Below are 72,089 nucleotides of genomic sequence, written 5' to 3' on the forward strand. Positions count from 1 at the left end.
TCAGGAGTCCCTTGGCTTTCATTCTCTCAAATATGTTGGTTAATGACTCTTCAAGAGGAGTAAAAGTGCAAATTTTACGTGCTCCGACTGTCGTAAGCTAGACTGTGTTTGATCGGGTTGATATTGAAAGCCTTGTTGGTGAAAAGATATATGATCACGCGAAACTTGTTGGTTCTGTCGTGATTGCGGCTGATATGTAGACCTGACAGCTGAGTCGGTTTCTTTCTTTTTGTCTTGCAAGTTGTCGAATGTCTCAACTTGAAAAGTTGCTTGTACTGATGAAGTGTCAACAATTTTTCCTGCTCGAATGCCCGCTTCTACTTGCTTTCCAACTTGAATTAGATCGAAAAAGTCACGTAACCACGCACATAACAACTTTTCATAATATATGCCCTTTTGCATTTGGATGAAAGTTGAAATCAACTCATTCTCGGGCAATGGAGGGCGTATTTTTGAAGCTTCCAATCTCCATCGGATGGCGTATTCCTGAAAAGACTCATGTGGCATTCTTTCTATCTCACGCATATCATAAAGATTTGGACTAACCCCGATGTTAAACTTGAATTGTTCTACAAAGTCGCGGGCCATGTCCTCCCATGTGTACCATTTGCGAAAGTCTTGTTCTGTGTACCAATCTAATGCTAACCCAGATAGGCTCTGAATGAACAATTTCATTCGTAGGGCTTCATTTTGTCCAATTCCCACTAATCTGCTACAATAGTCTTTCAAGTGCGTAACAGGATTTCCTCTGCCATTAAAGGTGTTGAATTTTGGCATTTTGAATCCTGGCGGCAACTCAACATTTGGAAGCATGCACAAGCTTTCATATTTTAAACTTTGGATATTTCTTGCACGCATCTCTTCTTCAACAATTCTCCTTAAATTGTGAAGCTCTCTATCCGAGTCATCCCAATTGATTGCATTTGTTTCATTTCTCGATCTCTTGTATGGGCATATTGCTAGCTGATTTTGTTGGCTTTTTGTGAAGGGTGATGCGAGTGCAGGCGATTGGACATTGGGCGTGACTTGCAAAGCTTTTGGTTTAATAACGTATCTTGGCGAAATTTGTGGAGAAATTTTACAGGCAGGAGTTAGGTGAGGAGAAATAGTGAAGGAGATGTTTTGGGTTGAGCTGGAAGCTGAAGTTGCGTTAAGAAGAAGGCTGAAAGTATTTTCCAGATTGACCCGCACGTTTCTTTGTACCACATTCTTCTCGCTATCCTCATTTTGTGCTTGCACCAATCCCATACCGATGTTGAGTGATTCAAATCTCTTCGGCATTGTATCTCGTCCTTAATGTAGATTCGCAGCCAAAACAATGTTCAATGCTAGGCAACCTCTAAAGAATGCAATAAAACTAAACAAACACAACATAAAATGTTAGTGCGTGAGGATATGCATGGGGCTTAAATGCACAAAATAATGAAATATGTGACAAATTAATTCGTGATTTGACTAAGCAAGGAGAGATGACCTAAGTCGTAGCACGAGTGGAGGAAGACGACTTATCGGCTAGTAGGCTCTAACGCTTGAGCATAAATGAAAGAAAAGCAAACTATATTGGAGCAGATTTTGAAGTTTTGAAGAAAATTTGAAAATTTGAAGTTGGAGGAAAAACTGACTTATGCTAAACACCGAGGCCTGGCTCTAACTTGATTCTTATCCCTGGCTAAATCCGACGTATTTCAAAAATTTTGCCCCAGTCTTTAGGACATTTTTGAAGAAGATGTTTTGGTTGCATGCCAAAAATTTGCCCCAGTTTCATGCTCCTTCTTTGGGGGAATATTAAAATTTTGTAATAAATAAAATCGGGCCTTATATAGGCTGCCTACGTATCCTGTATCCGACAGGAAATCAGATCAAACGTAGTTCCGGTTGCATGCAAATGGGAATTAAAAATTCTACCCTAATATGACCGAGTCCCTATGTGGGCTGCCTACGTATCCACTGAGGAATCAGGTCAAGCGTAGTTCGCCTTGCAAAAGATTGGTCATTTAATCTTATAAAAGATCACGATTGGCCGAGCGCTTGTATGGGTATGATGGACAAACGGGGATTAAGAAAGATCTCGAGATCGAGCGCACGCATTTAATATACCCGAGAGTTGCGGGTTGCAAAATGTCAAGGATGAAAAACCTATGAGGCTGTCCTTGACTTGCAAGACAAAAAAAATGAAATTAATGGGTGCGCGAAGATAAATCTCGGCGACCCGAAATAAGACTGACCCGATTGAACGAGTGAAGACTCCGCAGAAGTAAAGTACTTGAAAAGTCATTCTTGAACAACTTGATGGAAAATGTTGAATAAATTTCAACAAGTGTCTTTTGATAGATTGTGCAGATAAAATTTGGACATCTACCAATTTAAGAAGCGATAAATGACAGAGTTTTGAAAGTAAAAGTTCCACGTCGTAGACCGAGTGCTAAATGGATTCTACGAGGCGTGGAGCTAACGGGTCAAATGTTCCGTCGTTTGAGACAGAAGATCATACCCGTAAAGGAAGGACACGGAAAAGCTCTAGATTTTGCAGTTTGATGCGAGACAAATCATTTGACACTAATAGATTTGAGTAACTAAGCGAATAATGATGGGAAATACAATTATAAGAGAATGCCTATTAAAACAAAGTTGGAATGACTGGAATTAACTTCAAGTTTTGGCAAAATGAATTTTCAAGGCTAGTTCATAGATGCGAAAAACTAGGAAATTTCCACGACGAATAAAACTTTCGAGTAAAACATCCCACTTTATAAGAAAAATGGGAGCCATGCTAGGAATGGAGGGATAGGCTCTAGAACTGTGAACGATCTTAAAGGTGCTCTAGAGTCGCTAAAGTGCGCTAATCGCGGAATAATTTGATTATTATTATTTTAAAATCATGAAGGGATGCATAAAAAATAATTAGAAGATAATGTTGCAATTATATATCAAAATAAAGAGACAAGCAAATATGGATTCAATTTTATCTTCTTTGAAACAAAGATGATGTTAGTATCACAATAAAATCACGTAAGAGCATATTACTAATAAATCCAAGTAATTGTTTAGCATCAATAATATTCAAGCAAGTATTGCAAATAAATTCAAATAAATCACTAGCATACAAACAACTTGACAAGTTAATAACAATAACGCGTGTTAATATGCAGGGGACCTCTTAATGCCAGAGGTAGGCCTAGCGTATATTTGAAAGATAAATGCGCCATCATATGTCATATCATTGCTCTTAAATTAATTAAACGAGTCTATTCCCAAAATGAAGTACATAAATAACTTTAAACTTTATTACATGCCAAATAAGAAAAAGAAAACAAATACTCCTAATAAGCATTGTGTCCAAGCTTTTCTCTATTAATAATGTGCGCCAAAGCATTTTTTCTACCAAAACTTGCGACCTTCATGGCTATCTGCATCACAAAAAGGTTAGTCAAACCCGCCCTCCTAAAGTTTAATTAATTTAGAGCAGATGATCCATATTTCGGTACCATATATCTTCAAATAATGCACACATAATATGATAGGCGTCGCTCGGGGTCATAAACCCACTTGGAAATTTTGGTAAGGTTTGCTAATGGACTTAATATACCTTGGGTATTAAGCCTCCTAGGTTCGTGCATGCTCTTAAAGAGGGTTTTGGTTTAGCTCTATCTTAATTTTCTAGGAGCGGGTTTCCTATGACGCAAGGCTCCCCCAAGCGGACTACTTGGGAGTGGAAAGTCCGTGGTCACGAAAATTTGCACCGCCGATCGACTAAATCCACAAGATCAATCCGACTAAAAAGGGTGTTTTAGTAGTGCACGACCGCGAACCGCGAAACCGCTTTAAGTGTGTGAATTGTGTGAATTTTCCAAGTGGAGGAAGTATGAGCGGAATGCCAATTTAATAAAAGCAAAAATATACATATTACATAGCAAAGACAAATAAGGCACAAAACAATAATAAAAACATTTAAAAGCATATAAGGCAAAATAAAGAAAAACAAACAAAACATCCAACAAATTATTAATTAACCTAAGTCTGTTGTGGTTTAGAACCTAATTGTCCCCAGCGGAGTCGCCAAGCTGTTATACCCCATTTAAACGGGCTAAATTAGGTACAACATATTGGAGATTCCTATTTTTTGCTTTGTTTTAAGGAGTCGCCACCTAATTGATTTTAAGGTGAATTAGGGCACCTAATTATTAACTAAGGTAAAGTTAACTAAACCTCCGTTAATAGTCTGCTTAATTTTCAATTCTAGGTAAGGGTTCTATATTATCCTAAAGGGAAGGGGTTAGGCATCCTTTAGAATCCGTTAACTACGGTTATCCGGCCAAACTTAGGTTAATTAATTAAAGCTAAATAAGGTGCTTAAATTTTAAGAAACGAACTTATAATGTTATTAAGATTTTAAAGGAAAATATAACAACGCTGTAAAAATATGCTAAGGCTTCAAATAAGAATGTTATTTAAAACAAGACTTATAAAAGAAGGGTTTAAATGAAAATATAATAGTGCCATTTTAAAATAAGACTAATAATTTGTATAGAGGAAATTTTAAAGTGTTATTTTAAAATAAAGCTTATAAACGTTGCTAATGAAAGTATAATGATAAAATTGGCAAAACATGATAATTTGCATATAAGTAGAAGAAAATGCGGGTTTGTGCACTATTTTGATAAATATTTGAAGCAAACTAAACGATGAAGTATTCATTAATTTTGCGTTTTAGAAGTATAAATGAAATACAAAATAGCTAACGAGTTTTCTTTATCCCTTTATTATCTTTTGTTAACTATGCTCGGCTGAAAATAGGTATGGTGGGATGAATCTTGGAAATAATGTTTTATAAAATATACTTCATTTATTATTTACCTATTAATGATGTTTCGAAATTTTAAGATAATAAGTATAAATCATGATTCCCTTTTAGCTTAAATATATAACTATGCTATTTTGTAAATCAATTGTTCTAATACAGATGCTACAGATAATTTTAACATAAAAAGAAGGAAATGAATCTTATGAAATTAACTACGGGTTTTCTTTACATTAACTACCCATTATACCCCACTAACTCATTAGAATTCATCTAGGTTAGGAAAACAAGACAAAGTAAAGGGTCAGTCATACACCACAAATTAAATGCATAAAAAATTAAAATAGGGGAGCGGATATAGTTTAATGGGCTCAGCCCATTTTAGAACATGTAATTGGGCTTAGCTCGAAGCCCTTTTACGGCTGCTGGATTATTTTGCCGTTGGGCCTTGGCCCAGAAAGTCTTTTATTTTGTTGCGGGTCGGCTGGACACAAGAGGAAGTCATGTTGGGCTTTTAGCCCAACCGAATGCGGAGGAAAACGAGTCCCTTGGACTCGTGCGCGGGGGTCATGCACAAAACAAAGAAAAGGAGAAGGATTAGTATATAATCAAGGAATAAGGTCAAACATACAAAATGTAAACTCAAGGTAGATCAATATGTTATGTATATACCATGTATATTTAAAAAATGAAATAGAGATAGGGGGAAAGAAAAGACCTTATAACGACTAAATAAATGAGAATACTAAGAGGGTAACTACAAAGAAAGGCTCAAACATGTCCGAATGTATTTCTATACTTTAAAAAATGAGGCCTCAAGTTAAGTTCTTTTCCATCGGCCCAAATATCGTATTTATACTCAAATCAGCGAGATCTATTTGCTTTAAACTTAAGGGCTTCAAATAAACAATAATAGTAGCAGTAGGCGGCCATAGCACGTAACAGGACGACAGCAATATTTCGAGAACACATCAACTCATTTGAGGAAAATACAGCAGTAGCTGCTTGCCTCGAGATGGCTCATGAATGCAACTCTTTTTTTTTTTTTTTTTTTAATCTCAAAGTGCAACAGTTTATCTTTTGAAAGGCTAAGAGACTTGCATCTTCCGATCAAAATGCAAATCATTTGCCGATGTGCTAAATGTTAAACAAAATAGATGGCATGAATTCACCCTCAAAAGTAATATAAACACACAAAATATTTTCTTAAACCAGCTACGAAGGATAGTGACTCTGAAATATTGAGAAGTTTTAGTATTTCTTCATTTCTTTCAAGAATCCAGTCTTAAATAATTTGGAAATTCTTAATACGTGCATACTCGGAAAACTATTCAAACTTCTTGTATCACTTAAGCAAAGGTATTTGGTGGTTCAAACTTTCCACCCAACATGGAGAAATTAGCAAACAATCTAATGATCAAACATATTTCTAGACACCTTAAAGCTTTATTTTACCAGAGAAGAAATGGTTCAGGAGCTTAACCCTTAAGACTGAAAATTGGACATGAATTGTTCAAGGAAAACACATTTAGATTTCTTTTGAATTTTTTTTAGAAAATGTCAAGAAATGAAAACCAAATCAGGATTTGCCCCCTAAGAATCAGGAACTAATCAGTCGTAGATCAATAGCCTCAATCTCCCTAACATGGTCTAAAATGAATGAGAATAAAAATCTAAAACCACATTCAAAGTTAAACATTTAAGATGGCCTTTTGCTTTATTCTAAACCTTTTAATCGAAAAAACTAACAAAAGCATTACTCTTAGCATTATCAACCGATTCAGCATGCAAAACTTGGACCTACTTAAACCAAGAAAGATAACTAACTCAAATGAGACATATTTCATCTTCAAGCCATTTAGATGTGACCCCTTTTGACATCAAATTTTAAAACCAACCAATAGTTTGGTTATGGTATAACTCCTCCAAACAGAGATTTTTCCATGTTTATCATCCAACAAAACCAACAACTCATTAAAAGAAACTGGTTTCAAAGTGGTTTTTCTGCTGTCCAAAAAACGTACTGGATCTACCGGCTTTGTTGAAATCTGTTGAACAAGATATTTACACTTGAGAGATGTATACATTTATTTATTCACCATAACTTCCATTTTGTTTCAATGCTCAAGGCAAATAGATGGCTTAAAAGAAAAGCATATCATTTTATACTCAAATTACATTTCAGACCATTACGATCACAGTTCGACTCTGCCGAACCTTCTACAAACAAATTTGGACTTTCCAAATAAGAAACCATGATTCAGACAGGACTTCATTCAACATATGCATACTTAATTGGAATAGCATCATCATTAACATACAAAACAGCTCATTTAGTCAGATTTAAAATTGTGAAAGCATTGTTAACTGAATACGAGCTTACCATGTTCTTCAAAATAGGACACATATTAATCATATGTAAGTTAGTAACGTGATTTCAAGATTGTCATTATCAATTAATATGCGGTGCGCATAATCAAACACATCAGACCTATTTGACTCAAAATTTAAACAGTAAGTGTGCTAATCGCCGAACTGAGCATATAGATATAGATTAACACTAAACATGGGTATCTAATTAAACATATAAACAGGTTTGATGCCTAATCTAAATCAGCTACCAATCAAACAACGTGATTAACACACTAAACGAACATGAATTTACACTGAGTAGGATTATGCTGAGATTAACCAATTTTGCAGAAAATAGTTCAAGTAAACACCAAACAAAAAAAATGGATTTCAAGGAAGAGGGGGAAATTACCTTATTCGGGTGCAGCGAACAGGGGCGGGGTTTCCAATTTCCGACCTACCTCGAAACACTACCAAATCCGAACTTGCGTGTGCTCGGATTCGAAACAATATCAGGCAAACGAAAACCAAAAAATGATTTAGTATTTTAACTCGATATTCAGAAATATAAGGCTGATGAACTAATATTGCTTAGGGGATTTTGGGTGGCTGAAAAACTTAATATTCTCAGGGATGCGATGGCGGCTGAAGAAAAAGAGCTTAGGGGGGATTTTTGCGACTCTAAAAAAAACTTATAATCTTTAGGAGGAATTTTCCAAATCGAAAAAAAAAACCTCCGGAACTAGTTCATAAGCCACCATTTATATATTTTCTAAGCAGCGACTAGGGTTTGTTCGGGTTTCATAAAAAAAATGGGCGGGAATCAAGGGTCCAATTTTCAAATCAAAGAACGTTGGGGTCCTTCGGTCATCGATCAGAACCCAGCGGAAGAAAACAAAATCTCTTAAAAAAATTGTCCTCGAAAATCAAAAAAAAGCTGACCAAAAGATTTCAAGTTTCACAAATGGACAAAATCCATTAAATCGTTTCAGATACAAACGGATGAGGAAGAAGAAACAAACAAAATCGAACCTCTTTCAAAGGTTGAATCCGGATGAGGTGAGTACAAAGCATTAATTTCCCTTCCCCAAATCGACCATGCACGGTCTGGGGAAGGTGAAAGTCGACTGTTAATCTTGCCATTCTTGGCGTTAACGCGTGAGAGAAGAGGAAGGAGGAGAGAGGAAGGGGAAGAGAGAGAAAAGCGAGAGAAAGAGGATCGCCTCTTTTCTTTATTGGTTAGAACCCTAGCCGAAAATGAAAGAGAAAGGTGGGCCGGGTGAAGTGTAAAATATGGGCTGATGACATGGGTCCTCGGTTGGGCCTAAATAAAATAGGTTGGCCCCTTTGAAAAAATGAGTTAACATCTTTTAACAAATCCTACATCCATATATACTTAAGTGAATAAATTACGCAATGCAAAGTATAATGATTTATTAGTCACACGATGGGTGAAAACTATATGATATCATAATAGTTGCGCGATAAAGTTTAAAAGTAAATAAATGCCATTGTTTAATTGTATAAAATAAATGCGATGCGTTTTATGTAAGACGGAAAAAATGTTAAAAGCGACTATTGCGATTATAATATTAGGTGCTTGCCGTATGATGATGATGATAATAATAATAATAATAATAATAATAATAATAATAATAATAATAATAATAATAATAATGAACAACTATATTAATAGAAGGCAAATAATTGTGGAAAAATATACATGACTATTCGCAAATAAAAATTTCGAAAAAAAGGGGGGGGGGGGGGAGGGACAAAATCGGGTGTCAACAACGAGCCACACGTACGCCTCGGGGTGTTTTTGGTACGCCTCGCCCTGAAACTCACCCCAAAAACGCCTTTTAAAACACTGCTAATTAAACGACCGTGTAGTGTTACTTTAAGTCCAATCAAATAACTATTTCATGTGTCTGAACTGACTAAGCTAAATGGATGTATTAATCCAATTAGAGTTCTATGTATTTGACTTCTTATAAAACATTTGAGAACGCTCATGATGTCTTAAGTAATGACTTTACCGAATGAAATATGTGCTAGAAAATTAAAAGAATAATTATTTTGCCTCAATATAAGCAAGTTCGAATGGGTTAAAGAAAATAATAGTAACGGATAACGCAATTTATAAGATGAAAAAAGAAAACATTCCAACGGATTTACACTATATAGTGATCCTATGATGTAACGTCTCTGAGATTCTTTGTCGTATAATTAGCCCACAACTAACACTACCTTGTCGAGATAAAATAATTCCTACTGACTTTAATTTGTTTGACCTAATTAGTGCAATCAACTTTGAGAACCTCAAAAGATTAATATGGTCCATCTCCATTTATGTCATAGATGTCTTGTCATTCAACTTCACAGTGTACACCTAATTCAGTCTTGTCTGCTACAAGGTATCAAATAGAATAAGGTATTCATTCCTTTCTGAATTAATGTATGAGAGATTAATTAGTTAGACGATTGAGTTTCGGTTTGATGAGTATTTATTTAATTAAATAAGAAAAATTATATTTATAGCAGATAATAGCCTAATCAATCATTTATTTCCAAAATGGCCAAGAGCTAAGTCTTACAATATTTCATCAAATATCACACAAGAAGCACTTAATTAAATTTATTCACTTCTTTCTCAAAGGAAAAAAAAGGAGGAAGAAGAAAAAATGTTTGGCATTTAATTTAATAATAAAACAATTGATGCAACTTTTGCCTAGTCATTGGAGTGGAGATCTGATACGGAGAAATTATAGAGATGCACGTGTTACAATTTGGTCAGTTGTTCTTGTGGCCAAATCTATTGTGGGGCTGTCTTGTGTTTTTTGTACATAAAGTAGCAAGAATAATGGAATAAGCAATAACTTCAATTATTAACATAAATTAATAATTATAAAACTCAATGACCAAACGAATCAGTAAATACTCAAATGCAAATATTACTTGAGACACAATACGAATATAGTTAGTTGAGTTTTGAATGCATCTTAATTCCTAACACCTGAAAAATATTCTTCGAAGATATATATATGTTGAAGATTGATAATATTGTTCGCACATCAAATAATATTTTGTAAAGGAAGAATTTTATTATTATGAACCAATAATAATGTCTACGTTTTTGTTAAAGCAGTATGTTGAACCATTTCCTCACACGATTCTAATTAAGTATCTTAAAAGATGAAAGATCTGTGATTCAATCTCTTAATTATATTGCAAATTATCCCTCTTCTCATTACTGGCAAATCTGGAAAGCAAGATGCAAAAAGAGGTATGAACAAGTTAATGTTTATATTCCTAGAGTAACTAATTTAATCTGTAATGATGCTACTATTATCATGCATTATCAGTATCAGCAAATTGAGAGTGACACCCCTTGGAGACAAATGATGTTTATATGTGAAAATGCTAGATCTAAGCTGAAAATCATTAGAACTCCTTGAATTTTTCTCCCCTCTGGCATTATTAAACTTAATACTGATGGGTGCTCTAAGGGCAATTCTGGGGCCAATGGAGGTGGGGGAATATTCAGGGGTCATAATGGGGAATTCATATTTGCTTTCTCAGTTCCCTTTGGTATCCAAAGTAATAACAATGCTGCTGGAATGGAATGGTGCAAAGATCATGGCATTAACAAGATCACTGTTGACTTATATTCCTCTTTGGTTGCCAATTGGGTTATAGGAAAGTTGAAACCTCCTTGGAATCTAAGACACACCATTGAGACGACGACAACAACAACAACCCAGTGGAATCCCACAACGTGGGGTCTAGGGAGGGTAGAGTGTACGCAGACCTTACTCCTACCAAGGTAGGATGGCTGTTTTCGAAAGACCCTCGGCTCAATAGAAAGCATAAAAAGAGGTCAGATAAGGCCAAGAAATTCAAAGCGATATGGAAATCAAAATAACAAAAGCGACTAAGCCATGATAAAGCAGTTTGCAAAGGGGCAATAGCTATCACGTATAAAATAAGATAATCAAAGTACGTAAAATAACGAGATAGTAGCGTAAATCAAAGCACAAGAACTTATATCGCGATAGTGCGACTACTAATATGAAAGGATAAACGATACTATCTACTAGCCTTCTACCCTAATCTGAGTCCTCCATACCCTCCTATCTAAGGTCATGTCCTCGGTAAGCTGCAACTGCGCAATGTCCTGTCTAATCACCTCTCTCCAATACTTCTTCGGCCTACTCCTACCTCTTCTGAAACCATCCATGGCCAACCTCTCACACCTCCACACTGGGGCATCTGTGTCTTTCCTCTTCACATGTCCAAACCATCTCAGTCTCGCTTCCCGCATCTTGTCTTTCACCGAGGCCACTCCCACCTTGTCCCGGATAGCCTCATTCCTAATCCTCGTCACTCCCGGTGTGCCCACACATCCATCTCAAAGATTCTCATCTCGGCAACTTTCATCTTTTAAACGTGAGAGATTTTAATCGGCCAACACTCCGCCCCATACAACATAGTCGGTCTAACCACCACTTTGTAGAACTTGCCCTTAAGTTGTGGTAGCACCTTCTTATCACATAGCACTCCGGAAGCGAGCCTCCATTTCATCCACCCTGCCTCAATACGATGTGTGACATCATTGTCAATCTCCCCACTGCCTTGTATAATAGACCCAAGATACTTGAAACTACTTTTCTTCTGGATGACCTGGGTACCAAGCCTCACTTCCACGCCAGCCTCTTGAGGTGCTTCACTGAACTTGCACTCCAAGTACTCTGTCTTGGTCCTACTCAGCTTGAACCCTTTAGACTCCAGAGTCTGTCTCCAACCCTCCAACTTAGCGTTAACTCCGCTATGAGTCTCGTCGATCAGGACTATGTCATCCGCGAAAAGCATACACCATGGCACCTCACCTTGAATTTGCCACGTCAATTCATCCATCACCAAGGCGAATAAAAAACTAGACTAAGAGTTGATCCGATGCAACCCCATCACAACTGGGAAGTGCTCTGAGTCTCCTCCTACTGTCCTTACCCTAGTCTTGGCTCCCTCATACATGTCCTTGATCACCCTAATGTACGCCACAGGTACACCTTTAGCCTCCAAGCATCTCCATAGGATCTCCCTTAGAACTTTGTCGTAAGCCTTTTCTAGGTCGATGAATACCATGCGTAAGTCCCTCTTCCTCCCCCTATACTGCTCCACCAGTCTCCTTACAAGATGAATGGCTTCTGTAGTTGAGCGTCCCAGCATGAATCCGAACTGGTTCTCTGAAATAGATACGTCTCTCCTCACCCTCATCTCCACCACCCTTTCCCACACTTTCATAGTATGGCTTAGCAGCTTGATACCTCTATAGTTGTTGCAACTCTAGATATCGCCCTTGTTCTTGTATAGAGGGATCATTACACTCGATCTCCATTTTTCGAGCATCCTTGCCGTCTTAAAGATGACATTAAACAACCTAGTCGCCACTCCAAACCTCGCCGAGCCCGCAATCTTCCAAAATTCCCCAGAATCTTGTCCGTCCGGTCGCTCTTCCTCGCGCATCCTACGAACAAAGACCCCTTAACCTCCTCAACCTTAATACTCCCCGCAATATTCAAAATAGCGATGCCTCTCTGTATGTTCTAAATCTCCCAACATAATGTCCCTGTCCCCTTCCTACCTTTGAGGAATTTCACATCTCACATTGCTATAGAGAAGCTAATAAGGTAGCGAATGTGTTGGCCAAGAAAGGTGCAGAGATTGAAACTGTGAAATGGTACTCAAATTATCAAGATCTTCCAAAACAAGAAAGAGGACATCAGATGGACACGCATCAATTTGCTAGCTTTAGAATAAGGGGATCCAAATCCTCTTTCATCTTTGATGACAATGGCTAATTTGGTAGTTTTTATATTCATTAGTACTATCTGGAGATCATTTTTTGTTGTTAGATTCATATCTCCATCTAGTTTAGTTCTCCTCTTAGATTTTAATTTTTCAGCTTCTAATGTAAAAAGAGTTGGAGATGTCCAACTTCTTGCTTACTTCAAGGACGTTTGGTTTTATGTCCCCCTCCTTCATGTGCTCAATTGTTGCTTGATAATATACAAGGTAGGGGCTCATGTCAAACCCCGCGCCACCTCAAGGCGGATTTAAAAGAAATAAAAATATTTTAAAAAAATCTCTTAATGATGCTTTAATTCGGGAAATTTTGACTTAATTTTGTCAAATCTAAAGCTATATATAGACAAAGGTGATGTGACACATCTCTATGGCCAGCATTAGTATTTATCTTTTTTGTCAAATTTTTGACTTTTTACTCATTTTTTATCAATAATTTAATATAATAATATCCACACATTAATAGAGAAACCGTTGCCAAGAATGATAATTGTTACCGACGTTACAACCTGCTCATATTCCACATTTATGGAATGACACTACGTTTCATATATCCCATTAAAAATCCCTGCAACTCTTACCATTCACCAAGCATTAGGTTTCTTTCCCATTCACGCATCCAAGTATTATAGAGGGCTTAGGGTATTTGCTAAAGAGTTTAGCCACAGCTAGCACCAACGTTCAAATGACCCAACTCATTGTAAGTTCATTCATGCTTTCCCGTCTTACAATGTTAACATTATGGATAATCAATTTAGAACTTTTCTGTTTTCACTCGTCACTAATTTTTGGATAACGTGTATTTTTTATTTTTTATTTTTTGCTGTAGAACCTGATTTTGAGGTTTTTTAGAGAGTAAGTTTTTTCCCGCTTGCTTATGCTTTATTTTTTATCTTCTAAGTTCTCATGTTTTTAAAAACTGGCGTGCAAATTATTTACAGAAAGCTCGCATTCAGAATATATATATATATATGTATATTGGTTTTCTATTCGGTGTTCGGTATCCACATTGGCCCCGACTAAATCCAGATTCACATTGGAAAATCTCATATTGGGGTGGAAAGCGCTCTTTAATATAGGCGACTCCGTAGCATTTAGATAATATATGGCTTTTTGAGAGAATGATATGAGGATTGAAGGACGTATCATTGGTTTTGATGAGTACAGGAACTTGTATGATGCTGAGGAAGTTAATGTGAAGAAGTAAATCAGAAAGCCATTGGCGCGGATTCCGGAAGTTATTTTAAAAAATGATTTTAAAAATAATGTCACTGCACCAATAATGTTATTTTTAATATCCGATTGTTAGAAAGAGGGTCTCATTGTTAATTTATCCGCGCGAAGCGGGGATAAGTACACTAGTGACAAGATAAAAGCAGACATATTACCACAAGTCTTTTGCATTTTCCTCCCAAACCAAACAGACCAATAGTAAAAATAATCCCACCCTCCGCCCCAAAAGAAACACAGCCCAAAGAAGAAACAAAATAAAATGCAAAATATTTGGAAGGGAGGTGGTGATGAGTGTATTAACAGAATAGTTGTTATAGCTCTTTTCCAAAGAGTGAGTTGATTTGTCAATTTTAAAACCTTATATCCATATTCTCCACCACAAAATGATATAATTAAGCACTAACTTCTTTATTACTAAATTAAAAAACATAGAAGGTTTGAGAATTAATGAGTCCACTTCATCTCTATTCCACAGTGTGGTGGAGCTTCAAATCATGTAAATGCTTTTTCAAAAGAAAACACATTAAAAAGTGTCGATAAGAAGAATTATTAATGAAAAGGAAAGGAATTAACCTACGAACACGAAGTTATTAGAGAACTTCTTTTCAAAAATTCTTCCACCCAAATTCTTAGGTTTTGTTTTCTTGGTCACTACGAAAAGTCACTTTACTTTCTACCGCAAAATAATTATACGTGGAAATTAATTACGCTCTCCGTTTTCTTTTACTTGTCCATTTTAGCAAATCAAGAGAGTTTTTTTTCCCCCATACTACCCTTAGTATTAAATAGTAACTATAGAAAGTACTACTAGTCAAATTTAGAGTTCCGAAGCACTCAAATACACCTCTAATAAAAGCTTTCTTAAGGGATGTATCAAGTTAACATGGGCCAAGGTAAAATGAAACGGAGGTGTACATGATGCTCTTGGTCGAAACTCAACTTTTTGGCTTTAATGCCTTTCTCAAAACTTTCAGCAACCTCCTAGAAAAAGAAACTCTTAAAGCAAAACCAAACTGAATCTGATGAGATTTTTGTTATGCCAAAAGCTTTAGCTTGTTACTTTTAGCACAAAGAAATATAAAACAAGTATCTTTTGGATTTTCCCTCTCGCAAACCCACGCAGACACACACATATTAGAGTGAATTATATACACACAACAGTTTTTGTGCAACAATCAAATTGATAGACTGTATATAAATGCATGTACATGTGAGCGCCAACTTAACTCATAAAACTCTGAATAGGAGCATGGAGTTGATATTTTATACAAGTAGAATTGATTTAAAAGCAACTTAAATCATGTAAGCATGCATCAAACAAGATTATGTGTTGAAGACCTTGGTAAAAGAGTGAACAAGAATTTCTCGACAACTACCGAAAATAAGAATTAGCAACAAAGAGATCAATGGCGTGTGAACGAAAATGCTTTCTTGGAGAATAAGTGATTTTTTTTTTAATTTGATTTTTTTTTACTTTTCTAATGTTTGGTAGGTAGAAAATATTATCCCACAGGATCTAGCAAATACAATGCGGATAGGGATGGGGGGTGGGGTGGGGTGAGTGTATGGGCTGGTTGAGTGGTGAGGGTGGTCAGCCGGTGAGGGTGGGGCGGAGTGGGGGAAGGTGGCGTGTGGAGAGGAGACAAACAGCGTGAAATGTCATTTATGAAACTTGTTCTTCATATTTTCACTAAGAAATTAGAAGTTAATTTCCTGATTTTTGAAAAACTTGTTTTCTTAAAGAAAACCTTTTAACCAAACTCGAGAATTTGAAGAAAAAATATTATCCTCCGGAGCTAATACATCTTATAATAACAAATACTAGCTTCTATTTGGGGTCACATATGTGATACTCCCTCCGGATTAAACAGAGTGTCCACTTAGTCATTTGCAAACCCCTTAAGAAAATACTAATTTCTAGATAAAAATAGGTAATTTGACTAAACTGCTCCTAATTAAATAGGGATTGAGATTTGATCACATAACACTTAATAGGGACAAATCTGAAAAAATAAAGTTAATTTTTTCTTGATTTGATAAGTGGACACTCTTTTTTTATCCAAAAAAAAGGCGAAGTGGATACTCTTTTTAATCCGGAGGGAGTACCTTTTTGTCCATTCTAATCCGTCAATATACAACTGACTTATTGTGATTTGACCATGCAACCTCCTCCTTTCTAAAGCATGGGACCAATTATGCAAGCAAAGGTAACAAAAGAGAATATACTTAAAAGAAAAAAGACAAAAATAAGAAGCAAAATCCCACATGGGTACACGCAATCCATCATCCTTGGTTTAGAGACAATGATGACAAGATCCATCATGACTCGTGGCACATAAAAATATTGGAAAAAAAGATGACTTTGAAATCTAGTAGTAATGTTCTTTGATTATAACATTTAGAGAGTACTAAGTGCACAATGAATTGGTCAAAGCACTTTCGCTACCCACTATTACAATTTTAACGGTTAAGTGTGATGTTTGTAATCATGATGATAATCAAACCACACTACTAGAAGGAGAGGTTTGTCCCATTGACATTCAGTGAGAAATTATCTATAAAATATGATTTTCTCACCTTATTCCCACAGAATAATCTCACTGCAAAAATGCATTTTAAATAAGTGCTCTCATCAAACACCGAGACTTTCTAATTTTTTCGTGTTAAAACTCTACTATTTAAGTTTTTCCCACCGACATTCAGTGAGAAATAACCACTGAAAATCTTCGGTGAGAAATCAGTGAGAAAATAGTGTTTTGTTAGTAGTGCCATGTCTAATATAGGAGCATGGGCAATTATGTTTTTTCTATTACAACTTAAAAGTAGAATAAGGACCACTCTTATTGAGATCTTTTGCATTTCTTTTGACCAAAATGGGGAGAGTATATGTTTTGAAACTCTTAAATATTGGATAAAATTTGGAACCGTCATCTGCCTTATTGTATGACCTTACCCATTTTACTTTTTGGTGACTAAAACAGCATGACCTAACCTTTGCTACGTGGACCTCTTTTATATTTTACTTTACTTTATATATTAAAGTAATGATCGATCATGTTGATAGTGAAACATAGATAAGTTCTGTACAGATGAAATTTGCAAAAACTAACAGGAGTCACGGATACGGTTTAGCGATTAATTAAGTGGATGAAAATAATGGAAGATCAAAGTTTAAATCTCATCGGAACAAAAAAAGTTAGATGATTCATCCCACCCGTCTAAGTCTTAATGAATAAAAATTACCAGATACCTATACTTATGGAAGGTAGCATGTATTCATAAAATAGTCGAAGTACGTGTAAAGTTAACCCGAACATTGCTATTATTTAAAAAAGAAAAAGAGACAGAAACCTGCAAAAACTATCCTTATGCATCACTGAAGGTGGAATATTGACTAAGTGGATGGGGGACCGTGAGGCAAATCAGTGTTGAGCTCCCCACCATAGGTTCAATAGGAATAGTAAGTGGATGGTGATGAAATGGAAAACGTAGTGCTTAACAAATGCAAATTAAGTAAGCTCATTGACATTGCTGCAAAGTTTTATTAGTTCCATTAAGGCTCAAATGGAAGAAAAAAGAACTAAATTATGCAAAACATCATTGCTAATTGGTGATACTAATAGTGCTATTCCCACCCAAAAAAGCATAAGTCAGAGCTTTTTAATATTTCACCCCACAAAAAGAAAAAAGGTGAGGGTGACTTATCCACACACAAAAAAATACTTCCCTCATGGATGAACTTTAGCGTCAAAGTCTTCTTGAGGCAACACTTTCTTAGAGTACTTGAAACCATAAGAAACGAGACGGGTTTATGTTTTGATGGGGTCAAGAAGAGCTGCTTCAAGGAAAAATCTGTTCAAAAGTTGAAAACTTCTATTGAATTATATTGTATTATATTGTTATCATTTGTTGAAAAACTTAAACTATTAGAGTCTATTCGAATAAGATCCCCAGTGTAATATCTTCAACCAAAAAAAATTAACATGTAAAGGTGGATATATTCCATTTTATTTTTTTATTTCTCATTCGGTGTTCAGTACCCGCATTGGAGCCCAACTAATCCACATTCGCGCCACATAGGGCCCATTCTGTACCACATAAAACGCTTCCTACCAAGAATTTTTCCATACTCAAGGCTCGAACTATTTTTTAACATAAAAATTACTCAACTTTGTTCTAAGTATCACAACGATTTCAAATTTACCTAAGGACCAATAAGGAGTAACATTTGTTTTAACCAAAAAGTCATCCGTTGCACCACATTCTTTGATTGTCAGATATAATTTATATTGATTAGACCAAGTAATGGCGAAGGTCGTCAGTGATCATTATCTTGAGTTGATTTTATAAAAGGTCATTCAACTTTTATTTTATCGTACCAATGCTAATTAAGTCGTTGAACTATTTTTGTAACATAAAAATTACTCAACTTTGTTCTAAGTATCACAACAAATCACTAAACTATTTTCTATAATAAAAGAATCATTCAAATTTACCTAAGGACCACAACAAGTGAGTAACATTTGTTTTAACCAAAAAGTCATTCAACTTTATCTATGTATCATATAAATGTCTCTTTTGTTTTCTCCTAATAATTTTTTTGTGATACTTAGGTAATATTGAGTGACTTTTCATCGCAATAAATAATTTGGTGACTTTCATAATACTTAGATAATGTTGAGCAATTTTTTCGTTTTAAAAAATAATTCAGTGACTTTAACTGGAACAAAGTAAAAGTTGAGTCACCTTCTATGAAATCTAATAACCCTCATTATCTTCACCATGTGTAAGTGGAAGTTGGATAAGAAAATTGAACCCTCACACCTCTTGCATTTGTTTGATATATGGTGCTTGTTCCTAACTCGATTGACAGTGAGAAGAGAAGCGACTGGGTCATCATCAACTACTGTAATAGTAGGTATGAGTTTTGGGCCATTTGCAATACGTTTTCATATCCAGCCTTTGTTCAAGATAGTTTCCTTTAATTTCGGTCCAAGTTTACACTGGAGATTGTACTTTGGATTGAATTGATAGTAATGTAATTAGTTGTTGTACACTACATGTAATTCATTAATTGGGGTAGATTAGGTAAACAGGTGGTCTTTTACTAGTTCGTAAAATTATGTTTTTTGGGAAAATTACGTGATAAGTCACGATACAAGAATTAAGAACATAAATAGCAGAACTTTTTATATTCTTCAAAAACAATACTTTTTATTACATATACAACAGTATAACACATTAAAAGAAGTATGTGACGAATGGGAATATCCCCAAGATCAGGGATTCAGTCATATCTTTTAGTCTTTATCTCATTTTTCCATCATTTAAGAGATAAACACATCATTTATCTCTCTAATTTAAGATAAACATCTACCAACGTATCATCTTCTTCAACCAATATATCCTCCATCTCCTATTATTCATCCCTCCATTCTTTCATTTTCCTTCTTGGTTGATAAAGTTACAGAGGATTTACGCAAGGTTTAAGGTTAGAAAAAGAAAAAAGAAAAAAAAGCCTCTTACATTGTGTGTCTAATTAGTAATGGGTCGATCTAGTTTTATTGCTAAAAAATCCACCAAATACATTTCAAAAAAACACATCTGAAAGACAATTTTATATAAGGTATAATTGCATATACAAATATTATTAGTTCACTCACAAAATTTTACGAGTTACAAAATTTATTATACAAGGTATAACATTTATTATATGAGGTATACAATTTATTATACAAGGTATAATAAGATTATACTAGGTATATAAAATGTATTATTCAAGGTATAACGAAATTATACGAATATTACTTTCTATATAACAATTTTACTGTACTACACATTTCCCATAGTGTTGAATCAGAACTATGATTTTATTCACTTATGAATGAACAATGAAACCATAGTTAACCGAAAAAAGACCAATGAAACCATAGTAGACCGGGGAGCAAGTAAAAAATAAAAATAAATAAAAAGGAAAAAAGACGTTGTCAATATATTTAATCAACTAGGAGGGGAAGTAGAAAGGGGAAAAACCGTCTAAGAAGATATCTTATGAGCAAAAATATAGGAAGATCACATTTATTAATAAAATATTATTTATGGCAAAAGCATTCTTTTGGAAGAGAGATAAAAGATGAGGAAAACTCAATTGTGAGTTTAGCGTGAAATTAGCACAACAGTCCCTAAAATTATGGAACAGGAAGAATTCTCTTATTCAATGCAACTATTACGAAATGTTAATCAAATAATACTGCTATAATTTTGTAAATATTTTTAACATGTTGCCCATTTTTTCCCCGTAATTAGAAGTGAAGATTAGAATAGGCCCAATACCACTTCCCCAACTCGGTTCACTCGAATGACTGTAAGACATCCCTTTCTCGTTTTTATTAAAACCTTGAAGTCCAGACGAGCTTGCGCACACAGGGGCGAATCTACGCATTAAAAATGAATGACGTGAACACATGATCATCCGACAAAACTTGGTATATATAATCCTTAAAATATAGTATATAATATTAACTAAAAGAACACGTAAACTAAACCGAAAACTTAAGCTAAGCACTACATGATTAAGTGTTGGGGTGCTAATCTCTTGGTATGGATGGATCGAACCCTACTAAATGCACTATTGCGTTTTTCTTTTTTCTTTTTCTTTTTTTAAAAAAAAATCTAAATTTGAATTTTTACGTTCGAACTACATCTCTCAAATCCCTGATTACTCATTTACCGCCTATGCGCACACCTCGACATTCTAGTAAAAACCTCCCGATATAACCGAATCAACGACTCAAGATGAATTTGAAAAGCAAGAAAAACTAGAAATTCTTCATTAGTGCAGCTAAGATTGTGCGGATAACATCTTCGTGCAACTCCAAGTTTAATCCCAGTTACAGTAAAGGGTATATGTGACTTACGCCAAGTAATACCTGAACTTTTAAGAACTGCCAACAGTTAAATTGTATTCCGCCATCCCAATTTATACGACACTTTCCCATTTGGGACGACCCTAAATGTTATGCACCATTCTGATCACAAATTAGCGTTATACAACTTTCACGAGTTTCTAAAGTTCAAATTTATTTAACCAATCAATCAAATCTATTTAACCAATCAACTTCTTGTTCTTTTACCTGATTTTCTCTTTCAAACTAAAATTTCAATTATCATTTGAACAATATATTTTCTTCTTCTACAACTTGTACAGTATACAAACCAAACTATCACGTAAGTTCCATTGTCCAGTCAAATTGTGTCACATAAATGGGAAAGAGGAAGAATTGAGTCATTTTGGAAGTTCACATTATATTCCAACTCTCCCAGGCAAAGCTGAAACGCACATTCTATATGCAACCCATTAGGAGAGAACAAATATTATCATCAAATTTACAAGTCATCCAGATGAGAAGTTCAGGAATCAAGAACTTACAAAAGCAAATATTATTTTCCTAATATATTACAGTCAGAAAAAAATTTAAATGTATTATACATTACACATCCTTGTTTTCTAGGCCAAAACCAGTTTAAGAATTTCTCTTGTAAGGCAATCTAGTAGTAACATTTATGCTATCTCTCACTGGCGAAAGAGAGCTAACTTTTACATGTAGAGAATTATACTAAATGAAAGTTCTATTTTCCAGGGATAATATATCAAACAACCTACTTTCTTGACAGAAGCATAATCGCTTTTAAGAGTATTAAATAAATTCAACTGCTTCACAATAAGAGACGATTATTTGTTGGTCAAATTCACTAACACAGGCGATCCTTTTATCCAAAGTCCAGACATGCTATTCTCCAGATACTTCTTATCAGGAGAAACTATCAATATCTAACATGTAAATACAAAGCGGTGCATGTTCTTTCAATGAATTTCTAAGTTCTAATTAGTTAACATACCATCAAGAGCAAAATCCAATCATTGCATCTAAAAGAAATCGGTTTGGCTAGGTAAATTACTGGACTTAAATTTAACATTTACCCTCAGAAAGTGACATGTTCTTGAATTTAAACTACCAAACCTTGCCATGACAAAGAGTTCTCTCACCATACGAGAACCTTCTCCAATATATTTCTGCACCAGTTCAGAACCAGAGACCCGAATGCCCAAGCTCAATAAAGACGGTCTGATGGAAGGGATGGGAATGTTATTCAAAGAAGAAGATTGTGCCGTGGTTCTGGAAGAGTTTGCAACTTGAGCCTGGATATCTATCTCGTATCAGCAACTAAAATTCCTTTTATCTATCCCTTCTTAAGTCTTAGAGCAAAATAGACACTCAATACCAAACGCTATATGTAACATTCCTAGCAGTCATATGTTTTCTTTTTTTTCCTAGAGTAAGTGAAGATTTTGGTGAGCTTCTTTCATTCGTGACCACCCTTGGGAGAGAAAATTTAGCATCAGATATAAGTCGGAGTTAAAAAATTCATGGTTTGTGATTTGCATTCAATATGTACAAGCTTGTTCAATTAAGCGAAAGACGGGAATTAACAAATGAGAGATCTAGTAAGTGGCATCAAAGTAAGTCAGATAAAGAAGGAAATGTGAACTCAGATCAAGAAAAATAAACAGAGAAAATTCGACTGTTCGATATGGAAGTACAAAATGTAGCTACAGTTGCCAACATTTCCAAAGTTTGAAAAATCTCCACAACTATAACACTGTTTATTCAACCAGATCTACATTAACCACTCAAGACAGTCTCTGCAACATAAAATTTCAAAAATTACAAAGTTTTATGAAACCTTACGAAGAAGGATCCTCCTTGCTGCCGCGACGCCACCGTCACGCACTCCTGAATCGGACTCATCATGGAACCAGCCCACTGAATTCTGTGCTGCCTGAACAATTTGTGAAAATCCTACGCCAAAACAATGTCACAATATTGTGAGTCGACCAAATAGAAAATTAAAAGAAATGCATCAACAGACACACATTTGATTTGATAGGCAGAACATTCAGAAAGTCGTACAAGTAGAACAAAATTCAGAGAATTCTATTATTTAATACGAAAACAATGAAATTCAAAATAAAATTATATTGTGCCCCCACACAATTGTGAGACTTGTTTTTATCTCAGTAAGAATACAGATCCTCATTTGATCCAAGACAGACAGAAATGTCAACATATGAAGAATAAAATGGAAAAGAGTTAGAAAGAGAAAATACCTCCGGAGACGGTTTGTTTGTTGTGGCGAATATCATGAACAGTGGCGGAGATTTTCCAGTAGAGAGGCCGCCCAACGTAGTAAAGTAGGGATAGTACCAAAATGCCTATCACTACTCTAAATGTTATCTTTGCTCTGCTCGTTGCCATTTTTAGTTTAGAGAGAGAGAGATGGCGTAATGATCAGCCACTTACTTTTGGGATCAAAATTGTACCAGTCGTTCCGAAACAAAAAGCGTTGACACAAGATAGAGGAACCACCTGTAGAACGTCGTCGTTTCCGTTTCGGGGAATGTTAAGGACTAGAAACTACATGAGTTTGACATACTCCCTCCCAAATTTATTCAAATGAGACCGAAAAATCGATCCGAATACATAAACTGACTTAATAAGCCAAAAATCGGCTCGATTTGATTTGATTTGATTTTAAATTTTAAAAAATCGATAATATTTGATTTGATTTGGTGTTACACACAAAAAAACCAGAATCAAACCGATCAATATATACATATATGAATATTATATACATTAATTAAATTTTATCTATCTTCTTCGAAATTTAGGGCATTGTCTCTTAGTTCAAAGATGTTCTAGATATTGTCTCAAGTGTATGTCAATTATTTCTTTAGCGTTGAAACTCCATTATCCATTTATGATAATATGAAAATTTTGCACCTCACTTGTGTCAATTGTTTTGCATTATAAAATACATCCTTAAACCCCCGCAAAAATCGAACTAAACCGATAAAACCGACAAAGCCGAAACCGATAGAATTTATACTATAATGGTTTGATTTGGTTTGAATATTAAAAAAAAATGACTTGATTGATTTGGTTTTAACCAAAAATTGAGTCAAATAGGATCAGGAACACCCCTACTCTCTTCGTCCCAATTTAAGTGTCTTACTTTCTTTTTTTGTTTGTATAAAAAAGAATACTTCTTTTTATTTAGTAAGTTGATAATTCAAATACCTTACATGTCAAGTTCAAAACTACAAAATTCAAAGAATATTTTGATACATTACATATATCTTTAATTTAGGACCGCAAAATTTAAAAGTCTACTTTTATTCCTCAAATATTGTGCACAGTCAATCTAAGACACTTAAATTGAGACGGAGGAAGCATAAGTTAAATATACACAAAATGAAAAATACATTTTCAAATATAGAGATATACTAACCTTTTTGGGACAGCCAAGGGAAGAAAAGAGTGACGAATAAAATTGATGAAAATTAATTTCCCCTTTTTACTCTTTAACTTTGCTCTTAAAATCAAACACATCTCCCAGTTTTAACTAATAGACGTTCTTCCCTTTTTTTATAATTATCTTTTTAAATATCTGTGTTTTTATTTTTTAATATAATAAAAAAAAGCTTTTTTTTTAATTCGTATACGGACCTACCTATCGAACAAATAAACCTTATTTAAAATAACATATCCAGTGTAATTCCACAAGTGGGATCTGAGAAGGACAGAGTGTATGCAGACCTTACCCCTAATTTGTAGACCCTCAGCTCAAAGACGACATTTCAAGATAGTTATGAAAAGATAAAATAAGAAAGTGAAGAAACTTATGCCTAGAAGGCGTAAAGTTCTTTAAGGAATGTGATGCATAACTTGTGAGATATTATTATGCAAAGATATGAACTTACGCCTCGAGAAAAAATAGTTTTTATGAGGACAGAAATTAAAGACCAGCACAAATAGGGACAAAGTGCAAATGACCCTTCTAATTTTCATTCTAAAAGTGGGTTGGGCCTGAGGCCCGTTTCCGCTGCTTGGCTATCCTTTCTTTGCAAAAGAAATCATTTTAGACCGAAGGCCCAATTAGTTGTTTCCTATTTGAGTTACCAGAAATCGTTTTGGGCTAGGAAGCTCATTGGATCTGTTCTGGTTTCCACAAAGAGGAAGTTATATAAATGCAAGTAAATAAGTAAATCTATATTTTATAATTATAACTATTAATAATATTACATAATCTACAATATATACTCTATATTTAGGGTATATGTATAATTTTATACCATAAATAAAAAAATGTTGCTATGAATAAAAGGCTAATAATGAGGAGTTTCTTCTATTAGTGATAACCAAATTAAATACATATAAAAAAACATTAACTACTTTTCTAAACATCCCAATATACTCATCTAGCATTAATCCGTAAAATAGTATACTACTATTTATATGATATATTATACAATTCCTTGAACAAGTATATATATTCTTGTACTTATATATACGTATCTTTCACTATTGTATACTATATATAATATTAATTTTTATGTATATTAACTAGTATATACTATATATAAAATAATTTCTTATGTACCGCACCCTTAAAGAACTTATGCCCTTCTAGGCATATATTGTTTATTATATTAAATATATATCTTTGACCACATACATTATTGTATATATTAGGCATATATTGTTTATTATATTAAATATATAAAAATATAAATTTAATTGAGTTAATTTTCCTACTTCATGGAAGAGAGAGAAAAAAATTGAATAGTAAATATGTGATGGCAGAAAGGAAGCCAAGTTTAATATGATGGGGTGTCAATTATTAATTAAGATCCTATTTTAGTGGTAATCCATATGTAATTATATTATTCTATCTATATATTGTATATTGTATACTTTATATGTTATTGTAGAGTACAATTGGTTGGCACATAGAGTAATATATTCATATATTAGGTATATCGTAATATTATATACTATATAAACAAATAATATTATTATATTATGTACTATATATGATATACAAACTTAAATATATATAATTTCTACTACTATATTCACAAACATTTTGGTATCATCTTTTCGAGCTTTAATATACCAATTTGAATATACCATATACTTTCTAAGCTATATTTTCATGTACATTGCTTATACCATATATCATATCTTTTCATGTACTTTTCTTAATAGTAATATATTCAAATAATTTCTTTTAGTCACAAAAAAATAATTGAATCATCATCAAGTGAAATTAAAAAAAAAAAAAAAAAAAAAATAAAAAGGAGGAAACAAAAGAAGAAGAAAAAGTCTTTTTAAAACGGTGGGTAGAATATGATATTTGAAGTTGATTTTGTTATGTTTATTTGGAAAATTACATTCTAATGATTTTGAAAGAAAGAGAAAGTAAAAAGTGGATATGCATTAATGGTAGTAACTCCTACAATGAATTATTATTGATATTTTAGGAATGTAAAAAGTTTGTATTTTTGTAATTAAGAAGTTAAAATTTTGAATAAGTTGTATTTATATAAAAAAAATTAAAATAGTTGTAATCTTTTTAATGACCATTTGAAAAAGTTATATTTGTGTGACTTTTCCTTCCAGAAAATCAGTTTGGGCTCAAGGTTGCTGGTTGAAATAATTTTTTGCTAAAGCTTCTTGATAAGGGTTAGCTCAATTGAATGAAATCCGATTTTGTTCGTAAAAGATAGCCATTTTTTGTATAAAAAACTGGTATTACGTTACCTACTAATCATCAAATTATAAGTTACTCCCTCGGACCACGCGATGCAATAAAATGTTAGATAATGGCAATACGATAAAATACAACAATAACGAAAAGGAAAAATGACATAGATTACCTATCTAAAACTCTTTATTACTCTATCCGTTTCAATTTATTTGTCTGATTTTGACTTAATAAGAATTTTAAAAAAAAAATAGAAGACTTTGGAATCTTGTGATCTTGAATTAAAGATATGTAGAATGTATAGAAATGCTCTTTAATCTTGTGATCTTAAATATGTCATGTGAAAAATTGGGATCAAAGAGTTGTCAACAAAAGGAAACTAACAATCTTTTTTAAATGGACTACAAGAAAAGTAAGACAAATAAATTGAAACAAAGGGAGTACAAACATAACGATACTTTTCCTTATTTATAAAACATAACAACAATTTTACAAAGTACAAAAAGATTACAACTACTTTCTAAAAAAAGCTTTATTTTTCAGATTATTTTCATTTTTGCTACATAAAATAATACAACTTATTCAAAATTTTAACTTTTTAATTACAAAAATACAACTTTTACATTCCTCAAATATCAATAATATTTGATTTTAGGAATTACTACCATTAATGCATGTCCACTCTTTCTTTCAAAATCAAACCCCCCCCCCCCCCCCCCCCCCCAAAAAAAAAAAAAAAAAAAAACCAAAATCAATAAAAAGGGCATGAGAGCGAATGTAATTTTTCAAATAAACAAAAAAATGAAAACCCATATTCCATCTGCCCTTTTTTTTTAAAAAAAAAAAAAAAAACCTTTCGTTTCCTCCACTTTATTCCTTTTTTTTTTTTTTTTTTCACTTTCACTTGATGACTTATGCAATTATTTTTTTGTGACTAAGAGAAATTATTTGAATATATTAATATTAAGAAAATACATGAAAAGATATGGTATATGGTATAAGAAAAGTACATGAAAATATATCTAAAAGATATATGGTATATTCAAATTGTTAATTTAACTGAAACGATAATAACAAAATATTGTCAACATGTTAAAGTATTATTTGTGCTTTTCGTCTTGTGTTATATAATTGGTAGTATTATTTTTGCTTAACGGATGGAGTATATGTATATATATATATATATATGTGTGTGTGTGTGTGTGTGTGTGTGTGTGTGTGTGTGTATCATACGAGCATACATGGATGGTATATGGTATAAATGTACTTCATAATAAAAATGCATATAATATAATATACACATATAAACAGTATATCTGATATATTAGTGCAAATGTAAAAGTGAAAATTAATTACATATGTATATTAAGTATACCGATATGTATAAACAATAGATATATACAATATATTATTCTAAGTATAAATTATGTATTAATTGTATATGCTATATTTATATCAAGTATACATCATTAATATATCATTTTTAAAAAGGCTATCAGATATGGTTTTAGCAGAAGATTTTTATTGGTGGTCGTTATAATATCTATTTTGTTTCCACACAAAAACAAAAAAAAAATGTAAAACAAAAATGTTTCCTAATGAGAAACTAAAATCACAAATATAAGGTATAAATATACTTCATACTAAAAATGTATATAATATAATATAATACACACATATAAACAATATGTCTAATGTATTAGTGCAAATGTAAAAGGGAAAATTAATTATATATGTATATTAAGTATACTATACTATACATATAAATATATACACATATAAAAAATATGTCTAGTGTATTAGTGCAAATGTAAAAGGGAAAATTAATTATATATGTATATTAAGTATACTATACAATACATATAAATATATACACATAGAAACAATATGTCTAATGTATTAGCGCAAATGTAAAAGGGAAAATTAATTATATATGTATATTAAGTATACTATACTATACATATAAATATATACACATACAAACAATATGTCTAATGTATTAGTGCAAATGTAAAAGGGAAAATTAATTAATTATATATATATATATATATATATATATATTTTAAAGTGTAAATTATGTATTAATTGTATATCTTATATATTTATATCAAGTATATACCACTAATATATCATTTTTAAAAAGACTATCAAATATGATTTTAGCAAAAGATTTTCATTGGTGGTCATCATAATATCTACTTAGTTTCTACACATACACACACACACACACAAAAAAAAAAAAAAAAAAAAAAAAGTAAAACAAAAAAATTTCTTAATGAAAAACATTATTCATAAATGAAAACAAGAAAAACATTATTCATAAATGAAAACAATCATAAATCACCTTACAAATGCCAACGTTTTCCATGGTGGAATGTTTTTCTAACTTAGGAATGGTTATTATAACTGATAAAGACATAAAAATTTAAAGATTTTTTTATAATGTGAACTTCTTGATTTCGGGAGAGAGAATAGGTTCCTTTTTAGTATATTATGTAATAAATGTAATAATGAAATTGGTTGTAGATTGTGTAATAATTTACTCAATTGCTAGCATTCACGTAACTTCCCCTTTTTTTATCCACGTTCATTTTAATATCATCAGACTTCACCACTTCCATTAATAGCCATGTCTAAACCAAATGAAGCACTTTGTGAAAGAATTTTTTTTTCCCTAATAAATCAGGAACGAGGAAATAGCAAAGGAACCAGATAACAGTGACTAAATCTAAAGGGGCAATTTGCAGGATTGCCCTTCGCTAGGGGTGGTCTTTAGTTTTTGCCCCTCAAATCGGTGGTCTTTAACTTTTGCCCTTCGCTAAAAATTCCTTGGTTTCGGGTTCGAACCCCTGCTCAGTCAAAAATTTAAAAAAAAATCGCAAGGTAGAGTTTGGATTCGTGAGACAGAGTTTTGCCTTCAAAACTCTGTCTTAAGACAGAATTTGCATGCTGTTTTTTTTTTTTTTTTTTTTACTGAGCTGGGGTTTAAACCCACAACCTCGGGGTATTAGGCGAAGGGAAAGACTTAAAGACCACCAATTTGAAGGGCAAAATTAAAGATCATGCCAAACGAAGGCCAATCCGCGCAAAAAAATGAATCTAAAGATGTGCATTATGTTGATTGTTATCCATTTCTAGTGTAAGAAGACATTGGAAAAACTTTTAGATTTGTAATTTCAATCAGAACGACAATTGACCATATGAAACAGGTTAATTAAAGATGGTGTCTGAACCAGCTTAAGCACAAGTACATATTGAGTAACTCTACATGGAACAAAACGCTTGCTTCCCGAGCCAAATGGATATAATGCTTATGTCTTGCCCTGTAAGTCAAGGAGCACATCAACTGGTGAAATAGTACTGGTACAAAGGAGTAGAAACTTTATGCTGCAAATAAATCTAGTTCAGTCTGCAAAGCACCAAGTATCTCGAGACTAAAGGTTGAATTTTGATAATAAAACTGGTTCTAATTATTTAAATTAGTGATTCTGCATTATCTAGAGTAATCACTTTCATTTGAGAACCATGTGGTCAATAGTTAAAACCTATTTTCACATAGGTCACTAAAAGCTGATTGGATTAACAATATTAATTGATTCAGAAGTAGTAACTATATCAAGCAGAGGAGTCCAACCCAAATTGGCCATGTTAGAGATATTAATACTAAGAAGAAACTTAATAACAAATAAGATGCAACAACAAATGATGAAAGAAAGAGATTGAGTTCTGGATGTAAAAATTCCATTTGTTCGACACACGCTATGAAAAGCGTTGTTTTTTAGAGTTAATTTCTGTAGTGATCCAGGTACAAATAGCAAAATAACTTCATACTCTCAAGATACAACAGACCACTTAGGAATCGTCTCATGTGCACTCAAATAGAAGTTCCAGAGAACTGTTAAATCTCTCAACTTCTTTTGTAGAAATTCAAAGTGCACTGACATGAGACTTCGGAAGGAAGTTAAATGATAAAGAGTCTCAAGAACCCAGAAATTCAATTCATGACTTTCTGCTCGAAAAAGGAGCCAAGATGCCCCTATGTTTGTGATTTTTCTTATTGCCCTTCGTCAACATATCGGCTCATAAAAGCCCCTAAAGTTATCTTTTGTCTCAAAAATACCCCTAAACAATTACAAAGGACCAAATATGCCCCTCACACTAACTATGGAAGCCACCCTTAAGTATATTTGGAGCCCGTTTGGATTGGCTTATAAGTTGCTTATAAGTTGCTTATAAGCTATTTTTATTTTTTTGAGTGTTTGGTATATTTTAAAATTTTGTCTTAAAATAAGCTCAAAAAAATAATTAGGCCATTTGACTTAGTTTATCTAAAAGCGAACATATAAAATTTAAACAAATTTTATAAGCCAAAAAAAATAAGTTAGACTACCCCAACTTATTTTTTTTTAGGGGTAAATTTTATAGGTAAGGTCTTGGACCTTTTTAATGATTTAGGGTATATTTGGATCTTTCAAGTGCTTGAGGTTGGGGTGGGGGGGCCCGGGGGGGGGGGGGGTTGGGGTGCATGCTTCAAATTATTGCACTTGCTGCTAAATATTGGACAAATTAGATGGTATGCTCCAAATTCTTCTCTGCTCATTGAAGCTTCTAATTACAGTTGACTGCTTCTCATTCCCAAGTCGTTTTGTAAAAATATTGTAATAAACTGATGGATCCAGATTCTCCATTACTTTTACTCCTTTTCCCTGCTCTTTGTCAATAATAATTTCACCATCTTCAGATTCAACTCCGGTAGCACTGACTCTTAACTTCTTGACTTTAAAGGTAGGTTTTAGTGCTGAGAGATCTCCAGCTACTACTGCTCCAAGGATCTCACCAATAAACACATCCTGGAATATTATGAATGCCATTAGTAGCAAAGCATCAAGAAGCTGAATATGTAAACTACACAGTGCAGACAATTATTACAGCGATATACCTCTGATATGAAGAAACTACAATGAATAAAAAACAGCAGAGGATAAATTGAGATGAGAATTATACCACATGCTGGTATACAGGATGCATCTTTTGCAGGCGATATAACCTTGACATCAACCGCCTCGTGAAGACTGCTTCAGGTGTCTTTTTCCCGTAGAGTCTTTCTAGAATTTGAGGGAATGCACTGACTTTCCGCTGTATACCAAGTGGAATGAGAGTGATATTATGTTCAGAACTCAGAACTGTTTTTGCAGCCAAAGGGTCAAGAAACATATTCAGTTCAGCAAATTTGTTAGAAGGAACATTGATGACATTTCCCTTCTCTGACTTATCATGATTGACATGTCCCCCGACGATTAGTATTTCCTGCATCAAAATTCAGAAGATAATACCTTTCACATTAATGAAAATGTCTATGATGGATATCTCAAGTTCTCAACCATAAAGAAAAACATAGTCATTGATATGACAAGGATTTACTTAGAGATCAACCACAACGGAAGAAACAGCTACCTAAGCTAAAGGGTAACTTAATATGTTTATTTGTGAAATTTGAGGGAGATGACTGACAAAGGAAGTTTACTTATGAGAAGACTAAAGCCTGGAGAAGGATCTGCAACTAAATTCTCACTATCAGGTCAGGATGTATATATTACAATTGGTTCTTAACTGACGAATATTGTCCAGACTCTTTCCTCAAAGACCACAAGAATAGAGGAACCACTTGCCTGTATAGCCTTGCTTGTATCCTTGCCTTCCAGAATGAGCTTTGCTACATTAGTCAATGGGCCATTCGTCAAAACAGTAATTTTCGATCCTGGATCGAGTGATTTCACCACTGACTCCAATACTTCCAATGCTAGAGGTTGTCTGAGTTCAGGATGATCAGTATCTCGAGGAGCTCCAAATTTTGCAGAATTTTCTCCTGTGTATCTGGTATTATTATATGGCTGTTATATCAGGAAATTTTCAATGGTACACAATGCTATATCGGATGATAAACATGTGAAAGGTCCTATAGTTCCAATATTTGTCAAATATCATGAATGCACAAAGGAATCTGTTCTATCCCCTATCAGGGTCGAGAATATACCTTCTAGGACTTCGAGGTAAAGAACGAGCTAAACCATACAGAGTGTCCGAGTCTAGATATCCACCGCTACCTTGTGGGATGACCTTGCTGTAGCTGCAGTCTCCAACGCCAGAGAAAGCAGTATCAGACTGGTTCATTGCGAATCCATCTCCAAGGCCGACAGGGATGTCATCACGGCCCATCATATGAAGCAAATCATACACAGAATCAATTGTTGCAGCATTAGCCCAGCCAGTCGGGGTCACTAATATAGCCTGAATGAAAGAAGCTATTTCACATTGAAAGGCATTACTTCCTAACTTAATCATGACAAAACTAAACCACACCTGACTCAACTGTGTTTCCGCAATAGGTTGCTCACAAGGTAACACAAACCATTTCTTATGAATGGCTAAAAATTCATCAGTTTTATCCCAAAACTGAACAAAATGGCATGTAGTTTTGGATAAAAGTTACACACAAAATGATATTTTCTGATTGAAGAAATTTACTGCAACTGATGTCTGATCAAGATAAATTATCTCATTGGCAATAGAGGACTATGCATAAACAGATAGAACAGAACTTATGGAAGGCCAATTTACCTTGAGATTGATATCTTCTACAGGTAATTTGAGGAGATAAAAGAGAGCTAGAAAATCTCCAGCACTCATATCCATATCAAACACAAGATTCTTCCCAAAATGCTTTCCCCTAAGATCCGGTTTGTAAAATACTTCTCTGTAATAAGGAAATTGTGTTGTGAAATTGAATCTTCCAGACTGTTCTGCTTGGTTTAAGACCTGCAACCAGGAGCAATATAGCATCGATTTCTGTGGTCTGCTGACTATGTTAAAACTGTAATGCAAAATGTCACAAGCAAACTTCAAATCGGTCTGATTCAGCAAGAGGCATGTACAACCAATTCAGACAGAGAAATTAGTTTAAAGGGTTAATACATAGGTAGCCCCGTAAATTTGTCAGGATACTTCATTAGACACTCAAACTAACCCCTGTTCCAATTGAACACCTCAACTCCTAATAAAGTGTTCGAATTAGACACTTTCGGTTCAAATTTCGAAAAAAAAAAATTGCATGTGTTTTCATTCATCTACTAGGTAGTTAAGTTAACCACATAAAATATGTTATCTCCTTTAATTATACACTTTCGCCTCAATAAGCCATAAAACCCCAGGCATTTTCCTTGAGGTTGATGCGTATAATTAAAGGAGATAACATGTTTTATGTGGTTAACTTAACAACCTAATAGACGAATGAAAACATATGCAAAAAAAATTCCAAAATTTGAACCGAAAGTGTCTTATTGGAACGCTTTACTAGGAGTTGAGGTGTTCAATTGGAACAGGATTTAGTTTGGGTGTCTAAATGAAATATCATGACAAGTTTAAGGGGCTGGCTATGTATTAACCCTAGTTTTAAACTTACATCCAAAAAGCTGACAAAGAACTCTCTGTCTAACTCTAACAAGCTGCTAGCATTTCGATTAGGTTTTGCTCTAACAGCAACAAGAACAGGCACTCCTCTTGGCTTGTCAACTTCTTTTGTATAACCATCCTGATAATTACCATCGATTTAGAACAAGTATGAAATACGGAAAGGTATAAGAAATGAATAGTAATGCAAGAATATATAGAAAAAGAAGAACACCCTTATTTCATATCTCATACTAGTTGATAGAAAACATAAATTATCAATGCTTATTTTGGTAACAGAAGAAAAATATTTCACATAATTTACAATGACATATTCAAATCTCTGAAGGGCAAGAAGGACCAACCTTTTCCCGCAGCTACAGCATATTATCTGTTACTAAGATGAAAACAGGAAATCATATTTCAGATAGAAACAATCAATCACCTGGCACCTGCCTCTCCCGTTCTTGACTATGCAAAAAGGATCACGAAGTCTAGTCTGAACATGGCCGCTGTGAACTCCATTTCTCTCTAAGTTGAACCTTGGAGTTTTACTACCATCAAAAAATGGATTTGATCCATCAGATATACCATATGGCTTATTTGAAGTAACCACGGTAACATTGATATACTCCATTTCAGCAAATTCATTTTCTCCTTGGTGGTTATGTAGTTTACGCATGATTGAAGCAGCTATACCCGACATAAATGGGTCCCACATAAAATAAGTCTGCGCATAGCACATTGTCCTCAGTAATCAAACTCGTGTTTTAAGTACGACAAAGAATTTTAAGTTCTGTAATCCTGGATCATTACCCTATAGAATTGGTCATCGAACCACGTATCACGAATCATTTTCATCGACTTGAAACAGTATTGTGCTTCGTAGGTGTGCTGATTCTTCTCAAAGGTCTCAAAAAAGTTTTTATTAACAAGAATGGTGTTTGTGGCATCCAATGGGACAATAGTAATTGGAATGCCCGAATGAATAACCTGCAAGATAATATAATGATGACAGCTCCCGATCAGTAAGATTAGAAAGGAGTATGGCTACAAATATCAAAATAAAGGAGCACACAACTAAACACATATGGGTACATGTAATACCTGATATGCAGCAAAAGGATCCATAAATATGTTAAACTCTGCATAAGGATTGCTAGTGTAAGCTGTAAACAAGTTGCCACGGTCACCACATTGTTGAGGTTGGCAAGAGGAACTGACATTGTCTGGACAGCAGCCTTTAGGATTCTTTGACCTTATGCCACCCCCCATTATGTAAATGTGCTCAACATTTTTCTTTAAATGTGGATTACTTAAAAGAAACGAAGCAAAATTAGTATGTGATCCGAGAAGAAAAACTACTGTAGGGCCAGCTGAAACCGTTTCAATCATTACTTGCTGAGCTGTTGGCTGTCGAAGAGGTGAATACATTCTCTTGCCCTATTTACAAGTTCCATAGGAAAAAGATTGTTTAACCAGAAAGAAAATTAATAAAAAGGACAAAAGGTGTACAAAGAAAATAAGCAATGATGAGATTATGCTTCATCAAGTCAAGTTTATTTGTGAAGAACGGAACTAATCATGTGCTCAGCCATTATCAATATACAAGCAAGACTATAATTCTATCAAATCATCATATAGCTCTGACGTTCTTTTCTTTTGCCTTTCCTGGTAAGCATTTAAATCCCATTTCTTTACAAACAGTTAATCCAAGCTAGCCGTGTTCGGCTATAGAATCCTCGATATCCATTTAGACCCGTCTCATTCTAATACTAATCAATCAGATCGCATTTCTTTACCAACAAGAAAAGTAGTAAACTAGTTCTATAGAACTCCTTAATAATTTACCTTACCCCAAATTATCACGACACCAGACACATACACATATTGAGTGGGAAGTGATCCTTTTGCAATCAAAAAGTTTCTTTCTCTAGCCCTTCCCCTAATCTCCAATGCACCGGCAGCAAGTGCTAAGTGTACTGTGGAAAGACTAGTCACAGGCACAACTTTGGTGTTTGAGTAAAGCAAGAAGAGGCCAAGGGTACTGAGGGAATGGAGGTGACTAATTTGGCGGTTCTTACTGAACTGAAGAAAGAAATCTTCTGGAAATGATAGAGATCTGTTTTTATAGGAAACGTAAAGGAAAGGGAAAGTAGACAGGAATATATGTGATGCATCATTTCTTGAATAGTCAGACAGGAAGAGAATGGAAACTCTAACCACGAATAGTTGGAATCGAATTGCATATTGGTAGGTCTAAAATGTTGCCAGCGTCCTAATGGTAGTGAAGACACATGCATAAGTGAATTGAACATCAGTATCGCATGAACTAATAGGTGGGAGGAAGGAAACTGATTGTTTTACTATATCCTAGGTCCGCACTTTGATGGATGTAATAAAGACAGAATTATAAGTTATCCTCTACAAAAAGGATTTTATTTGCGTTCCAGCACGAATAGCTTGTCTATATCTACAATGCAAAAAAATACCTGTGGAAGGAAGCTTTTCCGAAACCCATAATTTGAGTCAATGTCCAGACGTCCTCCACGACCCACTGGAATAGCTTGTCTATATCTACAATATCCAGCTGTACCATTTCCCTGAGGAAACAGTGAGACGTTAAAACTCAGAAGCACATTAATAATTAGAAAAAGAAAAAAGAAATTGGAGATGCATAATTAATAAGTTTGTTCTACATCACTATAAATTGTTTTTAACTCGCAGAATTGATTGAGAAGTCGAGAACAAAAAAAAAACGATCTTCACCTGATCTATCATTGGCAGATATCCACCAACATTTGGCAGAATGGTGCTATCAGGAAGTATTCCACCTTCACCTCCCATACCAACAGCAATATCATCGCGCCCCATCATGTAAAGAATGTCATACGCTTGATTAATAGCATGCCCTGCATCACTCCATGCATTTGTGCTAATAGTTACTGCCTGCAGGAAAAAAAAATTCTCAACTTATTTTCTCTATGAGACCTTATCTTACAAAATAGTGATACATTTAGCTCAAGCAGTCACAGAGGACTACTACCCACGAAGACTACTCCGAGTGCCGTTATGGCCCTTAACATACTTTCAACAAAATAAGTAAAGATACAAATACAGAATCTTCGAACAATCTTTACATGTGTTTTATGAGTAACAGAAAGACAATGATAAATATCTTCAAAACGAATAGGATTACAACCTTAGCAGAGTAAATGATCCGTCATGAAAGCCAAGATAAGTTACTCTCATCACAAACTTACTGTTGCTGTGGTCCAATAAAATGATTACTTAACTTCTTAAAAAATGACTATTGTTCAAAGAACAATTCTACTTAGAGAATGCGAACAATTTACTTCAGTCTCAACTAGAAGGAGCTCTTGATACGTACACAACCTTTAACATGAGGTATCGTACAACAAACACATTTTACACATACAGGTTATGTAAAGTCAGAGGGATCAGCATAGCTGATATCTCTATCTCAATCTCAAGACAAAGGAACAAGAAAGAGAACCATCAGCAAACATGAATTAATTTCCCAAATGGTCTCTCAACTTAATGAATTTATCTAGTAAAGTCACTTTTCTTGTTTTGTATCAAAAAAAGTCACTTACCTGTTCACTTGTTTCTTCAAAAGTCATGCACGTTGATAAGGAGTATAAGAACCACCAAAAAACCCCTCTTGTTATATAAAAAGACAATATTATCCATTTTATACATCCGTCAAATATATTGTTCATAGGTTGTACGTAAAGACTTCAGGCTCAACCACCCCCCTGCACCCCTTCCAGGTTCAAAGTAAAACCTTACCATTAAAAAAGAGTCATATTTTAAGATATACTATTTACAGTGCAATAAGTTTTTAACTCATTCAATCTAATTTTGGTAGCCAAAAAAACCTCTTTGGGATTTAAATTAATATCAAAACTGTAAGCACTGTCCCTTCCCATTACTCTAAACATTTGTCCCAAATATTTGAGTTTTCGTTATTATTGAATTTAAAAACAATATAGATTATAGAAGTTATTAGTACTTTATCATTGTATTTTTAAAAATGTTCAAAACTCTATACTAGTATACTTGCTAATAATTACGGAAACACAGTATCACTTAAATTACTTCAGAATAATAAGAACAAAAAATTGACATAAGAGTATACATCTTAATTTTGTTCGCTTAATATATATGTTGTAATCTATTTCTTTTCTAAGAAAAGAAATTTTCTTTTGGAATATAAATAATCAATCTGAAAGAACGAAATAATTCTCAAGTAATGGCATTTGAGGCATAATTAAATACCTAGTGCTAGATATTAAATACAATTTGAGGGATGGTAAAACCGTCTTCTTGTATAAAAAGTGACTTTTCAGTGATGCATGACTTTTGGAGAAAGAAATGAATAGTTGAATGACTATTTTAACACAAAACAAATACAAGTGACTTTGTTAGATAAATTCACTAAGTTGAATTGACCTTTTGAGAAATAACTCCAATAAACAGACTACAAATCTTCTTCCTTTTTTTTTTTTTTTTTTTTTTTGTGTGTGTGTGTGTGTGTGGGGGGGAGGCGTGGGGAGTGACATACATTGTGGAATATAGAGTGAAGTGAGAATGAGAAAGCAAACCTGCAAGTTGATTTGGGATCTGTTAAGCTTCAAAAGGTACAACAAAGCAAAGATATCATCAGTGGCCATGTCTGTATCCAAAAGAATCCTACTTGGGCCATGACCCTTCACCCCATTCCACATATTGGACCCAAATATTGAAATTATAATCATCATCAAAGCAACTCTACGTAACAATCCAAGAAACAGCATTGCTTCTTTCTCTTTCATAACTACAAAAGATTAAATCTTTTTGTGGGTTTGATGCAGAAAACTAAATTGATAAATGGGTAGCACTTCTCCACTTTCAAAACAAGTGTTTGTTAAGCTGACTCTAGAGTCAAGATTAATAATAAAAAATTACTCTAAATTTTATATTATGTATTTTAATATCTAAAAGATTCTTCTTACATTGTAACAATATTTTATTTTCAAGAGTATCTGTTGAAAATCATCTTCTCGAGTAAAAGAAAAACTGCAATAAAACATCAACATAAACGACAAGAAGAAAATTTCTCAGATTTACAACCCTTATCAAAAATTCTTTGGGAGTTCTATGTGGAAACTAATTCGTTTTTTTCTTAATATTTTTTTATTTATTTAACCCCTCCTCAAGAGCTTCCCTTTTTGCTGCCTTGGTGGCTCAAACCCATAATTTAGGTTGGAGGTAGATAACGTTTACTATCTAAGTAACCCCTCTTGTCAAACTAATTTGTTCGGAAGCCCTTTGAAGATAACTTTTTAGCTGTTTTTCATAATCACTGAAAATCATTAGCCACTTTTCCACAACTTTCTTCTAAAAAAAAAAAAAAAAAAAAAAAAAACAGAATCGACAAAATTGAACATTGTACTCTATGATCTGAAGTTACACAGGAAAGGAATATGGGGATGAGCAAAAAACAATATGAACAAGATCTAAAAATTTGTTAGAGCTTCTTTTTGAGTCATCTTGACTAAGTTGGGAGTCTAGCTCAATTTGCACATTATCAAAGCCATGATTCATGTATGAACTCACTTTTATGATCTAATGAAAGATTCATATGTCAAATTGTCAAAATCAGAACTAGTTTTGAGAAGGAAATATAGATTGATTGAATGATTTAACCTCGTGCGCAGGAATATATTGCGAGTTTGCGACTAATTATGGTGAATAATAAAAGTTCATGCACAAAAAGTACTACATGACATACATTTGATTATTAGGTGAATGTAAATGTAATTTTTTACAGGAGTCTCTCACAAAATCTTTAACAACTCTTTGTAATATTAACTCATAAGAATCACAGTACAATACACCCTTTTCACATAATAGTACTAACAGTCTCTGTTGAGTATGCCCAACTAGGCAACCATTAGGATTTGAACTCGTGAAATTACAGTTCTGACCTATTGGCCATTGGACTATCCCGTTAGGGACAACGGAAGTATAGTGATGCAAATTTACACATGTACATGTGCGTAACATATCTATAGCAGAACATCTGCCAATGCAGAAAGGACATGGACATATTTGAGCTTTGCAAATTTCAATCAGTGTACTCCAAAAACATCTTTCTGCATGCAATTTAAGATCGCCTCCATCGTCTGGCCCGCGGCTTCACTGGCAATGGGCTTGTACCAGTACCAGGAAACTCCCAGTTAGCACTGATACCGTCCCATGTAGAGCTAACGAGCATAGGGTGGTAAGGATGCCAGTTGCAATCTCTCACCGGTTCCTGATGGTAATCAAGTTTTGCAACCTGAGCTTCACTCACCTACACATGGAATGAATGATGGTATCCAAGATTTTATTAAGTCCCTTGCTTCCAAAACAAAATTTAATGCTCCCAAAATATATGCACAAGCTGGCCCAGCCACCACACATTATCCAAAAAAAGAAAAAAGAAAGTAGATCTATCACTGGAAGTGACTAGATATACGGCATAGTAGACATGCAATTCGTGGAAAGACTGATATTTTCTTCATGCTCAAAACTACCTAATCAAATGGGAAATTTCCTGAACCCTGACTAGCAAACATTTTTCCTATCATTGGTCATCAAGTTAGAGAAAAGGGAGTTCAAGACCGTAGTTCCACCATTCTATCAGATTATCAAGCCATCAGAAATTGGCCTAAGAGATCCAATCACTCAAAGCTGCAGAAACCCCAAGCTACTAGGAGAATGTATTATCCAAGTCCTCAAAGCACTTAGCAGATTGAGACAAAAGATTCACTAGCTAATGACCCTAATATATCAGCTTATAATCTATGAAGCAACAAAGTAGGATGTTGAAAAGAAAATGAGCAAAATCAAATAAGGGGATAAAACTCCAAGCATACCACATCATAGATATAAACAGAAGAATCGCTTGATCCAGTGTAGATGAACTTTTGCCCTGTGCTGCAAATTAAAACTGTCGCAGATTAGACGACTGTCCTACAGATAGCATCAAATAGCAGAATCAAACATAAAAAAGAAACACTATTACAACACGACTCGCAGGTTTAATAATTCATGAATCATGATAAAGCTAGTCATACTTAAAACTGAAGTAGTTCCTCATATTAACTGTTGATTATACCAAGAAAATATTAGCTATTTGTCTTAGGTCAATATGTCTCACGAAAACCATGAAGTTGAGAAAATCAACACAAGCAACAAAAGTGATTCCAATTACATGACTACTAGACATCAATTGAACACCTCAAAAACTTAAGCATTCAAAATCTGGAAAATCTTGAGCCGCTGCAGAGAAACAATTATGAAATGCAGAGGCACTTAAAATTCCAAAGCTGACAAAGTATACTTATAGCGGCAAGAAAGTTGGCTACAATTCTTATCGGGAACATGTTTTAGCAAAGAAAAACTTGACAGGTGTTAAGAACACCATGAACCACCAACCTATGTGCAGGAGAGAAATAACAGCGTATAAGAGTGCGCAAGACTGAGTGGCCTTTATAAGTAGACAATGACAGGTCATGTGGGTGTCTCTTGTTTCTAACATGCTCCGGGTAGTCCATCCATCTGTAGTCCCAGTCATAACTTCTAGGCCTTGGGGAGCTACATAAAAGAAAGTAGCATTATTAGCAGTGCCAATGAGATCTTATAGAACAATTCCAGTGACAATCATTATAGAACAATTCCAAATAAGTTAAACCAATAAACCCACGCTCTGCACAACACTCTCAAATATTTCTATGTGATGAAGGGGAAAGCAAATTAATCATGGAAGGTATTCCCCCATGACTTAGGACCTGAGGTGTTTTTAGTAACGGAAAAGGGCCAAATATACCCCTGTACTATTGGAAAATGGCCAAATATACCCTTCGTTATACTTTGGGTCCAAATATACCCCTGTTGTTAAACTATTGGTTCAAATAGACCCCTCCACCGTTAAAGTTGTCCAATGTGGACTTCTAATCCTACGTGTCACTAACATTTGATGATGTGGATGCCATGTGGCATGTGCGGGGCGACTGATTTCAGGGAATTGGCATCAATGGTCTCCAAAAGTCACATAGCACCAGGGGCGGAGGCACATGTGTTGGAAATAAACCTGCCACAGAAATAATATTCAGGGTAATAAATGCGAAATAATAACGTAGCACCGAGATACGGTTAATCAACAAGAATAAAATGAGCGATAATAACACCAAGATTTTTACGTGTAAACCCAAAAGGAAAAAAACCACGGGCTGAGAGGAGCACCTGATATCACTATAATGAGGAATTTTACACCGGTGATCCCGAGTACAATACTCCAAAGACCACTACATGACGCCAAGCGGTGTCACCCGACACAACTTGGCCGGAAATATTTTTATTTATATATACATAAATAATACGCAAACCAATGTCACACCCCAACCTTGGGGGTGTGGCCGGCACTCGGCACCCGAAGGGCCGAGCGAACCAACTGTGATATCTAAACTCTGTAACGTGAATCATAGGCCGACGAGGCCACTGAATAACAATAGTAAGAAGTATATCATAACAACCTGCAAGCAGAAAAGGCCCAGCAACACATATATGCATAATTAGGGCCGACAAGGCCACAACCAAGAAAGACAACTAGTCAGAAGGCCGACAAGGCCAAACACAATACCTGTACACTGACTGATAGTCCGTAAACCTCCAAGAGCACTAATATGCATCAACCGATCGGGACAGTGGCCCCGACGTACCCATAGCCATACTCTCTCTATATATATGCGTACGCATCCTATTTAATGACTTTGACCAACAACTCGGAGAAATCGAGTGCGAACATCCTATTTGAACTTTGGTATCCTATTGAGAAATGTACAACAATCCGTCTACCGTACTGTGGGCATGATCACGAGCGCAAAATGCGTCAGTACGAAAGATTTACCGAATATGTGAGGCAGTAAGCATAAACATAACATAAGCATAACAGATACAAATAACTTGGGAAAAGATGTAGAGACAACCTGAAACTCTGAACGAGGCCACTGAGGGCGACCATAATCATGACATAAATGTAAATGCATACCCGTAAAATCATTCCTCACTGTGGAGGCATATATCATATCATATAAACAATAATAAATCCTTACGTAGGGTGAGCTCATCATCATAACATCATCTCTCATCCCAATCGATCGGTGACAATGCACAGCTACGTGCCTACCCGGCCGCCTACAACACGGCTCGGTAAAGAAAGAAATACATCTAGGTGCACATATAAGTGCCTACCCGGACTATAGCGCGGCTCGGTAATGAAAATAAATACATATATATATGTACAATGAAAGACTGACCTCAGAAGAAATATCATGGAAAGAGTCGGAGTGACCTATCGTCGTTATCCTCCGACTATCATTATTGTCGCTACGTTTATCATTATTTGATCATTAGGCCTAAGAAGTAAAACATCTTGTTATGAATTGTTCACGAAGCCAAAGTTAGCCAAACTTTTATGAAATATGATCGACACAACTTTTATCGGAAAGAGTGTGCCAACGAGAGGTTTGTCACCTTGGAGCAATAGAAAAGAAGATAAGGATTAACTCAATTAAAGGAAATACAATCAACTCAACTTTGATGTGAAGAGTACCATAACTAATATCATTCTTTATTCGATAAACAAGAGGGATACGAAATGTGAAAGGTACTTCAATACAAGCTATTCATGAGAAAAGGGTAAGCTTAACCATTTGGGGACATAATCAACACAAGTTGAACGAAAAGTCTTTTAATCGATGGCTAAAAGGAGATGTGGACCATAATTTGGTACAAGTCATAGATGAAGTATGTGTCGACTCAATTATCATAGAACGCGATCGATCCAAGTTAACGGAACAAATTTTTCAATGAAAGTCATTTGAAATCTAGTCATGCCACAAAGAGAATAGAAAGCCCTACATACCTCGTCGATGGAGTTATATATGTTTCCCGAGTCCTCGAGTGCCTTATGAAGGATTTCCTACATAATACGGACTATTCAAGATCAAAACCAAGGTCATAGCTTATAGAAATCTTCATTTAGACATTAAATCGAGCAACTCATGGGCGTGAATTTATAGGCCTTTTTGTAGCGTAATTTCCTCGTAAAACGCTACCAAATTCTACTTTTCTACTCCTCCTCGTCAATATCCATATCAACACAGCTCCAAACAACACGTTAAAACCACATAAAACAGCCCAACTATCAAGCCAAGTCCATAAGAGTTCACAAGAATTGTCAAAGCTTATTCTATGGGGTTTTCACCAAATTTCTAGGTTTAATTACTTGTAGAAGTTCAAAGAGATCAAAAGGAAGTTAAAATATACCTTAGATGATCAAAATCACTCCAAACTCCAAGTTACTTCAAGGTGAAGTTCTTATCCGAGAAGCAAATTAGCGAAGAAATCACAATTCCGTAATTGCCATGGTTTTCTCCATGTTGAAGTTGTTTGATTTGCTTTAAGGAGTGTTTGTGATTGATGGGAGAAGTTTGAGAATATTGCTTAGGGTTTGCTGGTCCTTTTATGGTGAAGAAAATGAAGGAAATTTCGTCCAAGGTATGTATATATATATATAGGGGCAAGATAAATGCACCGACTATGTTCACTGTTCACGCAGCAGTTTGCGTCCTTGGACGAAAACGCGAATATCTCTCTATTCCGATGTCGTATTGACGAACGGTAAAATGCGCTGGAAACTAGACTCGTAGACCTTTGATTTGGTAGGTGGATCACCCCGTAACTCCAAGTAGATTGAGAGAAAAGCTCCGAGATATCTGACCCAAATTTCACTGAAATTTACAAACTTAACTTGCGACGCCCTTTGTCGACTTTCGTATTACAACTCGTTTGACTTCCAAACTTAATAAAAGACCATTATAAAATTCAAATACTTCATATTATTATTTTCTTAGCATGTGAAGAGCTCCTAATCTCACCCAAAAGTACAAGTTATCATATTCCCAACTTGCCGACTTTTGACGAAACTCATGCTTCTTTGATTCGTTCACCCTCCAAATCTTCCGCCACTTACTAATATTATTTATATACTCTTGTAACCATTTATATTAATAAGTTCAATCCCTTTTATCCTCAACATAATTTCTTTTTGAACTTACGTCGACTAACTCGTGATGCGACTTTAACGTGCAAAAATCCAAGGTATAACAACCAAAACATATACTGGTTATGTATAAATAAAATGACACTGCTTGATAAAAGTGCTTCTGTCCGCGCGCTGGTTTAGGCCTTTAGTTTTAATATCGAGGTCGAGTGTTCAAATCTGGTCAGCACTAATGACTTTTAAAAAAAAAAATTAGCATTGTTTAGAAAATTTACTGAAGTCAGGTCTTGATCATTTGACGCCTACCCAAAAATAAAGTTTCTAAACCAAGTAAATCAACATCGGTCAAATTCATATTGCTGCCAAAAATAAGTTATTGCCTTGATGAGCTTATGAGTGGTTGTTTTAAGACTTGTATAAAAAAAATTATTTAGTAATATTTTCAATGAGTATATTATAGATACGTTTCAAAAATAGAAGTTCATCGAGGAGAGTTGTAATTTTATACTTGAATTGTGTTTTTCTAAACTATGATGTCATTATAGTGATTTATAAGTTATTGTCTTTGCTGAGCTTCTGAGTAGTTATTTTGTGACTTGTAAAAAAAATATTTTGTAATGAGTTTATTACGGATACGTTTCAAAAAATAGAAGCTCATCGAGGAGAGTTGTAGGTTAACACCTTAATTGTATTTTTCTAAATTACATTGTCGCTATAGTGAATTATTCATTTTTTCATTTCAGAAGTAGCTCAAGGGGGAACTAGTGAAGCCTTCGCTTTACACACCTAAAAATTTGAGGCTCCAATTTTTTTAATTAAGTGTCAATTTCATGATTTGGGCTTCGCTTAAATAATATTGTAGTTTATAGAAATATAAAAAAGTAAATAATAAAAAGAAAAACTGTCTACTTTTATTGTAAAAATATTTTAGAATTTTGCATTAGACTACTCATATCTTCATATTAGTAAATAAATTCTATACAACAATATCCTACAAATTGTATTGCTAACGCATGGTTAAAATCTTATTAACTTTAATTAATACTTACTAATATTAATGATAGCAATAATATTATTAAGTGAAATTAAATACTTTATGTTGTTAAGGATATATACTATAAACAAAAGTATAGCAATAATATTATTAAGTGAAATTAAATACTTTATGTTGTTAAGGATATATACTATAAACAAAAGTATGAAAAAACGTATAGGCCTATTATTAAAAGTACTTTTTTTATATAATTAAAATTCTTTAAATATCGACATTGCTTGCAAAAAAATCTGCGTAGGCCACTGCATAGCACTAGTCTTTTCAAACTTGTAGTTATAATATGGAGATTTTGGACGCCCCAAAAATCTTTTAGTCCCAAGAATTTCAAATTGGGACATCCACTTAAAATGTTTTCCATCACATTGTCATTTAAAAATACTTTTTCCATGGAAACGGATATCATATTTTGCCAATTAACCCTGGCAGAAAATTCCATTGGTTTACTTTGTCTCTCTTTCTTTGTTTCTTTTAGTTATTTACCTATTGATAAGACCATCTTCTTGAGTGATGGCATAAGACTAGTTTAAATGATTCGACCTTAGCATATTGAGTAGCAAATCGGACCATTTTGGATTCATTTTTTTGCAGTCACAACTAAAAAAGTCATTCCAAAAAATTGCCCTAGGGTAAACACAACAAAAGTACGTACTTTTGGTCCAATAACTAAAAGTCTCCACGAAAATGATACCCATATATATATATTTTTTTTAACTTGATCTTCTCACATTTTCTCCATAAAACATAACTAAAAAAGGGAGTTCTCCATTGATAGAAATACAAAATTAGTCCAAGGAATCTCTCATTTCAATTTTTCAGAATGGAATGTGGGGTGAGTTAAAAAGAAGTGAGATTCCAAAAATTGGGAACTGAAAATGATACCCAAAGTCTTGATTTCCAAACATTTTTCCATTCCAATTTTTCTGAAAGGGTGAGTTAAAAAGAAGTGAGATAGGGAACTGGTCCTTTTTCCAACCATCTCCTTCTTAGGAAGCAAAGAAAGAATATGATACGTAATATCAATGGGTAAATCGCTCAGTCTGTCAATCTCCATTGGAAGCAAAATATTTCTTTGTTCTTTCTTGATTATATGGTAAAGAAGAGAGTTGATATTTTGTGTTTCTTGATTGTCGTTGGGAGGGAGAAGAGAGTTTATATTTTGCGTTTCTTGATTGTTCCTTGGGAGGGAGCGGGAGATAAGAAATACAGTAGGTATTTTGACCTTGGTCAATTGATGTTAAATGAACAACTTAAAATTAATCTGTTTAAATGTTTTCTTTTGCCTTTTTTTCTTATTTATTTATTATTCCCACGTGATTCTTCTTTTCCTTTTCCCCTCGTCATTCAATCATTTTTTTCATTTATTTTTCTTCTTAGTTTAGAAAAATCATTAAAACTATTTGTAGAATCGTCCTTTTTAGAAAGCAGCAACTGAATTGATAAATGGGTAGCACTTCAAAGCAAGTTTTTGTTAAGCTTACTCTAGAGTCAAGTAAATAATAAAAAAATTACTCTAAATTTTAGATTATTCATTCTAATATTTAAAAGATTCTTATCGTTTATTATTAAACAACAATATTTTATTTTCAAGAATATATGTTGAAAATCATTTTCTCGAGAAGAAAAAACTGCCGGAAAACAACAACATAGACGACAAGAAGAAAAAATTTCACAGGTACAACCATTATCAAAATTCTTTGTGAGTTATATGTGGGAACTATTTTGTTGGCAAGTCCTTCGAAGATATGTTTTTAGCTGTTTTTGCTACTTTTTTCACAATTTTCTTCTAACAAATTACAAAAAATGCGAGAAAAATTGAACATTTAAATCCCTTCTTATACTCTATGATTTGAAGGATACAGGAAAGGAATATGGGGAGGAGGAAAAAACAATAACAAAAAGAGCTACAAAATTGTTTTCATAAAGATTAACAGATTTTTAGTTGTTGCAACTTGTATTTAAGTCATCTACAACTTCAACTGTATGAACTCACACGTGTGATCTTAAGAAGGGTTTGTATGTCAATCCGAACTAGTTTTGCGAAGAAATTATAGTTTGATTGAATATTTAACGCCGTGCGCAGGAATATATTGGTACAAATTACTATTGAATACGTTATAAAAGTTCATGCAAAAAAAGTACATGACATACATTTTAATGATTGGGGGAATGTAAATATAATTTTTCACAGGACTATTTCACAAAATCTTCAATAACACTCGTAATATCAACTCACTAGAATCACAGCACAATAATCTCTTTTCACATAATAGTAACAGTCTGTATTGGGAATGCCCAATTAGGGAACTATTAGGATTCGAACTCGTGACATTACAGTTCTGACCTATTGGCCATTGGACTATCCCGTTAGGGACAACGGGAATGCAAATTTATACATGTACATAGAAGAACATTTCCCAATGCAGAAAGAACATGGACAGACTTAAGCATTGCACATTCCAATCAGTGTACTCCAAAAACATCTTTCTGCATGCAGCTAGTGGCAATTTAAGATCGCCTCCATCGTCTGGCCCGTGGCTTCACTGGCAATGGGCTTGTACCAGTACCAGGAAACTCCCAGTTAGCAATGATACCGTCCCATGCAGAGCTAATGAGCATAGGGTGGTAAGGGTGCCAGTTGCAATCTCTCACCGGTTCCTGATGGTAATCAAGTCTTGCAACCTGAGCTCCACTCACCTACACATGGAATGAATGATGGTATCCAAGATCTTATCAAGTCCCTTGCTTCCAAAACAAAATTTAATGCTCCCAAAATACGATATGCACAAGCTGGCCCAGCCACCACACATTATCCAAAAAAAGAGAAAAGAGAGCATATCTAGCACTGGCAGTGACTATATGAAAGGCATAGTAGACGTGCAATTCGTGGAAAGACTGATATTTTCTTCATGCGCAAAACTACCTAATCAAATGCGAAATTTCCTGAACCTTGACTAGCAAACTTGTTTCCTATCATTGATCATCAAGTTAGATAAAAGGGAGTTCAAGACCGTAGTTCCGCCATTCTATCAGATTATCAAGCCATCAGTAATTGGCCTAAGAGATCCAATCACTCAAAGCTGCAGAAACCCCAAGCTACAAGCAGAATGTATTATCCAAGTCCTCAAAGCACTTAGCAGATTGAGACAAAAGATTCACTAGCTAAGTCCTCAAAGCACTTAGCAGATTGAGACAAAAGATTCACTAGCTAATGAGCCTAATATATCAGCTTATAATCTATGAAGCAATAAAGTAGGATGTCGAAAAGAAAATGAGCAAAATCAAATAAGGGGATAAAACTCCAAGCATACCACATCATAGATATAAACAGAAGAATCGCTTGATCCAGTGTAGATGAACTTTTGCCCTGTGCTGCAAATTAAAACTTTCACAGATTAGACGACTGTCCTACAGATAGCATCAAATACCAGAATCAACCATAAAAAAGAAACACTATTAAAACACGACTCGCAGGGTTAATAATTCATGAATCGTGATAAAGCTAGTCATACTTAAAAGTGAAGTAGTTCCTCATATCAACTGTCGATTATACCAAGAAAATATTGGCTATTCGTCTTAGGTCAAGATGTCTCACGAAAAAACCATGAAGTTGAGAAAATCAACACAAGCAACAAAAGTGATTCCAATTACATGACTACTAGACATCAATTGAACACCTCAAAAACTTAAGCATTCAAAATCTGGAAAATCTTGAGCCGCTGCAGAGAAACAATTATGACATGCAGAGGCACTTAAAATTCCAAAGCTGACAAAGTATACTTATAGAAGCAAGAAAGTTGGCTACAATTCTTATCGGAAACATGTTTTAGCAAAGAGAAACTTGACAGGTATTAAGAATACCATGAACCACCAACCTATGAGCAGGAGAGAAATAACAGCGTATAAGAGTGCGCAAGACTGAGTGGCCTTTATAAGTAGACAATGACAGGTCATGTGAGTGTCTCTTGTTTCTAACATGCTCCGGGTAGTCCATCCATCTGTAGTCCCAGTCATAACTTCTAGGCCTTGGGGAGCTACACAAAAGAAAGTAGCATTATTAGCAGTGCCAATGAGATCTAATAGAACAATTCCAGTGACAATCATTATAGAACAATTCCAAACAAGTTAAACCAATAAACCCACGCTCTCCACAACACTCTCAAATATTTCTATGTGATGAAGGGGAAAACAAATTAGTCATGGAAGGTATTCCCCCATGACTCAAATGCACTGATTAGTCATGCACTGAAGCACTATTGGGTAGGGAAGAAGCCACTTCAAGTACTAATTATGCCCATGGGGAGGGGAAGAGGAAGATGTGGTGAGGACAACGAAAAAAGGATCAAGTGAGACATACTAATTAATGTTGGAAGACATTTTCCTTATATCCCAGAGTTTGATAGCCTGATCTTTCCCATTTGAGATAAGATACCGGCCATCTCCACGAGTGTCAATATATGTAATTCCTTCTAGATGTCCAATGAGAATCCCGGCTGCTTGTCCTCTAGTACCAAAGCAACGCCTGTCCCAAACCTGAATATGATCAAGAACCCTTTCTCAATGAAACAGATATACTTGCAAATTATAAGCAAAGAGACACCATCAATATTTTGGCAGTCCATGAGAATCCTAATGAATCCTCCAACGCAAGTTAAAACAAGCATATTTTAACAAATTCTTACCAGAATCATTAAGGTGTACGAAGCTGATATTAATGATATCACAAAACACCATAAGCAAACAGAACTATAAAAGACAAAAGGTTCCATATGAACCATATATCTGAATATTAGCAGAGAACAGCATCATGAAATATAGTTCACTAAACAGCCATTTTGCCAGCCTGGGGTTGGTTAAATAAGGGAAGTAGTAGTCCGGAAAATGGTCATAAGAAATACATTTAAGTCCACCAAAAAGTGGATAAAACCTACCTTACACAAGCTATCATCGCTTCCAGAATATATGAGGTGTCCAGTTTCATCAGCAAAGCATACAGCATTAACATCAGACTGCAATGAAAAACGCCAACCGAGTTACAATATGTTAGCACACCTCTGTAGGAGGGAAAATCTAAGAACCTAAAAAGAGTATATACAGACGTCTATTATAACACATGATACATATTGTATTAAGCATAAAACAGCCACTTCATGAAGTTCTCAACACCAGATGGCCAAGTTTAGTGGATATTTTGGTCAAACTTGTGAATTAAAGTTCTCGAGAAGATTAAGAACTTAAAAATAATTGAGAAATGTAGCACAGAAAGGTAAAATGTTGTGCCACCAAAATAAGTCTATTCTGATATTCTAGGAACTTCCTTGTTGAAAGAAGCATTTACTCTGTGCGTGTGCTGAGCACATCGATCAACACTAAATCACGAGTCAGAAGTTCCATGATCATGCTAAATTACTAGTATCCTCTTTCAGGAAAGTGGTTGGGTGAAACTGCCCAGGTCGGCAAGAAAACAGAAAGAAAAGTGATTATTACTAAGCGGAAATGCAACAAAAAAGGAAATAGTCATAAAAATGTATACATTGGTTGAATCTAAGAACCAGTTCTCACTTCAGTGCAATTAGCTTTTGTAGGCTCAACTCTTTCCCTCACCAAAAGAAGAGGGAGAAATGCTAAACTAGATATAACACACATACTTGGGAAGCAAAGCCAGACTCAAGAAAGTATTGAATTTAAATAACCTGATGACGGTAGCATTAATTCAAGATACCTAATTCAGGACATACCCATTTTTTATAGATTTCAGGCGAAGATAAACTTGCCAAATACATCATATGAAGATGATACCAAAATGGTCGATCAACCATATCTGCTATTACTAGAAGAATACCTTATGAGCTGGAATTTGAAGACTTAGCCTTCTTGCTTCAAGATCATAAACATATATTGAATCGTCGCTGCTGCCAGCAACAAGTTCCCGCCCATCAGTAGAAAATTTCACAGAGAATATTCCAAATGTATAGTCGTCATAATCATCGGTAAGGGAAGAAAATTCCAAGCCTTCATGAACTTCCTGCAGAAAAAGAAGAAATGTACCAGCATAATTAACATACATACACCAAAGCTCACGAACTATTTGCTCAAAACTAATGCTTTCATGGTAATGACTTGAACCAAGTCAAGATGGGTGCCCTCCTTAAATTGAGCTTTCAGACAAACGCAGGCAAAGCTCACCTACCAAATTACTAAACCCTTTTGTAAAGCAGCTACCCCTCTATAGGAGATCAAATAAGGACTACCCGGGTCATACTTTTGTACAACAGCTTCCTATTAGAAGATCTAAAGAGGGGTCAGCTACCAACTAGAGCTTGAAAACTAATTTGCTTTTGATCACAGATTTGGAGAACTAGTAAAATTGTTTTTAAGGCGCTAGTAGAAAATTAACAAGAAATTGATCTGAAGTATTTCTGAACTGCAAGGTATTAGATACTCATCATGCGGTTGATGATCACTTTCAGCATAAAGCCTCTTTTAGAAATAGTGACAAGAATCGAAGTGCCAGATGAGGTATGGATATCCATGACACCATAACAAAACTAAGAACCTTTTGTTGTTTATCCTCCACCCCATCATTGATTTGCATTAGTGCATATAAAAAGTAAAAAAGAGAAGGGGTGATGTAAGAGGGTTCAAAAGTATGTATAACTGAAGTATGAGGTTGTAGAAATTAGTATTCTTGGTGTACTTTTCACTTTTTGGTCATGCAAATGCAAAAGAAAGCTTAAAATTAAGACTATCACACCTAAGAACACCTCTATTGTACTAGATGAAGCTTTGGATATGGCTATCAAAAACCTAAATGACACTGGAGGTCATTGATGGTAGAAGTCCGCTTCTCTTAAATAAGACCTAGAATTGCATGCGCAATGAAAATTATAGTGGTACTACTAATGCCCTAAAGTAAGGCACAACATAACACCTCTTGCTGAACCAACTACTATAACAAGATGTACAAGATACATTAAATTGTGATCATCACCCTAATTACCCTAAAAAGAAAGGGGAAGCAAATGATCTCTCCACAGTTCGTGCAGGAAAGATCAGAAATTATACACCAACACTTCAGATTCGTCATTTGAAAACCACAATACTGGTAAACTTATTTCCTCTGTATTTGAATACAATCATTTATTATCAAGAAAATCACAGGAGCGCACCCATTAATGACTTTTACTATGTTAAACCGTGATAGAATAGTGCAGCAAAGATGCAGGATATGTTGTCATATTATAGTCTTCTATATTTTACATGTTTCGACATAATGAGTAAAACATACCGTAACATTTGCAACAGACTGTTTCATACCAGATCCAACATCAACAATATGGACAATGGGTGAAATACTGGAATAAACCTGTAATCAACACGTAAAAACCAACTCAGAATTGTGACAGAAGAAGTGACAGCGCAAAACCATGGTAGACTAGAAGGTTCTGTTAACCAAATTCAACGAGTTATAGCTGCATCACATATTAAGAGCTCACAATAATGTCATACTGAAAATATCTTTCGTGATGTGACCAAAAAAAAAAAAAAAAAAAAAAACTTATCCTCAACGTCACAGAATCTGTTGAAGCAAAAAGAAACGAAGTGGCCAGATTCATTGACTTAGGCAAGAAAACCACATTTACAGAGTCAAGAAATACTACAGTATCTTTTTAGCTGATTCCTGGAAGCATAAGAACCAACCAGATCCCAGTTATAACCACATGGACAAGGACTAATTATCCACAAAGTTAGGTTAGTCATCATGAACTTACAAGGAAACGCTGGTCAGGAGAAAGCGATGTATCAGTGATTGTCCATCTTAAACTTTTTGCTCGAATATCCTTCTGGATTTTCCATCCTTGATCAACATTATATATCCTAATATGACTTTCCTGTTTCCAAGAAGAACATAAGATCATAACATTACAATGGACGCAGAACATTGTTAAAATCTCACTATATCTCCGGAAATGGAAAATTCAGCTACATCGATCAAACCTGAAATCCCGCAACAAAAAGAGAACCATCGGCTGAAAACTGTGAAACGTAAGCACAGCTCCTCATTTGGTCAACTACAGAAGGACCCTTGGTTGGAAGATACCGACTCAGGAGATGACAACAGTCAGATGATGAAAATCTTCCTCTGCCTGTATAATTCCCTTCCCTAGCAGCCAACATTTTAATAGGTGAAACTGGTCCTTTTGCCTTGCGAGGAAGCAGCTGTGTCATTCCGTCGTGGGGTTGTGACCTAATCTTTGTGAGCTGGGAAATTTCATGATCAAGAGAACTTGTTCCCCCATCACCTCTTTGATCAATATGTTGTATCCCATCTCTCCTTGAACTTTCACAAGCATCCAAGAACCTCCTAGACCTGCTCATGGTCCACTTTTGTCACTTCCCACAGAAAAACTTCTTTTTTCCTGGTCAGGTCATTAAAGTCATCAAATTCTTCGTTTTTGATCTTTTATAAAGAATACCAATACATGATTTTCATTTATTCTTTCTAGGATCGACTGTTAAAGGATCAACTGATATTAATCTAATCCAATAAGAAAGCTTGCTACTTCGAAGTTGTACATAAGCAAAGTATTGAAAATCGTATTTACTCAAAGCGCACAGAGTACCTAACCGTGCTACACCAAACTGAAAAATAAATTTTAAGTAACAGACCTTAAATGGGCAACTCAGACCAAACAGATAAACCCTGAAAACATGTGAAGGAAATAACACTTGAGATACTGTACCAATTTCAAAAGACTAAGCCTAAGTTTATTCCAGCAAACATCAATGAAGTATCAATATTCAAATTACATGTCCTAGAGTAACTTCATAACAAGGAAATGGGGTTGGAATTGACACAAAATGATGATAGATCATAGATGAAGGCACCCACAAAAGCACTAGCTATCAAAATGAAGTGAGTAAGCTGAACAAAACTTTTTAGCTCCAAATTCCAAAAAGATTGAAACTTTATAATAAAACATACAGAAAGAATTTCTTAGGATCAAATTACACAACTCAAATAGGAAACGAAAAAAAAAAATCAAGACTTTGATACCTTAGAATTGAGAAGAATCCAAGAAGTTCCTCAAGAATTAACTGAAAGTAAATTTGGATTTTGTTGGAGAATATAGAAGAAATGTTTGAGAGAGAGTGGTGACGGTTTGTTAGTAGGATAAACGTGGAAGTAGGAGGTCTACTCCTGGAAGTTGGAAAAGCCGCAACTCCTATTGGACCTGAGGTGTTTTTACTGATTGGATACTCTTCTATTTCAATTTACTAGTTTTCATGGGGAAACTCAAGATACAAAAATAATAATAACTTTAAATAAAGAAGTATAATTTTTATGGCACGTTAAATATGTCTCGTTAATAAGTCTTTATAATTATTAAAATTCTTAATTGCAATTTGATAATTTTAAATTAAGAAATTATTTATGATGAAGGAATTGTGGCTGAAGAATTTAAAAAATACCAAAAGATCGCAATTAATTCGATATTTTATAAACAAATATGGTTTAAAATTTAACATTGGCATTTTTATGAATTTGTGAGCATGTAATTTCTTAGTTTTAGATAGAAATAAATCTATTTTGATATTTATTAAGTTTTAATTTCACTCATAATTTCATGTGTCGAGAGCTATTGCAAAACTTATTTTTTCATCCGATACAACAACAAATTTAAATGGCTTCAAGTTTATCCGACAATATTTATAACCTTGGTTTAGGGACTTTACACAAATTTACCTAGTAATGATATTATAAGGATATTGATTAATAATAATTAAAGTACATTAATAAAGTACCCCTTCCAATTCATTTTACTTTTATGCTTATTTTACGTCTCATAAGAAAATACCTTCTCCATTCCATTTTAATTATTATTTTGGCTTTTCATGTGCATTAAAAAATACAAAGTATTACTTATTGAGTTATGCTATTTATTAGATTCTTTTTAGAATTGAGCAATATTACCTCCTTAACCAAAGATTTCAGGTTCAGCCTTGAGTATGGAGAAATACTTGATAAGGAGCGCTTCACTCAATAATGAGCCTTACCTGGCGTGAATCCTAATATATTCGGACTCTAATGTGATATCGTACACCAGGTTGAAAATCATTAAAAAAAACATTTATAAAGGCAAATTTCTTCATTGAACTTCTGTCAATACTCAGACACAGTTGGTCATGATCTCGAGTCTTAGATTAGCTTTGATTAAACCATAATAATGGTAGTAGTAGTAATTAGACTTTTTAGCACACGATTACCAAAAGAACATATTAAAAATAAACAATCTTACCAAAATTGAATTAGATGAATAGAAAAAGTTTACGTGCGTAAATGTCAAAATTGACAACTTAAGATAAGATATGATAGTGGGACCCACAGATTTTACTTTTCCAAAACCAGCAAAATCCTTAGGAAAGCTCAGCTACAACACGTGTCCAACTTCAGAGCATCCGAAAGCAAAATTACCAAGTTGACCCTGTGAGGACAACACCACTTTGTGATTCTTGTTTATATATAATAGTAATATTTGTCTACTTTCCTTCTTTTAATTTGTTTAAATAAGAATATATTTTTTCAAGTTTGGTAATTCTTTAATTTCACATTCCCTTAACATGTTTTGGAGTACAAAATTAAAGATCATTTTGATAACTTATAAGTACATATTTTTAGGTTGACTACAAATTTAAAAAATCTTCTTTACTTATTTAAATATTCGTGTCAAGTCAAATTAAGACAAATAAATTGAAATGGAAGGAGTATATAGTAAGCCATGTTTTGGCTAGAGTATTCTTTCCTTCTTCTTTTTTTGATTTCATATTCCATATCTGATTTTCGCTTTAAGGTCCTGATTAATTTGAATTCAGGTGTTGCATAAGGCCCACTCCTCAAAGAAGAAGTCGATCCTCGAGATGGTAGGTATTCAAACTTTTGAATTAAATTACCTCCCGTGCATATTATTTGTCTTTTAATTATCATGTATATTACTTTAAATGTCTCACTTAATTAATAGTTAACTAATTAAAATTATAATGGTAGATTTAAAAGAAAAAAAGTAATAAATGCCTTCAAATTTTCTAAAGGACAGGTATTTTGAATCAAACTTATTGTGCCAAAACAACTAATATTTGAGATCGGACGAAATAGTTCGAATGGTTGTTTCTTGACATTTTATTTTCAATAGAAGTATTCAATTAATTTTGTAAATAAAATGGACATAGACAAAATTCAACCCAAAAGCTAATTCGAATAGTAAAAGTTGTTCAAAAAACATGCAAGACTACAACCCATATATTTGATTGTGTTATAAAATTAAGCTAAAAGAGTAATAATAGTAAAAGATGTAAACAATAGAAATAGAGAGACAAGAGAGAAGAGATTTCTTATTCATCCAAATGTGTTCCAAGTATATAACTATTACATACGACTCAACTATATATAGGAATACATTGAGAAGACCAAAGGGTGTGTAATAAACATGGGTAGTAACTATTTGGGGGTTATCGAAATAAAGTGTGGGAGTAGTGTTCATAAAGTAATGGGGGTTTCTTCTACAAGAATTATGAACATGGAGGAGGTGGGACATAAAGGTGAAGAGTAGTGGGGAGAACTACATGGTGATCCACATTAATATTTTCATAACACTCCCCCTTGGATGTCTATTGTTAGATAATATGCCTCGTTAAAACCTTACGAGGAAAAATCCAGTGGGAAAAATCCTAGTGAAGGAAAAAGAGTACACATATCTTGTAATACGCATTATCTGCTGCCTTGTTAGAAACCTTGCCAGGAAAACCTAGTGGGACAAAACCTCGACTAAGGAAAAAAGAGTGCAGCGCGCATTTTACTCCCCCTGATAATAACATCATTTGATATTTCGAAGATGACACATTCAAATCTTGTATATCAGCTTCTCAAATGTTGAGGTTGACCATGCTGTCGTTAACAAATCTGCTAAATTGTCACTTGAATTTCTTGAATATCTTTCACCATTCCTTTGAACATCGTGTGTGAAAATAACTTTCGGCGAGACGTGTTTTATTCTATTCCACCTTCAACTTATCAATTCTTATAGATAATGCCTTCCGATGATCTTATACACTAGCTTTCCAAGTGTTGATATTGGTCATGTCTTTGTGACCAACTTACATCCACAAAGATGTTCATCCTTGCTTGCTTTACGATATCAATATGTCATTTGTTTGCTTTACGATCATTGTTATCATATGTCAAATCACAACTTTTTTTAGCTCACCCATGCGCTACACTATCATGATATTACAAAATCCAAATCACAACTCCTTAAAAATTCAAGATTACGACCTTTTTTAGACCACCCATGTGCATCGCTAAAATGTCTGACATCCAAAAATAACAAGCCTGCGCTTATTCAGATAGACAAGCTAAATACGTCAGTTTCGAATTCCGAACTACGTCAGACCTGATTCTGGTTCCAGCAAGAGACGTAGGCAATCCTATATAAGGGTGCGGTCTCCCCACTTTTTCAAACCACAAACCCCGATAAGGAATCGGGGTACATCTTTGATCCAGTCTTCAAAAACTTCATTCTTCCACTGTTTCAAAATATGGACTCTCCGAGAAGATCTGGGGTATGTCTTTGAATCAGTTAAGCTATTCAAATTTTCAAGCGCAAACATCTTGAACTAAGTGCGGACTGGAAGTCGGGGCGACTGGTTCAAAAGAGTTCGACAATTCTGATATCTTCATTCATTAGAGTTGCCCAATCAAACAAACAACTCCTTCCGTTATGAAAATCCAAAATAAGAATGTAAGTGGCTTCTTTCGAACGAACAATTCATCCTTTTATAGAAAATAAAAAAAAATGGAATGTGCCTTACGTGACGTCCTATATCGGTTATTTAGCCTTCAACTCACTCAATACTTATCCCAGGGATCACATTCCCGTTTCCTTCAGTCTATCATGACATGCTCGGTGAGGTCAACACGAGTCAATCACTTTTACTCTAAAGAAATTTTCTTTGAGCACAGGGACAAGAAAGCTACAAAACAACGAGCCTAAAGTCGATGTCAAGTCCAACCAAAGGCGTTATTGAGCCTACCATCGCCTCAACTCTATAAGCCAAAACGGCTTCATTTCTAACTCAGCCTTCAAATTGGATTCCTTTCACTTCGTTATGTCCACTGACACTTGCTCTTAGAATATTGCAGTTACGACATCATGCAAAGTTGAACTCGGAATCAAGATTATGAGACGCCGGGCCGGATCTTCACCAATCCACATAAGCCAAGATGGCTTCGTCACTAACCTTTTGCGTTATCCTTATCAAAATAATACTATGATTTTACTGACAATAAAATCGAATCTCGCAGGGATCATGCATCAACACTGCCAAAGACTGGCACATCAAGACTAAAGGATCAATAACGTCACTTGCCCGAGCGTAATCATCACAAAACAAGCAAAACAAACATCAAGCCTTCAAAGACGACCGAAAATCTCAAAAGGCTATTTAATGGCCAAGGCCAAACGGCCGCATCTCTAACTCTTCTCCTAATTTTTAAAGGCTACTTCTAACGACTTTGCTTTAAAATGTTACAGAGTCAACTTCAAGTCATCAATGACTCCCATCGACCCCAAAACGGGACAACTTGCTTAGGAGGAATGCCGAATCTTCCTACGTAGCTCCACATCGAGCTACAAAGTACAACAAGATCGAAAAGTCGACAGAGAGCAAGGCCTACTCCTACAAAAGCAAGCAATTGCTCAACGGTTTCGTATATCTTTCCAAAGTCCTTTTTAGATTATCTTGACTAAAGTCACTGGTAACGCGACCACGCAGCTACTAATCATCTTATGTAAGTACAGGTGATTACTATAAGATTAAGAGGCATCAAAGTAGTGATCGTCCTCAATGTCAAAGGAAATGAGTAATATATATATATATATGGGGGCTATAAAAGGACAAAACGCCGCAAAGGCGACACAATTGAGCTGAAAGGGCTATAAACAAAATCAAGCAAAAGAAGCTACAAATGGGCGAAGCGCCACAAGGGCGATGCTATCAAGAAGGGCTATAAGATAGACATAGTGTCGTAAAAACGGCATAAAAGAGCCAAAAAGGGCAAAACAACCATCTAACCAAGAGAACCACAGTCTTCGCGGGTCGAGATGACGACAAAGAAGTCAAGAAGGCTACGAAGAACTCCGAGAAAGCCGTTCTCAAGCGATACCAAGAAAGTTATAACTATAAATCAAAACCGAGGGGTTATAACTACGCGAGAATGGTAGAATAGAAACAAACTTATCTTCGTGACAAAGCAGGGTTGTCCGCCCTAAAAATGTGACAAGCAGGGTTATCCGCCCTAAAAATGAGACAAACAGGGTTCCGCCCTAAAAACGTGACACTTACCTCTTAAAAGGCAGTATTTTATCTCTAAAGTGGACTGTCATACGACGATACGCTGGTCTCGAAAATTCTAGATGATGTCATAAAAACATTACCACCAAATATGTTTATGACATAATTCCCAAAGTGGGATTACATAGGCATTTTTCGAGTTTGGTCGCACCAAAGGAAAATCGTAGATATCCCTAGATAGGAGGCTGCGAAATTTTGAGATCTTTTTGGGAGATCTCAAAATTCCTCAAAACTCGACACGATAGGTCACCGACGCAGCTTTAATCGCAGAATTTTTGAGGGGAACTCAAAAATTCTTTCGGTACGGCAAGTTTAAGAATTAGCGAATGCACTTCTACACCGTTTCCAAGCGACATGATACTATCAAAGGCATCAACCAGACAAGAGTCGCCACGTCAAACGGTTTCATATCCAACTTTATCTGTCATACCTTACTAACTTTAGTATAAGGGTTTTGCAGGTAACGCCGTCAAACATCGAGGACATGCCCAAACATGACAGATGAAAGTGGACATCAAATCCGCAACAACGACAAGAAAAATCAAATAAAGCCTCTCGAATGGTGAAAGCCGAACGGCTACACTTTGAACTCTCTTCTTCTCCTTTATGAATACATTGTCGTTTCTTTTGACTAGTTTAATGCCTTTTTGCTTCAAGTTTTGCAGAAAGTCACCATCAAGTCATTAACGACTTCCCTTGACCATAAAAAGGAACAATTTATTGAAAAGGAATATCAAACTCTTCGGAAAATCATAGATCCTACAAAGTGGGTCAAGGACCACCACGAAGAAAAAGCATGGAAAGCGCGGCACCCTCTACAACGAGCAAAAGATGCTCGATGGTTCGCATATACCATTAGCCCTTTTCCCAAGTTTCTTTCTTAAGAATTATTTTAACTACGGTCGCTAGCAAAGAGACAACGTATCTACTAATCATTTGCTTTGAGTACGGTGTGACCATCGAACGGACTTTGGCAATACAATTCAAATTTCGTAAAGGCATCAAGATAATCGCAACATAACAAAGGCTTCAAAAAAAGCAAAGAAGAGCATTTTGGCCACCCACATCGACAATGAGACATAAACCATGTCAAACACATGGTTCTCGGTATCTCAATTTATTTTTACCAAGAAAATATTTGCTTGTCCACCTTAGAAAGGGACAATATTTGCTTGTCCACCTTAGAAAGGGACATACTTATTCATCCACCTTAGGTGAATGTTTATAACGGATTATCTATTGATAAGGTTTCTAAGGTTTTGCAGTTTAAACATGCTAAGGAGATGACACATACAGCCAAGAGGGCCATTCATTCAAATTGCTAAGAGGGCCATTCATTCAAACTAAATGCCGAGAGGACTATGCATTTAAGACAAAATTCAAAGGAAGAACAACAGAAGCTGCAATTTAATGAAGGAACACCCGGAAAGGGTAACAAAGCTATTTGAATAGAGTTTTTTTCGCTAACTTGTTTGTTCAATGATTGAGACGGGAAATGGCACTAGCGGAACAACACAAAGCAAAAAACCAAAGGTGAAACAACAAAAGCAAAAGCAAAGACGAAAAATTCAAAGACAAAGCAATAAAAGCGAGAAGCATCTAAAAAGGGAATAATGATGATGAAGCAAAATGAAGACAAAAACTTGAAGAGTTGTGATAAAGCAAAAGCATCCGAGAAAGGGTAACGAAATCCTCCGTAAGTAAAGTTTGTTTTACGTTGATAAGTTTGTTTGTTTTGCAGAGCACGAAGATTTTTACGAAAGAAAATTCTAAGACTACTGAAAGATATAATCACGGTACCAAAAGCCCAGTCTCTACTAAATAGTATTGTGTCAAGGTATTGAGACCCCGGCCTAGACGTCGCATGGCTTGCCTTGATACATTGACTGATTAGACGTCATAAAAAATCTAAAATTTGAAGACGACACATTGATATCGGTATTGAAATGTCGTATTCACAATCGAGTCTAGTCCTTTTGGAAGATGTGACCCCTGTCAACGGGCGGGTATTCTTCCCCGGAGTTAAAAAATGAAGGTATCAGTCTTGCCACCGAGGTAAGCTTCATTCCTCAAGATGATGATATGGATTAAACGACTACGTGCCGATGGGGCTGAGTCATCATCCATATATATAACCAAAAATAGGTAGCATAATTCTAAGGTTGATGTCCACAATCGTTGAAATACGAATGTGATTCCTACATCAAGATTTACGGTCGCTATTGTAGTTTATTTCAAGTTAACGTAATCATGATTCAGGGATAGTGGTAGTCATGAAAAAAGGCTCAGCACTTGAGTATGCAGTAGTTAACTTGAATATCCTAACTAAATGTTGTAATTCTTGACACAGAGGTTAGTAGTCATCATGAAAGGAATATGATACTGCACTCTGATGTGCAATCTACATTTGGGTATTTTTGACTATAAGTGATATAGTCCCGAACTGGTATACCGCAAGCTTCGTATGAGGATAATGATACAGTCGACACCATCTTTGCGACAGTCACCGCAGTAAGTGAAAATGATGTGAGTCCAAATTTTCAGGGGTGGCAGATGTCATAAGAAACAAAAATGATCCCGCACTGGAAAACATGATTTTCATTAGTAACATCTTGCTTACGAAAACAACAACCGAACTGGGATGTGTAGGTTTGGCAAAAATGCGGTATAGCCCGACCCAGATCCCAACGGAAGTTATCATTGAACAATGAAAATGTCTGAAAATGACGGAAAAAGAGCCGGTCAAAGTATCGTGATTATTATCCATAGTAGATTATTTTTTTGAAAAAATACATGAAAAACACACACTTACAGGAGAAAGGAAAGAAGACGGACATAATATTGGAGGATGACTGCAATGTCAACAAAATGGCAAAATACCACTCAGGTATGACTACATTAAAATCAAAATTTTCAAAAGACTAACATGTAGGACTCAGCATTTGGAAACAAGCTAGAAGCTACCGAAGATGAAAGCAAAAGCCGGATTCAAAACCTGCGGAGCATACGTGAAACTTTTTCTTGGGCAACCGGTCAACAACCGTGTACGAGAGTCAAGCTTTCTACACGGGGGATTGGAGATCATTTCAAGCATCAACACTAATAAGTCCTTTCCAAAAACCGCCTCCGGTTCGGATTTTCAACAGGAAATAACCCAAAGGGGATCCCACATAAAGGGATATTCCTTTTCGGACTATCGAATCGAACTACAATTAGCTTGATTCCAAAGCAAGGGATATGTAGGCTACTCAAGTTTCGAGGATCGGCCATATTCCTATAATTATCTCGAGACACCTCGAGATAGTTTAAAGAAAACTATTTATTTCATAGTCCTCATAGAGTCAGAACTACAAACGGCCTGAATTCTCATGTAGCCTGAGATATGTAGGAAGCCCAAAAACTGGGGTCCATCCATACTTTCGACATTTTGGGCAAAAGAAGGCTGTAATTTCTTTTATTAGGTAAAAATTAGGTTTGTCAAATTCGCGGCTCAAGGATGGCCTTGTCATCCTCGAACTCCGAAGGTGCAGCTGTTGACACCTAATTTCACCTCATAAAACGCGTATTTTAATTTTCAAATTTTTCGAGTCCAAGACGGAGTAAGGATGCTCTTAAAAAATTAAAAATCCCGAGAAAATTGTAAAAATTGACGTTTAATTATTATTTTCATAAAAATTAACAATTACAAAAAATTACGAGTTATTTACTTTCACAAACGTGATTTGAAAAGAAGATACATATCCCGCTCCGTCTAACTCGGAAGAATTGTTAATTAAAAAATGACGTATGAATTACGGCTCATTTTAACCGCATTTTTTCACATTTTTAAATATTGCTCGGAAGAATATCAATATTGGGCTCGTTTTGAAGCTCGTATTTTAAAACGACGTATTATAATTTTTATTTCGTCAAAATATTATTTTATGAGGGGCGTATTAGACTAATTAACCTAAAACTATATAAAAACTATGCCACATTTTTATAAAAAATAAGAATGGGATTTTATCCATTTGTACCTTTGTTGGTACTATTTGGATAAGGTCTTTTTTGGGTACGGAAAATTTCGGCCAATTTTGTCCATGAATTTAAACGCTAATGGATGATTTTAAAATTTAAATAAGGATTTTAGTGGGAAAAGTACATGCCAAGAGCTATTTTGTCATTCATGTAATCTAAACGCTACTGGATGATTTTGAAAATTTGAATAAGAATTTTTAGGGGAAAAAGTACTGCCAAGTGACCTATTTTTGTCCATAGAATTCTAATTGCTTAGTTGGATGATTTTTGAAAATTTAAATAAGGATTTTGGGGGAAAAAGCTATGGCCACATGACCTATTTTTGTCCATGGAATTCTAAATTGGCTTGCCTACAAATAGAAAGGATGGACATTAAGAAAATGGGACATTTTTTTGAGGGGACATTTTTTTTTTTTTTTGAAGGGGACGTTTTTCAGAGAAAAAAAAAAGGGAATCTTCTTTTTCTATTTTTGAGAAAAAGAGAAAAAAAAAATGCGAGAAAAAAAAAGAAAAAAGAGAAAACGAAAAAGAAAGAGTTCAAATTTGGCATCCTAAAAGCTAAAGTTTGATTTATATATTCAAAGCTTAGCAACAAAAGATAGAAATATAAGATATACACATAGAAAAAAAAAAAAAAAAAAAAAAAAAAAGGGGTTTAAAGATTTGTGCAGTGTTTGGTGCTTGAAGTAGATTGAACCAATTCTCATTTTCATCTTTAGGTTGCCCCATCAAAAGGTAACATCTCATTCTATCCTTTATTTCATTTTTAGTTATGATTATATATTTATTATGATATTTGTGTTAGTTAAAAATAATTCTTTTCTAGCTTAGTCTTGTTTGATGATTAAGTGGATATTATGTGAATTTGATACCATTTGAAAAAATGAAAATAAATTAGAAGTTTGATTTAGACAATGTTAGGTGATTTTACGTTAGTTAAACTGATATCCTTTATTTCATTTCTAGTTATGATTATATATTTATTATGATATTTGTGTTAGTTAAAAATAATTCTTTGGTAGCTTAGTCTTGTTTGATGATTAAGTGGATATTATGTGAATTTGACACCATTTGAAAAAATGAAAATAAATTAGAAGTTTGATTTAGATAATGTTAAGTGATTTTAGGTTAGTTAAATTGATATCCTTTATTTTATTTCTAGTTATGATTATATATTTATTATGATACTTGTGTTAGTTAAAAATAATTCTTTGCTAGCTTAATCTTGCTTGATGATTAAGTGGATATTATGTGAATTTGATACCATTTGAAAAAATGAAAATAAATTAGAAGTTTGATTTAGACAATGTTAAGTAATTTTAGGTTAGTTAAATTGATAAAAGTAAGAAAAAAATTCCATCCTTTATTTCATTTTATGTTATGATTATATATTGTTTATGATGCTTGTGTAGTTGAAAAGGATTAGGTGCTAGCCTAACTTTGTTTACATGGTTAAGTGAGTATCCTATGAATTTATTACTATTTGAAAAATGAAAATAAATTAGAAGTTTGATTTAGACAATGTTAAGTGATTTTGGGTTAGTTAAATTGATAAAAGATAAGAAAAAAGAAATTCCATCCCTTATTTCATTTTAAGTGTGTAGTTGAAAAGGACTATATGCTAGCCTAACTTTGTTTACATGATTAAGTGAGTATCCTATGGATTTATTACTATTTTTGACAATGTTAAGTGAGTTTAGGTTAATTAAAATTGATAAAAATAAGAAAAGTAGTAGCTTAAGTTAGAATTTTGACATTGTGTTGATAGGTTTAGTGTGATTTATTCATTCTTGTTAGCTAATGATATATATATATATATAAAAAAATAAAAAAATAAAAACTGAGTTCTTGTGAGTTTGTTACTAATTCATAGCAACTATTGGGCCTTTTCCATAAATTGTCCTTTTATTTATAAGTATGATAATTATGGGGCAATTCGCAGAATTGCCCTTCTTTTGGGGTGGTCTTTAAATTTTGCCCTTCATATTTGAAATGTTTAAATTTTGCCCTTGGCTAACACCCATGTTCCGGAGTTCGAACCCACGCGCGGTCAAAATTTTAAAAAAAAAGGCGCAAAATTTCGTATGCCGCTAACAAAGATACACTTGTTAAGGAATTACACATTTTATGCCGACCGTGATACCATGCCTTATAAGCGATTTGGCATAAGTATGCCGGGTCCCATAACTTTGATAATTCCTTCACAAAGTTATGCCGGTGGGGGGCATACTTTTAATGGGCAAATTTTTATGCCGGACCCGGCATAACTTTGTGAAGGAATTATCAAAGTTATGCCGGACCCGACATACTTACGCCAAGTCCGCCCATAAGGCATAGTATGCCGGTCCGCATAACTTGATAATTCCTTCACAAAGTTATGCGTGGGGGCATACTTTTAATGGGCAAACTTTTATCTGGGACCCGCATAACTTTGTGAAGGAATTATCAAAGTTATGTCGGACCCGCATACTTATGCCAAGTTTACCCACAAGGCATAAGTATGCCGGTCCGCATAACTTTGGTAATTCCTTAACAAAAAGTATGCCGGGTCCGGCATAGCGAAATTTAAACTTGCCTTGCGAATTTTTTTAAAATTTTGACTCGCGCGTGGGTTCAACCCGGAACCTATGGGTGTTAGCCGAAGGGCAAATTTTAAAGATTTCAAATATAGAGGGCAAAATTTAAAGACCACCCCAAACGAAGGGCACTCCGCGCAAAAAAATGATAATTATGGGCTTGGTTTAAAAGTATTGTAATTCATTTTTTTTGGCTTTGTAAATTAAATAATTGACCTCGGCCTATTACTAATGTTTTGTACACCTATCTTTTGTGACCTCTCCAATTTGTTGGTGGATCTTTCGAGGCCCACTAACATTTCTAGATCGAGTCAACACCTATCATGGAAGGACTAAGGCATTGGAGTATAATTTGGAGCGAAAATATTTATTTATGCATTTTTCTATTGGGCTTGGTCGGCCCAATTCCTACTCTTTATATTATTTACTTGATTATATATATGTATGCTTGTATATAAATTGGAACCCTGAATGAAATTATCACGCCTAAGAGTTGCTAAAATTGATTTTCAATTTTTTTTTTAAAAAAAAATAGTTTAGGCAAATTTAGGATTGCGGATGATTTTGAGGATTTTGGATACCTTTGATATGATTTTGGACTTATAGGCAAACTTTAGGACTACTATGATTGATTTGAAACTTGAGTTGGAGAAGATGTTTTATAACTTGGATTATCGTTTTGGGTGAACTGTATTGACTATTAAAAAGGCTAATGAGTTAACTTTGAGACTTTTTGTAAAGATTAAAACCAAGAATTGGATAACAGTTCTAAAAATATGGCTAATCTATGGAGTATATTAGTATGCCTATAAAAAAAAAATTCAAAAACTATTTTCTATACTTAAAAACATTTTTTCAAAAAAAAAAAAAAAAAAAAAAAAAAACTTTTTCTAAACTCAGGTGGACTTACGTAGTGTTCTACTTGGGTTAACGCCTTCGGGTTTTAACTTAGGTGTTCTAGTCCGAAATTCAAAAAACGCCCAATTTTGGGCAAAACTCTACCATTTTTCGTTTCTTGAAAAGGAATGTTTTTGGCATGAATGATTAATTTCTATTTGCGGAAATATGAAACAATAACTGTTTTTAGCACAAGCAATTTATATCTACAAAAGCATACTATTAGAACCCGTAGGTCAACCGTATTTTACGGATCCTTAATACCGGGGTGCCTAACACCTTCCCCGGGGGATCACCAGAATCCTTACCCATACTTTGGTTAGATTAGGATTTTTTAAAAATTTAACCGTTTTAAATGAACCATTTTTGAATTGGTTTTCCTAATTTCCTAAAAATTAGGTGGCGACTCTAAAACATTATCCATTTAGAGTACCATTACGTAGAGGTATATTTTTCCTTTTTTCGAGTACGATTGATAACCGTACTTCCCCGGGACGCTTTCCTTTTTAAATAAGGCAAGTGCAAATGCGAATCGGAAAAAATATCGAACCACTACATTTATTTGGCCAATCATTTATCTGTCCACTATTTGACAGATTTAAATTCAAGACCCTCGTCACCGTTTATAATATTGAGCGCTACATTATATCAAAAGATACCGTCAACGGTCATTTGATATCTGTTCCAATACGACATATCTTATCGAGATCTCTTTATTTTTCATCATTTTCAGGTACCTGAACCTAACCAAAGGTTGTATGAAATATTATGTCATGGTGCTATTTTAAAGCACTTGCCTTATTAGTATGACCATCTTGATCATTTGCTCCTCTCCTTCTTCAAGGAGTTTTATCTTTAGAACCAGTCGGTCTATCGTCATAGACTTTGTCCTTTAAGGACGTTAATTTTAATTGGAATTGGAGCATTTACAATTGAAATATAGTATTCACTTTTGGGTCAATAAATGTGTCTGGCAGTTAACTTGAATAATCCCTTCAATAAGGATCATACTAGTGATAATATATTACATATACCTTATTTTCCAGCCGCTTATCATCTCTCCCCCTAATGTTAGGAAACCTAACATTTACCTCCCAACATTATTTGGGGACCCATCTTTATGCGTTGTAGTGCAATTAAATCATATACAACAAATTCAAATATTTAGATGGGAATTATTTGGTTCCTGACCTTGAACCAATTATGATAGGGGAACTTATTATTACTTGTTGGCTTGATGCGTACAAGTGCTGCTACATATTAAATAACATATCTCATCCCAAATTTCGTTTTGGGAGTTTGTTCTCATAACCAATTGTTTAGCTATAATTGGAGGCATAAAATCTCTGCTAAACCAACTTGGATATAAACCAAAGATTATCAACATCATTTCATAATTTGGAATCATGCTCTTAATTTAAAAATTTGAGCAAACAACCTTGCAAAAACCAAATTGCAAGTTGATACCAAATGCACATGTGATCATAACATAGATGCATTTATTAAAACCATATAATAGTAAACCGGTCCATATGATAGGTGAATGGCCCATATATATATATATCACCTTTTATACGTTCCAAAATCATGGGATACAATCCCAACCTTAGCTGGTAAATTAACCAATTCGTCATCATGAGAACAAGCAGCACAAGATAATTCTTGAAGAATATCTTATTTCTTCGATATATAACCAAATGAATTTTCAATTATTTTCGCATTATATTTGAACTGGATGGCCAACCGGTCATGCCAACTTCCGTAGCATGTGATTCCATCATGCTTGTGTTTATGTAGTACAAATTCGGAGGAAAAACAGACAACATTACAGATACATTTTATTTACCCGCTATAGTTGTAGTAATATGAGGATATTAAACCTTCCCATAATTTATTCTCAAATATAATTCATATTTGGCCAATGCCTTTGAAACTTAAAAATTTCTTTTGAGACTTACTATAACACCAATATTATGAAAATTTCATTCTTCCGGGTAGTAACAAATTAGCTTTTCCAGAGCTCCCAATTAATTATGTACTACCACATATTTCATAATACCATCCATATGGTGAACATCTCCTTTTAGGGAGTAATTGTCATTATGGTCATGGCCAAAACCTTTATAAGCAAGACTTATTTCTTACTTTTACCCTTTGGTAATTCATGATAAGACACGCCATAATATTTGTGACGTACTAAAAATACGTGACCAATGACCGTTTATGCCAATATAAAATTTCTTTATTTTTCTCAAACCTCCCGAAGAAACGAGTTGCGGTATTTATCCAACCATACATGAGCACGTCCTTATCCATAATGTATATATTCACATTCACTTTCAAAATGGGCGAGCATTCACGATGCTCATCACAAGTCACAATATTATGCTCAAGGAATGGACTATAGTTATATATATGTGCTTCATAAATTTCCATTATAAGCCCATTTTCTTTATCATATTCATAGACCCACCTCGACATCACTTTGAAATTGTATCTTTTGCTTTAATGGAGGATTTATAAAATTTCATCAAGTTAGGTTGCACGACAACCGTGTGCCCAAATGACCTTTCATACCACATCTTGATGGAAAAATTACCTTCACCTTTTGAAGGACCATTTTAGAGAACTCATAATGTTCTTCCACTTATATTACCACAATGACGATTAACATTATTTTGTCCTTTGCCACGTCCACGTTCATTCATTTAACCACTTATTTTCATTTAGACTTATCATGAACTGCTACCACATTCCCCTCACGTAATGGAGCATATCAAGTGGGACGGGCTTCACGATTTTTCATCAAATGCACATTATTTTGCCTTAGTCATCATTACATCATCAATATAGTGCATCGGGACTCAAACCCAACGTCTTATCCATACAAAAGTGTGTTAGGCCATAAATCGATGGGACTTGAACCCCATTATCTTATATTATCATCATAGTGCACCGGGACTCAAACCCGATGTCTTACCCTCTTGGTGCGACAAGACTTGAATCCACCATCTTACCCTCAACCAATGGCATAATAGGCGAAAGTACAATAGGACTCTCACCCTTGAGCCTTTAAAAATATTACCACTTCATGATTATATGTATAAGTGAATTAGAAATGAAGCAAATGTTATCAACTAAAAAATAATTAATAGAGCATCTTTATGCAGATTGTTTAATCTAGTGCATTATCTATTGTAAATATTTCTAAGGTATATCAATACTGGACAACAGGCCAAGCAGAATAATAAAATGGCAAACAATAAAATAATTAGCTTGATAAGTTGTCCAGTTTCCCTTTTGTTTATGTTGATAAGTAAAATATTTTTAGAAGAGAACTTACTCAATAATATATACAAACCTTTGAAGAAAATCACTTTCCTACATGGTTCAAAGAATCAAGAGTTATTGGGTTTCATTACTATAAATCAAGGAATCTGCGAAGGCAAGCTATTGATATTAATTTTCTTTTATAAACAAAATTAAGTAAACTTTCCTGGAAGAGCAAAAGAAACCGTCAAAGCCTTAACACCAAGTTATGGCATTAAACCAAGGAAAAGCAGAAGGCTAAAATCACCTTACACATTTGAAACGGAGACACTGAATGGTTTTGACAAATAGGGGTAGGGAGGCACCAATAGGGACACAAACTTCACTAAATCATAGTGGTCTTTCCTCTAAATGCAAGAGAGCTTATCAATAGTATGAATTTGAAACAAA

At 34.5% G+C, this 72,089-nt stretch overlaps 4 protein-coding genes across 7 annotated transcripts; all 4 read right to left on the bottom strand.

The window, feature by feature from the left end:
- Nucleotides 1-22,813: 22,813 nt before the first annotated feature.
- LOC132062533 (uncharacterized) lies at nucleotides 22,814-23,667 on the bottom strand. The gene is made up of 2 exons (XM_059455083.1): nucleotides 23,418-23,667; nucleotides 22,814-23,109 (listed from the first exon to the last, which is right to left on the bottom strand). Exons 1-2 carry the CDS (start codon nucleotides 23,563-23,565, stop codon nucleotides 22,985-22,987), a joined length of 273 nt encoding a protein of 90 aa, XP_059311066.1. The 5' UTR covers nucleotides 23,566-23,667; the 3' UTR covers nucleotides 22,814-22,984.
- A 7,674-nt stretch (nucleotides 23,668-31,341) lies between these two features.
- Nucleotides 31,342-39,400, bottom strand: LOC132063428 (nucleoside hydrolase 3-like). Of its 3 annotated transcripts, XM_059455957.1 has the most exons (12): nucleotides 38,932-39,383; nucleotides 37,073-37,252; nucleotides 36,796-36,906; nucleotides 35,411-35,746; nucleotides 35,120-35,296; nucleotides 34,749-35,033; nucleotides 34,317-34,445; nucleotides 33,476-33,673; nucleotides 32,892-33,145; nucleotides 32,527-32,731; nucleotides 31,862-32,164; nucleotides 31,342-31,707 (listed from the first exon to the last, which is right to left on the bottom strand). In XM_059455957.1, exons 1-12 carry the CDS (start codon nucleotides 39,139-39,141, stop codon nucleotides 31,408-31,410), a joined length of 2,688 nt encoding a protein of 895 aa, XP_059311940.1. In that variant the 5' UTR covers nucleotides 39,142-39,383; the 3' UTR covers nucleotides 31,342-31,407. The 3 variants fall into 3 exon arrangements, 2 of the variants coding, with proteins under 2 accessions (XP_059311940.1, XP_059311939.1); XM_059455956.1 differs by lacking the exons at nucleotides 31,342-31,707; nucleotides 31,862-32,164 and having other exon boundaries at nucleotides 32,518-32,731; nucleotides 32,962-33,145; nucleotides 38,932-39,382; XR_009416375.1 differs by lacking the exons at nucleotides 31,342-31,707; nucleotides 31,862-32,164; nucleotides 32,527-32,731 and having other exon boundaries at nucleotides 33,011-33,145; nucleotides 33,476-33,611; nucleotides 38,932-39,400.
- A 662-nt stretch (nucleotides 39,401-40,062) lies between these two features.
- On the bottom strand, nucleotides 40,063-45,547 carry LOC132063431 (LEC14B homolog). Of its 2 annotated transcripts, XM_059455960.1 has the most exons (5): nucleotides 44,684-45,547; nucleotides 44,280-44,336; nucleotides 41,792-41,950; nucleotides 41,230-41,290; nucleotides 40,063-40,664 (listed from the first exon to the last, which is right to left on the bottom strand). In XM_059455960.1, exons 3-5 carry the CDS (start codon nucleotides 41,908-41,910, stop codon nucleotides 40,476-40,478), a joined length of 369 nt encoding a protein of 122 aa, XP_059311943.1. In that variant the 5' UTR covers nucleotides 41,911-41,950; nucleotides 44,280-44,336; nucleotides 44,684-45,547; the 3' UTR covers nucleotides 40,063-40,475. The 2 variants fall into 2 exon arrangements, with proteins under 2 accessions (XP_059311943.1, XP_059311942.1); XM_059455959.1 differs by lacking the exons at nucleotides 44,280-44,336; nucleotides 44,684-45,547 and adding an exon at nucleotides 42,996-43,209 and having other exon boundaries at nucleotides 40,065-40,664.
- Nucleotides 45,548-48,651: 3,104 nt separating this feature from the next.
- On the bottom strand, nucleotides 48,652-55,665 carry LOC132063429 (LEC14B homolog). Its single transcript, XM_059455958.1, has 10 exons — nucleotides 55,529-55,665; nucleotides 54,469-54,890; nucleotides 54,243-54,362; nucleotides 53,759-53,836; nucleotides 52,313-52,495; nucleotides 51,402-51,479; nucleotides 50,828-51,003; nucleotides 50,346-50,504; nucleotides 49,782-49,842; nucleotides 48,652-49,167 (listed from the first exon to the last, which is right to left on the bottom strand). The coding sequence occupies exons 2-10, from the start codon at nucleotides 54,847-54,849 to the stop codon at nucleotides 48,979-48,981; spliced, it is 1,425 nt and encodes a 474-aa protein (XP_059311941.1). The 5' UTR covers nucleotides 54,850-54,890; nucleotides 55,529-55,665; the 3' UTR covers nucleotides 48,652-48,978.
- Between the last annotated feature and the right edge of the window lie 16,424 nt (nucleotides 55,666-72,089).

The sequence above is a fragment of the Lycium ferocissimum genome, chromosome 7, assembly GCF_029784015.1.
Source record: "Lycium ferocissimum isolate CSIRO_LF1 chromosome 7, AGI_CSIRO_Lferr_CH_V1, whole genome shotgun sequence".
Classification (NCBI taxonomy): domain Eukaryota; kingdom Viridiplantae; phylum Streptophyta; class Magnoliopsida; order Solanales; family Solanaceae; genus Lycium; species Lycium ferocissimum.

What these genes read in the sequence shown, in the direction of transcription:
- LOC132062533 (XM_059455083.1), bottom strand. Translation starts at nt 23,565, where the DNA reads ATGGCAACGAGCAGAGCAAAGATAACATTTAGAGTAGTGATAGGCATT. An exon ending in CAAACAAACCGTCTCCGGAG is followed by an intron (nt 23,110 to 23,417) that starts GTATTTTCTCTT and finishes GTTTTGGCGTAG; the next exon opens with GATTTTCACAAATTGTTCAG.
- LOC132063428 (XM_059455957.1), bottom strand. Translation starts at nt 39,141, where the DNA reads ATGAAAGAGAAAGAAGCAATGCTGTTTCTTGGATTGTTACGTAGAGTT. An exon ending in GGAAAAGCTTCCTTCCACAG is followed by an intron (nt 35,747 to 36,795) that starts GTATTTTTTTGC and finishes ACTTGTAAATAG; the next exon opens with GGCAAGAGAATGTATTCACC. An exon ending in TCGATGACCAATTCTATAGG is followed by an intron (nt 35,034 to 35,119) that starts GTAATGATCCAG and finishes TGCTATGCGCAG; the next exon opens with ACTTATTTTATGTGGGACCC.
- LOC132063431 (XM_059455960.1), bottom strand. Translation starts at nt 41,910, where the DNA reads ATGGACTACCCGGAGCATGTTAGAAACAAGAGACACCCACATGACCTG. An exon ending in TATTTCTCTCCTGCACATAG is followed by an intron (nt 41,291 to 41,791) that starts GTTGGTGGTTCA and finishes TTTAATTTGCAG; the next exon opens with CACAGGGCAAAAGTTCATCT. An exon ending in CTGTTTATATCTATGATGTG is followed by an intron (nt 40,665 to 41,229) that starts GTATGCTTGGAG and finishes TTCCATGTGTAG; the next exon opens with GTGAGTGAAGCTCAGGTTGC.
- LOC132063429 (XM_059455958.1), bottom strand. Translation starts at nt 54,849, where the DNA reads ATGAGCAGGTCTAGGAGGTTCTTGGATGCTTGTGAAAGTTCAAGGAGA. An exon ending in TTTTTGTTGCGGGATTTCAG is followed by an intron (nt 54,363 to 54,468) that starts GTTTGATCGATG and finishes TCTTGGAAACAG; the next exon opens with GAAAGTCATATTAGGATATA. An exon ending in ATGTCTTCCAACATTAATTA is followed by an intron (nt 50,505 to 50,827) that starts GTATGTCTCACT and finishes TCTTTTGTGTAG; the next exon opens with CTCCCCAAGGCCTAGAAGTT.